Genomic DNA, 72,089 nt, shown 5'->3' with positions numbered 1-72,089 from the left:
TGTACATATAAGTTACTCTTCTTTCATTTATGTAGCTTCTCAGAAGGGTGTATGGACATAATGGTGTATGTATACCTGACTGTGATAGTGTGCTTTTGTGAGTATATGTATTTCTATAGCTCATTGTATATATATATATATATATATATGAATTAATGTGTATACAAGTCTATAAACATATGAATATGCTGTGTGTGTACATGGTCAGTTGTACATACAAGTCTATGTGTTATAATATCTGCATATGTATACATAATCTCATTACAAGCATTTGCATATCTGGGTATGGATATGTGTGAGCACACCTATACATATATGTCTGTCTGTATGTATGCATGCATACAAATATACTTCTGTGATTATGTTTGAGTGTATACATATACATGTTTGGGAGCCCTTCTGTGCCCCCGTTTCCTTATCATCTCTTCAGATATGATACATATATTTTTACATATCTCTGTAGATATGTAAAAGTATGTCTGTGTACTTGTGTTTGTGAGTGAATGCATGTCATTCATGAGTAAATCATGTGAATATAGTTCATTTAAAAGAATAAATGGATGTACTTGGTACTAAGTCCAATGGAAATGTGCCTGTGTGGGGGTAAATAAAGGTATTTGTGCATCTGCCTGTCTGATATGAGATTTGGCCTTGGCCTTATGCAGACTGACCTCTATGCAAACCTTCTACCCAAATCGATCCATGCTTTCATCTCGTTAACAACACATGGATTCCCTTAGTTTCTGCACAGCATTCTGCACGTGCTCACTAATGAGCACTGGGGGCGATGCTAAAACTTTGAAACATAAAAATCTCCCTTCCCATCCCACCAATGCCAAAGGCATAGGGCAGGATGGCATCATAATAGTGCCTAGGGTTAGTTAGAGCTTTGGTTGGAGTGTGTGTGTGTGTGTGTGTGTGTGTGTGTGTGTGTGTGTGTGTGTGTGTGTGAATAAAGAGACAGACAGATAATGTGAGGAAGTATGAATGTGCAGCATCTGGACATTTCACAGACAGCACCAAATTATGCCACCAGGCAGAAATCTAGATGTTAAGAAATATGTTTAGGTGAAAGTATATCTTAGGAAAGTAGTAGGTATTGGGGGAGCATGAGTGTGTAGAGTATGTATATGTAAGGGATTATATGTGCTTCTGGCTAGGGTGTGCATATAAGATAATTGTGCATATTAGGGAGGGAAGGATTTTTTTTTGAAACACAAAGATACACACACACATCCCACCCAAATATTTTCAACTGTCACACAAACAATCTGTGTATACCTCTACACAAACCTACTATCCAAATCCACCCATGCTTTTATCTCCTCCACACCATATGGATGTACCCAACCCACACTCTGCACAGTACTTCCCACACAGATGTGCCTTAAACACTTTCTTCATACACTCAATCCAGTTTTAATCAGTAGACTCGGTGAGCATGTGTATTGGGATGGCACATCTTTATGAGATGTGGATGTATCCTGATGGTATATGAGAAAAAGTGTATGGATACATTCAGGCTGTTTGTGAGACAATATGTGGGTGTATTTGGAAAAGGATTTGAATGTAGATGTGTTTGAATAGTGAGCAGGTCAACGCGTCAATATACTTAGGTAGCAAAGTGTGTGCGAGAGAGACAGAGAGAGAGGAAGCAGATAATGTGAGAAAGCATGAATGTACATCTGGGAAAAATTTGTGTTTGAATGTGAGTTCTCTAAATTAGGTTAGTATCTGGGTGATATATGGATGTATGTGTCTCTGAGTGCATAGATTTGGCTTGAGAAATTGTGAATATATCTAGGTGGGTGTATCTAAGTGCAGTGTCTTTTGGGCGGTACGTATGTCACCTTGGGTATATTCTGATTGTGTGCATTTGAAAGAGATTTTAGGTAAACCTAAGATAAGTATGAGGACTCCAAGTTGGGGTGGGGTTAAGTTTAGTATATCTAAACACTGTATGTTTGTAAGAATGCGGGCATGCTGAGTTAGAGATTGTATAAGTGTGACATTAATTGGATAGAGTGATTGTAAGGGTAAGCATATTTGAGGTGATTATATATGAGAATGGATGTATGTAAATTGAATGTGTGTGAAAGTGCGGGTGTATTGGTGTTGGGTATATGTGTGACAGTGGGTGTATCTGAGTGGTGTGTGTGAAAAGGAAAATGAATGTGTGTATATCTGGGTTTGGGGCTTGTGAGAATGTGGATATATCTGACTAGGATATGTGCAGTTCTCTGAGTGGATGGGGAAGAGAGAATCTAAGTGGTGTGTGTGAGAGAAAGAAAATATTTGTTTGTGTGAAATGAGTGAATCTAGCATGTGTGAAGGTATATCTGGATAGTCTGTGTTTGCATGTATTTCAGTTGGAAAGATAACTAACATGGATTTATGTGGCTGTTTTATAGGGGCTGTATTAGATGTTTTGTATATTCAATAGTGTAGTTATTTATGAGCAAAGTTTGTAATTGTGATCACACATGAATATATTTTCTAGGGCATATATATCTCTGGTAAAATGTCTGTAATGTGAACTTGTCTATAACTCGGTATGAATGACCATTTGTACCTAAGTGTATTAGTAAATGGGAACTAACTTGTGTGTGCAAGTATTATATGGTTTTATAATATATATATACATATACATTATAATATATTATAAAATTTATGTTTTGGGTGAATATATTTCTTGTTTTCTTATTTTTTAATAATTTACTTAATTTCACTTTATGTACATTGGTATGAGGGTATCAGATCCCCTGGAACTGGAGTTACGTGAGCTGCCATGTGGGTGTTAGGAATTGAACCTGGGTCCTCTGGAAGAGCAGCCAGTGTTCTTAACTGCTGAGCCATCTCTGCAGCCTCTGAGGTGAATATATTTCTAATTGTGAATTGGGTCTGCAAGGTCTCTAGAGACAGCCTTTCGGTTAGTGTTTATTAGATGTGTAGTTGGGGGGAAATCACATAACCTCAACAAAGCCCCAATCTCCAGTCTATAAAATGGAAGATATAAAACTCCCTATCATGTAATGTGAGGATAGGCAAAGTTAATACACTAGGAGTGCTTATAACAGTGCCTAGCATGTAATGAGCCCTCTCATGAGGAACTGCTTATTAAAAGTAACAACAGTATATTACCTGTCTGTATCACCTGTATATATACCTATTACAATTATCCCTGTCCTGGTGGCTAACGGTGTGCATTCATCTACAAGTAGAAAGGAGATTTTCATATGCATATTTGCCTCATTATATGTGCCCACATGTATGTCCAAGAAAATGAGCCTGGCCTCTTTTTATGTAAGAGTATGTTTATACATAAAAATTAGTTTGTAAAGTATCTCAATGTTCATATAGAAACACAAATGGGTAAGGAAAAATGTGCGCAAGGCCAAGTAGAAGGGCATTCGGCCCTTTGTATATATTTGCTCGTATACACTTCTCTGGGTGTATGAGTGCACACATCCCATATGTGTGATAGTGCAGTATCTGTGATAATGCAGGTATATCGACATGTGTGAACATGAATGAGTCCGTGTACACATGTGCCAGTGTATTTTTATCTAATTAGGGAATTAGGTTTATAGTTACCAGTATGTACATGCGTGGTGGTGGGGGGTCTCTGTTTCATCTGTAAAATTCAGAAGGCTGCTGTATGTGATGAGTGCAGTGGAAGCATTTATGTGGTATGGGTTTGTTCTATATGGCCCTCTATTAGAATGTGTGCACCTGTGTTGTTCAATGAGGGCAGAATGTGTATGCGTGAATGGATGTGTGGGCATCTGAAGATTTGTGTTTGTATGTTTCTAAGCCTCAGTGGTTATGTGGGTTAGGGATGCATGAGTCTGAAATGTTTAATCTGCTTGATTGCCTCTCTGTGCAGCTGTGAAGACTAAGTAATATGCCTGCAAGTATGTCCATGCCATCTATATGTAAGTGACTGTGTGCCAGGGCATATTTGTGAATGCGGCTTTTTATAAAATAGTAGGTTTGGGGTCAGTGAGATGGCTCAATGGGAAAAGGTGCCTTCCACCAAGGCAGACAACCCGAGTTCAATACCTGGGACCCACATGGTAGGCAGAGAGAACTAACTCCATAAATTGTTCTTATATTCCTGTTTGTGTGCATGAAGCACAGAGGAATGCACATAAATAAATATTTTTTTAAAAATAAAATGTAATAGCTTCAATGTCTCGTGTAAGAGCTGGTGGTGTGAGGCAGAGAAAGTCTGGATCTATAGGACATGAGCAAAACTTGACCCCTGTCTAATGTCAGTTTTTATGCCTGCACATGCAAGACTGAGTCTGAAAGTGTAAGTCCATGAAATTAGGTTTGTGTATATGTGCATCTAGAAGTTCCCTTTGATTGTACCTTTTTCGGCTTTTGTTGAGATAGGATTTCTCTGTGTAACAACTTTGACTGCCCTGGAACCCGCTTTGTAGATCAGGCTGGCCTTGAACTCACAGAGATCCACTTGCCTCTGCCTCCCAAGTGCTGGGATTAAAGGCACATGCCACCACATCTGTCTTCCAAGTGCCCTTTGAATGGTGAGTGTGTCTCTACCTATGCCTATGCTTTCTGTGCATTTTATAATCTTGAGTGATTTGCTGCTAAGTTCGTACCAGATCACATCTCTATTTTTCTTGAGAGAGAGAGAGACTAATTGTATTTATCAGTCGTTTTAACTCTGAGTATGAAATCAGACTTGAATGTCCTGTGCCCATATGCATATATTTATCAGTGCATGTTAGTGTTTACATGCAGTGTGATTAGATGTGAATGGTTTAGGGCATACACACAACACAACATCCAGAATAAGTAAAATCTGTATGGCACACTAGAGTAAACTATGTAGAGGTATAGGAGCTTGATGAAAAGAAAGTCCTTACTAAGAAGCCAAGGACAATGGCGATGGGCTTTGATTCTATGGCATGGAGGGGCTCCGTGTGAGCCTTGTCAGTTTGGATGCTCACCTTCCTGGACCTGGGGGAAGTTGGACTTACCATAGTGTAGGGAACCCTGAGGGCTCTTTGGCCTGGAGAGGGAGGGAGTGGGGGTATGGGTGGAAGGGAGGGGAGGGAAGCGGGAGGAGGGGAGGAGATGGAAATTTTTAATAAAAAAAAAAAAGAAACCGTATTTAGCTTTAAAAAAAGAAAGTCCTTATTTTTTCTTCATATTATACAATTATAAGGAAAAACTGCTAAGTTTTAGGAGATTTATTAAATATTGAATGTATGCAGCTTTCAAATAAAATCTTTTTGCAGATTAGTTCATGGCACACAGGAGTGCATAACATCTCTCCTCCCTCCCTCCCTTCCTTTCTTTCTCTCTTTCTTTTTTTGCAACAGGATCCTACTGGCCTAGAGCTCACTGTGTAGCCCAGGCTTGCTTTATACTTGAAGCTTCCTTGCAGAACATGGTGGCACACAGCTTTAATCCAGCACTTGGGATGCAGAGGCAGGTAGGTGGCTCTACATTTGAGTTCTGTCTGGTCTACATCGTAAGTTTCAGGACAGCCAGAGCCATGTCACGAGACCCTGTCTCAAAAAAACAAACAAACAAAAAAATTGTTTCTTCCTCCCAAATGTTGTGTTTACAGGCATGCAACGTGCCCAGCTCACAGTATTAAACAACAACAACAACTTTGAGGCAGTATCTCACTACTTAGCCTTGGCCAGCCTAGAACTATTTAAACCAGGCTGGCTTCAAAAATCATAGAGCTCCATTTGTCTCGGCCTCCTGAGTGCTGGGATCAAAGGTGTGAGCCCGTACTCAGCTGAGAGTATAACTTTTTTTATTCACTGGTGGGAGTCCACAGTGGTCAGCATCTGTGGCCACTCTTTTTGAGCCTTTGGTCACTACTACCGTGGCTTGTTTTATTGTTGTTTTATTCATTTTTTTTGCTCATTTTTTATCTGGACTTGCTAAATCTGTTGGTGCTACATCAAGCAATTGTATGTCTTTGTAAAAGCTCCAAACAACAACAACAACTTGAATGCATGGAACATAGCTATATGAATCTGTAGGTCAACAAAGCCTTCTAGAAAAACAAGCCACTTGCCATGCCGGCACAAAGACCTGAGTTCAGCTATCCGGAGCCTCCTTGAAGCCAGACACAGCAGTGTGCATATTGAATCCCAGTGTACCTCCACGAGATACAAAGTTCAGACAGGAGAACTTTACAGAAGTTTTGGGGCTAGCTACCATGGCACAGACAGCAACAAACAATAAAGACCCTGTGTCAAACAAAGTGGAATAAAAGGAAGCAGGGATTGACCCATAAGATCATCCTCTACCTGCCACACACGTGTACCCCCACACACAGCATGCACTTATCCTTATCGCTTATCACATGTATGCATAAAATTCCTGTAACCAGTGTTCGTGAATTGTGAGTCTAACATCATTTTCAGTATTTCAAACTTATGAAGCAACTTTTCTTCTAAGTCCACATACACTTGGCTCTATACATATTCTGTCATTCAGATTGCAATACCAAGTAGACATAACTCCAGGAGCCATACTTAATCACTGTTTTCCTTATTTGGAATTTTACTTCCACCCTGTAGGCCATGTCAGTGCTGTCTGCTGTGATGTGCAGTATTTTGAGTGTTTGCAATGCAGTGCAGCGCCGGGTATGTAGCTTAGCTGGCATGGTGCTCACTTATTCTGCATAAAGTCCTGAGTTCAATTGCCAGCAGCCTATAAACCAGGTGTAGTAGTACACGCCAATAATCCCAGTACTGGCGAAGTAGGGATGGGAGGTTCAGAAGTTCAAGGTTATCCTTAGTTACATAGAGTTCAAAACCAAGCTGGGCTACACAAAACCCTGTTGCACAAAATAAAAGAGAAAAACAAATCCCAGATAGCTATTGTTTTCTATGTAATTCTAGTCTCGTGTGTTCAAAGAGGAGCATGCTGAAGCTTGTAAGTATCAAATCTGCAAAGTAAGAAACACACACGAAGAAGTAACTTTGTGCTTCTTTTAACTCCTGCTGCCTTTTAAAAGTTAACATTTGACAAGGGTGGTGCACACATGCCACTAAGCACATGGAAGTCACAGGACAACGTGCAGGAGTACATTCTCTCCACCATGTGGGTCCCAGGACTCAAACTCGGGTCTTCAGGCTTGAGAGCGAGTGTGCCTTTGCCTTCTGAACTATCTTACCACCCCTCATTTTTTTTTTACAAAATTTCTACACACTTAGATTTAAAACAGAAAAACATGTATGATTTCAATTCTTCACACAAAACTAAAAGATACATGGAAACAGTCTGGGACTTAGTTAAACTCACCACTTAGTTAGTCCATAATATCCTGTGGAAATCAGACTTACCAAGTTTTACAAGTGAGTCTGGTATCGTCGCAACAGTAACATCCAGTCTGGCCTACATATCGAGCTCCAGGTCAGTCAAGGCTACATAATGGGACCCTGTCTCTTAACAAAACAAAATAACAGTAGAGCCAATCCATAGACCTATACAATTTCCATAATACTTCAAACTATTCATGGATAAATTTGCATATATTCACCTTAGTTTATTTTTGTACTAATGGCAGTTCTCTTCAGGGTCGCTGACTACTACTATTGTCTAAACATAGACACATCCAGATATCAATATATAGTGAAACTCCTTTCGGTTCAACAGTTTTTTAGGTTAGTGCCATCTCTGACCTGTCACCAGTGTGTCTCCTAACAGCAATAACTGAAACTGTCCCTTGGCCTCTTTCCTTTAGCTCATCCATCCCAAACACATTGTGGACAATTTCCCTGCAGAATGCTAGCACGTAATGGCTTTTCTTGTTAACCTTGCAACACTGTCACTAGCTGATTGAGCTCTGTGCAAGAATAGTCTAATCATCTCATAAAAAATCTTCATTTCTTTTTTTTGTTGTTATTGTTGTTTTTGCTTGTTTGCTTGTTTTAAAGACAGGGTTTCTCTGTGTAACAGCTCTGGCTATCCTGAGACAGGCTAACTTTGAAGTCAAAGCTTTGCCTGCCTTTGTTTCCCAACTGCTGAGATTAAAGGCATGCACCACCATGTCCAGCTTTGGTTTCTTAATTTGCACTTCCAAGTACTTTAAAATTTTTTATTTAAAATTTATTTTACATGTATAAGTGTTTTGCCTGTGTGTGTGTATGAATACTTTGTATATACCTGGTGTCCACAAAGGTAACAGACTGTCCTATCTTCTGGAACCACAGTGTAGATGCTGAGTACCAAACCCAGGTCCTCTCCAAGAGCAACAAGTGGTCTTAATCTCTGAGCCATCTCTCTAGCCCTATGCTTTCTTTTTTAAAAACTTGCAGAGTTTACTTAGTGCTACCAATATGAACCATCTCTCCAGCCCAAATGCTTTTTAAAAAATCTGAATCTAGAGCTGGAGAGATGACTCGGTGGTTAAGAGCACTGGCTGCTCTTCCAGAGGACCCAGGTTCAATTCCCAGTATCCACAAAGTAGCTCAGACCTGTCTGTAACTCCAGTTCCAGGGCTTCTGACACCCTCATATACATGCAGGCAAAACACCAATGATCATAAAATTAAAAATAAATTTAAATCTTTAAAATCTGAATCTGGCACATACCTGTAATCCCAGCCCTCAGGAGACAGAGACAGGTGAATCTCTGGGTTGGAGGTCAGCTAGGTCTACAGAGTGAGTTGCAGGATAGCTGGAACTAATTTTTTTAAAAAAATGAATCTTAATCACATGGGGGCACATGCTTGTAATCCTAGTATTCAGGAGTCAGGAGGATTATTAGGAGTTTAAGGTCACCTGCACCTGAGGCTGTGTAATGGCAATGACTATGGTGATTACCAGCCCATCCATGAAGACCCAGACCTTGTTTTAAAAAAAAAATCCAGCCGGGCGATGGTAGCGCACGCCTTTGATCCCAGCACTCGGGAGGCAGAGGCAGGCGGATCTCTGTGAGTTCGAGACTAGCCTGGTCTACAGAGCTAGTTCCAGGACAGGCTCCAAAGCCACAGAGAAACCCTGTCTTGAAAACCCCCCAAAAAAAATTGGAAAAAAAATCCAAATCAACATCTCTCTCTACTCATCCCTCTTTACTTCCCCTTTCTCTTTCTCTCTCCTCCCTGCTTCTCCTTCCCTCCTTTCCTATCTCCCTCACCAACCCTCCAGGCCTCCTACATATTAAGCCAGCACTCTACCTACCATTAAGCTGCATGCCCAGCCCTTATATCCTTGTATTGAAGGGGACAGCAGATCTCTGTGGCTTCTGAAACTGAATTTTCACTACATTTTTAGAAAGGAATACTGAGACAAAATCATAAAAATCCTAGGCTGATCTTTGATGCGTCAATTCAGTTAAACTATTATCTTAGTTTGCTTTCTATTGCTGTGAAAAGGACCATGACCAAAAGCAACTTGGGGAGGAGAGGGTTTGTTTCAGTTTAGATCTTACAGTCCATGATGAAGGGAAGCCGGAACAGGAACATGCAGGCAGGAACTGAAGCAGAGCCATGGAAGGGTGCTGCTTACTGGCTTGCTCCTCCTAGTTCGCTAAGTCTGCTTGCTTATACAACCCAAAACTACCAGACCAGGAGGACACTGCCCACGTCAATCATTAATCAAGAAAATGTCCCAACAGACTTGCCTTCCGGCTAATTTTTGGAGGCATTTTCTTTGTTGAGGTTCCCTCTTCCTAGATGACCCTAGCTGTGTCAAGCTGACAAAAAAAAAAACACCTAACCAACAACTATCATCCAGCTTCATTGATTCATCAACAAATAGTTTTGCCTAAAACTATGACAGCATGAACATAAAATACCATCAAGAATTAGATTTGCCTAATTCCTAATAGGAGATACCAATAGAGAGTAAGTCGATAAATAGAATAAGAGATAATAAAAATGTTGTGTTATGATGTTTACAGAGGAACCCTCATCTCTTTAAAACAGATAGTGAAATGTCTATGGGTAACATAGAATAATAAATATGGCTTACAAAACTGAGAGCTAAGAGACGTGGATAGGGTTATGGGCAGAAGCCTGGCTTCGGAGTTCATAATTGGTATATTTGGACATTGGATCCACCAAGGTTCATTGCGATGTTCCTGCTTGCAGCTTTATGTTTAAGGTAACTATAATAAAGAGTTCTTTTTGTAAAGAAATAACAATCAAGGGAATTAACTAAATGATTATATTCTGTTTAAGAATACCAAAGAAATACATAATCAAAAATCTGAAGTGCTCCACAATCTGAAAAAAAAAAGATTACTGCTAACATGACATCACAGGGGATAAGTTTCACATCTTGTGACAGGTCACAGACAAAATGTAGATACCCTAAAATATTGCATAAAATTACCTTCATGCTGTGTGTAAGGTATATACAAAACACAGATGAGTTGCATGCTTAGATTTAGGTCTCATCCTCAAGATCATCATCTGTATCTATGCAAATATTCCAGGATCTGAAAAAGTCCAGCATCTGATACTCACAAGCATTCTTGGATAAGAGATAAGCAAACTGTAGTCCATAACAATACTCATACAGCACCCCTCCCCGTCCTCTTCCCTTTCCTCCCTCCCCTCTCACTCCTGTGAGCCTATGGAGCTAAGCAAGTGCACTACCACTGAACCACACCCCAGGCCCCAACTTTCTATTTCTGTCAGTGAGGAAAAGTAAGAACAAGAGTAAATTCAAAGAAAACAAGCACCATACATGTAGATATAGGCCAAACCAAAAACCTGATGACAAATAAGTGGGAGGTAACCATTAAACTCTCTGGGATGTTTTGATATGAAGCATCTAAAACACAGTGTACTTCTTACCACAGCCTCCTGTATCTGTTCTTACTCGAGTTTCCTGGTGTGGCAAGCACCTACAAGCCGGGCAGCTCTACTCAGGTTTCCACATATACCTGCAGGAGTTAGCTGATTTGTGCACACGAGTAGATTTCTATGATACCTGCTGTTGGCTATGTATATCAGGTAATGTATGTGAGAGCAAATTGGTATGCTTACACACATTTGCCCGTGTGCCAGTGTCTCTTTACACTCCAGTGTCTGCACATGCAAATGCGTTTTTGTCTCTGTATTTGATTGCACTTGCATATTGCTGAAATGTGTAAGAGAGAGTGACACTCTCTATTCTTTTGGGAGCATGTTAGAGCTATTACACTTTTATTTATCAGTGAGAGCTTATCAGTTAATGAAGAGGGGCACATGTGTGCCAGGATGCACTGTATTGTTGAGTGTACCTATTCTATGTGAGGGGAGGTAAGTTGGTTTCATTGCGGTAGAGTATACTCATATATGCGAGCAACTTTTTGCTTGCTTGCAAATACACTTGTAGATATCTTAGGGGGATTATATCTGTGTATACATCCCTGGGGAGCACATTTCAAGTGTTTGTGAACTTGATGATGTGAGAGATATTTAATCTGAATGTTAGTTGTGTAGCAGTGATTGTATACATGACGCTATAGATATGCTGTTGTGAGATTTTTAATATGTGGAAGTATTTGAACAGTCAAATCAGCTCTCTGAGTATATGGGAGTCTAGGTGTAAAAGGACAGTAGGTTTGCTTTGTGTGTTTACTCATTGATTGAGTGTGTGTGTGTGAGTGTGTGTGTGTGTGTGTGTGTGTGTGTGTGTGTGTGTGTGTATTAGGAGCACCTAAGGGGAGGAAGGGTTGTGGTATGCGTGAGACAGTGTGTCAGTGTGTCTGCATTGATGACCAATTCTCAGCCATCACTTAATGTGCCTTTTATGTAACAAGTTTGTTACATAAAATTTGTCCTTTACTATCTGAAAATGGAGTTTTTAGATAATATAATATTTCTGCACATGCCATTTCAAAGGAAGTCCATACTGTACTTACACAATATACATATTATATTAACTATAATGCAAATAAGAAATGATTTATAATAATTTTATTTGGATACATAAGTATTTAGGTGTGGCACACTTCAGGAGATTAAAGAAAATAATTGGAGACTTGTAAGTGCTTATAATAAGTAAATGTAGTTTAGAAGATAAATCAGGTTCACAAAGTACAAAACAGTGGCAGGCAGAGGCTTCATATTGAGATGTTACAAACTAGTGAAGTGCGCCAAAAAGCAAAATACAGTCTCCTCTTGATCACATGACAGCCACATTACTGGATAAGTCAGGATATGCTAAAACTGGGAGAAAGAAAATCTCATTTATCTTAATAAAAGAGATTATAGGCTCAGCTAATTATAAGATCAAAATTCTAGGAGTTACACTTACAGGGCATGTGTTAGTAATGTCACACTACTCCACATATGGCTAAGTGATGATCTCTCTCTCTCTCTCTCTCTCTCTCTCTCTCTCTCTCTCTCTCTCTCTCTCTGTCTCCACCCCTAAATATTAAGATATCTTGCATTAATATTAGGGCAAAAATTAGGGCATCTTTGCACAAACATGAAGCCACCTACACCCCTTCCCCCCTTCCCATCCAGCCCCTCCCCCGTTCCTGTAGATTTCCAAAATGTCCCCTAGGGGGCAGTAATGCCTTTGAAAAGGACAAAGCCCTGCACTAAGACCGGGTACCAGAACTACCTTCCTCCATCTGTGCGTGCACACCGCGGTGCACGCGCGTGTGACCGTTTGTGTGTGTGTGTGTGTGTGTGTGTGTGTGTGTGTGTGTGTGTGTGTGTGTGTGTGTTTCAAACGCTTGTGAGTATGTAGGTCTGTGCAGACACACTGATCTTTTGCCTCCACTGGGCCTCCGTTATGGCTGCTAGGCTGTGCTTAGGAGCATCTCTTCAAGCTTTCTCAGCAACACCGGGGCTTTGCTTGTTACTGTATTCGTTTTTTGTTTGTTTGCTTGCTTGTTTGTTTTTTTTAAGGCAGTTGGTTTTAGTTTTAACATTTGCTTTCACTGAGCCCCTGAGCTACACTTCAGTACATATCTTAGTATGCCTTCCCTCCCTACCCGGGCTTGCTTTGTCTCGGTGGCTACCTGTTTCCCACAGCCCTCTTGTCTCTCCCTAGTCTTCTAAATCAGCCTGGGGTCCTTAGATTTTTTTTTCTACTTATGACCCCTTTCCACCTAAGAATTTTTTATGCACCCCCAGTATTTAGTTATATAAAATAAGTATACAAAACAAACATTTACTATTAATTAGCAAATTTATCTGAAACAATTCTTGGGCATGCATACAATTTTACTGTTCCTTAAAGGCAAAGGTACATTTGCATACTGAGATAGATATGCTCTTTTACACACAAAAAATAAATCTTTTCTTTTTTTCTTTTTTTTTTTTTTTGGTTTTTCGAGACAGGGTTTCTCTGTGGCTTTGGAGCCTGTCCTGGAACTAGCTCTTGTAGACCAGGCTGGTCTCGAACTCACAGAGATCCGCCTGCCTCTGCCTCCCGAGTGCTGGGATTAAAGGCGTGCGCCACCACCGCCCGGCAATAAATCTTTTCTGAATGTTTGATACTGCAACATATAAGGCATCTTTAATGTTTTGAAGAGCTGACTGGTGTTTTGATTTAATAACTGTTAATGCTGAGAACCCTGCTTCATGTAACATGCAATACAATATGGTGCAAGTGTGGCTAGGGTACATTTCAAAAATTGTTGGAAATTCCGTCCTATTTCCAAGCCAAAATTCATCTAATGATTTTTTTTTTACGACACTCAAGTCAGCAAAGCAATTTTTTCATTTTTAATTTTTTAATTTTGGGGGAGTTTGAGACCGGATCTATGTAACTCTAGCTGCCCTGGAACTTTCTTCATGGACCAGGCTAGCCTCGAACTCACAGAGATGCACCTGAAATGGCAACATTTTTTAAAGCAAACATTCTAATACAATGCAATGTGATGGCATGCTAATTTGATACTTACATGACAGGAGGGAAGCACTAAAGTTTTTCTTTTCTGTACTTAAGCCATTATGCTTTACAGAAGAAAAAATTATATGTACAAGAGAAACCTTGCGTTTCACAGCATATGGCCGTCTCAAGTCTGAGCTAGGGTATTTCAGAGAGCATTTGTTGTCATTGGGTTGTATGGTGGCATGTGCAGTGCAAAGTGCGCATGTCATTGCTCAGAACCATGGCTTCGGTAACGTGTGTATGATGCAACCTGAGCAACTGCTGCCAGAAACATGTGCGAGTCATCGTACCTGATTTTAAATTAATTTTAGATCACCACACACCCAGAAATTTTGTAAAATTCCTCGAAATCCACACATTCAGCTATGCAGGCCCATGGGGAGTTACAACCCATAGTTTAAGGAGCTGTGTTCTAGATGTGTTCCCCCCACCCTTGGCTATCCTTAACCGCCTTTTCTGTCTCCTCCTTGATCGTCCACTGTTTCTCTGTGTCAGCTATATGTCTCTTTTAAAAATAATTGGCTTTTTAAAAAAATATTTATTTGTTTATTATGTATACAGTATTCCTCCTGCAGGCCTCATTACAGATGGTTGTGAGCCACCATGTGGTTGCTGGGAATTGAACGCAGGACCTTTGGAAGAGCAGGCAGTGCTCTTAACCGCGGAGCCATCTCTCCAGCCCCTACTTGGCTTATTTTTATTTCATGTGCATTCATGTTTTGTCTGTGTGGGGGTATCAGAGCTCGTGAAACTGGCTTTGCAGGTAGTTGTGAGCTGCCATGGGGTTGCTGGGAATTGAACGGGGTTCGTCTGGAAGAGCAGTCAGTGCTCTTAACCACTGAGCCCTCTCTCCAGCCCCTCTATATGTCTCTTTTAAGTCACTCTTTCTCCCCTCTCTTTCTCCATTTCTATCTCTTCCCCTGTCCCTGTTTCTGGGTTTCTGTCTTTCCTTCTGTGTCACCATCTGTCTGTCACAAACATGTCTGTCTTTCTTTGTCATGCCCTGTGTATCTGACTACCTCCTACACTTTGTCCGTCTCTATGCCTGACCTTTACCCTTTGCCTCCCCTTAAGGCAATGGTGTGTGTGTGTGTGTGTGTGTGTGTGTGTGTGTGTGTGTGTGCCTTTGAACATACATGGCAGAGGGCTGTCTGTGTTCTGGGAAGGGTAGAAGACATCAGACCTTAAGGAACTGAAGGAGACCAGACGATCTGCATTTCTCTCCAACCCCTGCCCTAGCTCCCTCTCATTTCAGTAGGCCATTGGCTATGAGACTTCTTAGTGCTGTCAAAAAATGACTGCTTTTAGGTGACAGAACAGACTGTTTTGAGCTAGAAAACAAGACAAACGGGGCAACTTCACTAGGAAGGAGTTGGTAATCCTGAACCTCTCCTGCTTCCGCTTCATATGACCCAGCCCAGCTGCCCTCTCTCCGGGAAATGCTGTCATTTTGTCATGACCCCACATGACAGTGCACACACAGGCACTCTCCGACTCCCCAGGCTGTGCTTTCAGCAAATCCAGTGTGAAAACTTCCACAGAGCCCTTGGCATCTTTTCCCCAGGAACCTACTGTGTGCTCACGACTAATCTTTTAGAGGAGAGGGAGCCTATCCTGCCCTTACAAGTCTTCTGTTCTGATAGGATGAGACAGGTCATAATCTAAATTTCAAGAGTAAATGATAGAGATAGAAGAGAGAGATTCCAGTGAAAACAGAAAGGGACTCGGGGATGCTATGACCACTTACCTAGATTACTACTGAAGTCTCACTAATCACCCTACTCTTTTTTAAATTTTATTATTTATGTATACGGTGTTTCACCTGCATGTATGCCTGCACAGTAGAAGAGAGCACCAGATCTCATTACAAGTGATTGTGAGCTACTATGTGGTTTCTGGGAATTGAACCCAAGACCTCTGGAAGAGCAGCCAGTGCTCTTAACCTCCGAGCCCTCTCTCTAGCCCAATCACCCTACTCTTTCCCACCTCCATGGAACATGCCCTGTTCTCACAGCAACAAGCAGAATCACATTCACCCCTGAACGCGAATCACATCTTACTTTTGTTCAAAATCCTCCCAAGCAATTCTGAATCAAAGACCTCACTATGGCCTCTATGATATGTCCTAGCTGATGCTCTAAGTTTACCTCCCAATGCTTGCCCTGTGCTCAATGTCCCACTCTCCATGGCTCCCATGCTCCTTCTCAGTGTGCCACAAGTAGCTCCATCCCAGAGCCTTTGTTCTGACTGTTCTTTCTGCCTAGAGTTCTCCACTCTGAAAGTCACAGGGCTTGCATCCTTGCCTGTTTGCTTAGATGACCCTTCTATGAAACCCTCCCCATCCCGCTCGTGAAAAACTGCAATACGCCCCTCACCTCTGACACTTTAAATCCTCCTCCCCTACTTCATGATTATATTTTAGATCTTCATGATTATATTTTAGATTATTGTCATCATCTGCTATACTAACTTTACCCATCTCTTCTTATTACCTAATTTGTCAATTACACAAAACTAGGAATCTTTATCCTTTTCTTTCTTTGTTTGTTTGTTGTTTATTTGTTTTTCCGAGACAGGGTTTCTCTGTGTAGCCCTGGCTACCCTGGAACTAGCTCTGTAGACCAGGCTGACTTCGAACTCACAGAGATATACCTGCCTCTGCCTCCCAAGTACTAGAGTAGGAATCTTATCTGTCTGATTCACAACTGCATCCTCGGTGCCTAAAACAGAGAATGAATCAAGGTAAAGAAATATTTTTTTTTCAATGAGCCAACACAAAAAGCATACTTACATTTGTGCAGTCATATACAATCCTACATTCACACAAAACAAAAGCCAGAGGCTTTCTCATAATTCACAGCCTTACATTTGGTCTTCTATGACTTCACCTGCCACTATTGTGTCTCCGAAATACACCATTTAATATCAGTCTTCTCACTTCTCATGCTTGTAGACATGCTACGCACATTCCTGACCACAAATAAAGATATTTTGCTGGGCATCGTGGCATAGAGCTGTAATCCTCGCACATGGGAGTCTGAGGCAGGATGATCCCAAGTTCAAGGCCTGCCTGGGCTGGGGAAAATGTTCATAGCCAGCCTGGTCAACGTCACAAGACCCTATGACAAAATTAAAAGTTTAAATAGTAACTTTTTAAAAAGCTGTAGGGATATAGCTCATTGGCAGACCTCTTGCCTACCAGGCCTGAGGCTGTAAATTCAATCCCCACCCAGTACAGTGAGAAGAAACAAAGTATGCGGTGGAGGGGATGGGAGAGAGCAAAAGGTAGAAAGAAATCTAATGAGTGGCTGGCTGTCCATAGTTTAACAAAACAAAACATAAAAACAACAGAAATGAATAAGTGTATTACAATTAGAATTAGTACTGTGTACAACTTTTAGCTGAGGGGTGTGTGTGTGTGTGTGCTGGTTTATGGGTAGCAGTAAAACAATCAATGCTTGAATACAGCTTTATGGCTTGTAAAAGGAAAGGAGAGGCCGGGCGGTGGTGGCTCACGCCTTTAATCCCAGCACTCGGGAGGCAGAGGCAGGTGGAACTCTGTGAGTTCGAGACCAGCCTGGTCTACAAGAGCTAGTTCCAGGACAGGCTCCAAAGCCACAGAGAAACCCTGTCTCGAAAAACCAAAAAAAAAAAAAAGGAAAGGAGAGTTGGACAACATCTGCAGCCCTGCAGACCCACCAGTGGAGAAAGAAAGAGGTGCCTGAGGACATTATGAGACAAAGCACTTATGCCCAGCAAGGAGGAGTAGGAGCAGGAATATCTGGGGAGTCGGCGGGAAGGGCTCATAGACACACTAACCTGCCCTTTCTGTTTCTTTCTCACCTGTTTCTCCAACCCCCCCTTGTTCCATTCCTTCCATTTTTGTGTTGTTTTCTATCCATTTATATTCTTGCCTCCATTTTTCAATCTCATTATTTACCACTCTGTCTCCTCATTTTTCTGTCTTCTGCCTCCATCTCTCTGTCTCTATCTCCCTCCATTGTCCCCATATACAGGTGTAGCTCAGCAAGACAACTGATGGAGTCCCCCAGGGCCCATCAAATACTGGACTGGCCAACCCCCTAGGGTTGGGGTAGCCCTTGCCCCTCAGTATGGCCAACACCACCGGAGAGCCTGAAGAGGTGAGCGGCACACTGTCCCTGCCATCAGCATCGGCTTACGTGAAGCTGGTGCTGCTGGGACTGATCATGTGTGTAAGCCTGGCAGGCAATGCCATCTTGTCCCTGCTGGTGCTCAAGGAGCGTGCCTTGCACAAGGCTCCTTACTACTTTCTGCTGGACCTGTGCCTAGCTGATGGCATACGCTCTGCCATCTGCTTCCCCTTTGTACTGGCTTCTGTGCGCCATGGCTCCTCATGGACCTTCAGTGCACTCAGTTGTAAGATTGTGGCCTTCATGGCTGTGCTCTTTTGCTTCCATGCGGCCTTCATGCTGTTCTGCATCAGCATCACCCGCTACATGGCCATCGCCCACCACCGCTTCTATGCCAAGCGCATGACACTCTGGACATGCGCAGCTGTCATCTGCATGGCCTGGACCTTGTCTGTGGCCATGGCTTTCCCACCTGTCTTTGATGTGGGCACCTACAAGTTTATCCGAGAGGAAGACCAGTGCATCTTTGAGCATCGCTACTTCAAAGCAAATGACACACTGGGCTTTATGCTTATGTTGGCCGTGCTCATGGCAGCCACACATGCTGTCTATGGCAAGCTGCTACTCTTCGAGTATCGTCACCGCAAGATGAAGCCAGTGCAGATGGTGCCAGCCATCAGCCAAAACTGGACATTCCATGGCCCTGGGGCTACTGGCCAGGCTGCTGCCAACTGGATCGCTGGCTTTGGCCGTGGGCCCATGCCACCAACTCTGCTGGGTATCCGGCAGAATGGGCATGCAGCTAGCCGGCGGCTACTGGGCATGGACGAGGTCAAGGGTGAAAAGCAGTTGGGCCGAATGTTCTACGCGATTACACTGCTCTTTCTGCTCCTCTGGTCGCCATACATCGTGGCCTGCTACTGGCGAGTGTTTGTGAAAGCCTGCACTGTGCCCCACCGCTACCTGGCCACTGCTGTTTGGATGAGCTTCGCCCAGGCTGCCGTCAACCCAATTGTCTGCTTCCTGCTTAACAAGGACCTCAAGAAGTGCCTGAGGACTCATGCCCCTTGCTGGGGCACAGGAGGTGCCCCAGCTCCCAGGGAACCCTACTGTGTCATGTGAAGCAAGCCAGTAGGTGATAGGCAGGGGGAAAGTAGTGATCACCATACTGGGGCCAACAGCAGGGGAAGAGTGGGACCCACACAGAAGCCTTCTTTTTTGAGCTTCAGCCCAGGCTCTCAAACCATCCATAACTGAGGCATTTTGCAAACACCTCCCTAGGGGTGGAAACTGGGTGAGAAATTGGGAAAGAGGCATTTCTAGTTTTTGTGGGGCTTGTCCCGCAGCCTCCTCCACTTCTACAATCTCTTTCCCATGCCCTCCCTGCCTCCTTATCCCTCTTCCTTCTCCTCTTTCTAAAGTGACGATTCAGTAAAAGAAAACAAACTGAAAATGCAGGGTTTTTAATAATAACAGCTGAGGAAAAAGGCTTTCTTGCTTAAAAGTCACCCCGCTTTTGACATTGTCAAGAAATGGAAGTTTTCTCCTGTAAAATAGATTTCTAGAGATCTTATTGCCCCCGGGTTCCCATTCACCCTCCCCTTCTGAGTCCCTTAACAAGACTTGGATGTTTAGGAAATGCTGACTTAAGGCTTCACACAAGAGGGACCAAATGGGGTGCTGCCCTCCCGGGGAGCAAGGACCTTTAAATTGCTATGTTGTGTGCAATGTTGTTTTTGGCTTAACCTTGATCCCAAGCCTGGTCTCCTTTCCCCTCCCTATCGTGTCCAGACTTTGCTGGTGTTTCTTGAGGCTCTGTTTGAGAAGCTAAGAGCATACAAAGAAGGGCCTCCATGATGTGCCCAGGCTAGATGAAGAGCCGAATGGTAGATGAGCTCCTCAACCAAAATCCAAATTTAGCTACGTTCTCTCAAGCTTTCTCTTGGATCCCCACCCCTTCTTCCTAGGACTATACATCTGCTTGTCCCCACCAGGGATGATGTGGATACACGCTGGCGGGGAAGTCATCCACGGAAGTAGAGGGAGATAGTTGGACTCCCCAGAGTGGCTGGACTCCAGAGCCTGGGGTCAGAGCTAAATTCAACCCCACAATTGTTTCTTGGGCTCACACTATTCTTCTGAAAACAAAACTTCTTTGGGAGCCTTGGTAACCAATAGTGATACAAACTTTAAGGCACTCGGGAATTGGGTTCAATCCTGCCTGACCTCTTTTTGTCCCTTCCAGGTCTCCCAGGCCTTGAGCCCCTTCCTTAGCTGCCCTTCCAGGCCACAAACATCCTTCCCTGCAGTTTTTCCTCCCCCTCCACCCTTACCTATACCCAAAGTGGAGCAAACTATACCCAATTCCTCAGGTGGAAGGTCCCAAGCCTCTTTTCCACAGACAGAGACCACTCTGGGCTTACTGACTTCAAGGCCAGTTCCATAGACTGGTGAGCCAAGTTGGAACTCTTTGCCTATTTTGGGGGCTGTGATCTCTCCATCCCCTTTCTTTCCTGAGAAACTCCTATCCTAAACTCCAACCCTACCCCAAGATAGCCCGTGAACTGAGGAAGCTTTGACCCATAAGCAATGAAGGAGGTGCTCTAGACAGAAAAGATATTGATGACCCTGGCTGTGGAGAGGCCCTGGAAAAGCAGGCCCGAGTAGCTGAGAGGCTGGAAATGTGTTGTGGGTGGGGTTGTACTCTCAGAGAATGATGACAGGAATGCCTTTCTGAAGGCAGGGGTGGAAAGAGCAAGGTGGGAGGGCACATAGGGTAGATTCAGGAGGGTTTCCTCCATTTTCTTTTTCTAACTGCCTGGCTTCATCATTGGATTTTGTAAATGGAAAAACTGAAATGAACAATGTTATATTGGATTCTCTCTCTCTCTCTCTCTCTCTCTCTCTCTCTCTCTCTCTCTCTCCCCCCTTCCCTCCCTCCCTCTCTTTCCCTCCCTGCCTCTCTCTCTCTCTCTCTCTCTCTCTCTCTCTCTCTCCTCTCTCTCTCTCTCTCTCGTGTGTGTATGTGTCTGTTTCTGTGTGTCTTATCTGTATATGATCATGTGTGAGGAGGTATGATTAAGTGAGACAGTGTGTGTCTGTGTGACTTTGTGTGAATAGGAAACCCTGAGGAAAACTTGCCTGCTACACATATATAAGCAAATACCTATATGTGAGGAAATAGAGTACACACACGTGTACACACATACACACAGAGAGACATAGGAAGGAGAGGAGACAAAACTTAGTATGTGCCTGCAGCAGGAAATAGAGTGCTTAGGAGATGAACCTGAAAAGTTTTATGTATGTATGTGTCAAGAGGGTCAACTCCCATCTCATAAGATTGTCTTCCCTTGGCCCAGCTTCTGAGCACCAGGTGAGGAGAGAACAGTTTAGAACCTCATCTCTTCCAAATGTCTGGAGATTCAGCCCCCACCCCAAAATTCAAATAAGGTATTTCTGAAATTGGACCACCATGGAAATAGGAACTGGGAATGGGGGTGTAAAACATGGAGGTAATGGGGTTAAGAGATGGTCCCCTGCAATGTAATGGCTTTTAGAGGAACCGCTCCATCTGAACTGGGAGTTCTTCTTAAGGTTCCACTGTATACAGCTGGGACTTCGTTCAGCTCTGACTAAATTCAGAAGGAAAGATGACATGGAGAAAAAGCCCAAGTCTGGGGGTCTACCCAGCTGGCCTACTCCCTAGGCGCTCAATTAATTTACTATTTATTTATTCATTTATTCCTTCAGTTGCACAGAATTGAGCTGACCATATTCCTCAATTCTTGGTACACTATATCATCATTGGTCCATGCAAGGTCCGTTTATGATTTTGTTTGTCCCCTTCATCACCCATCCCCGATCCCATCTTTCCCCACCCCACACAGGCACCACTCTTCTGTACTTAATGTGTGTCCTTCCAAACCACCGTTCATGTGTTTATTTACTTACGTGTATCTGCGGAAAATATATGGTATCGATGTTTTAATTTACATAAACAGTATTGTACTATAAATCTTGTTCTGTTTCTTTTTTCACTCAACATTCTGTTTTGGAGAATACATAGATCAAATTCATTCTAGTAGTCCATCTAAAACATATCGCATTTTATCCATTCTCCTGGTAATGGATTCCTAGGTTCCTTCCCTCTGCTACCACAACAAGGCTGCAATGGGCAATTATCTCCTCTCCTCAGGAATGCCTAACTTAAAGGAAACAACCTCAGAGAGAGGCAGTGATTTGGCTAGAGTCACAGTGGTCGATAGAACCAAAGCCAAAACTCCACCATCACGCTTTATCAAAGACCAGCTATTTCTGGTCATAAATAAAATAAAGTCTTAGGGTATGATTAATAGCATCATTCACTTAGGAAAGGCTGGGAGGAGAAATACTGCGTAGACAAAGAGTTTTAAAGTTCCAGAAAAATCTAGCAGATTAGTTGAATCGCGGATCAATTTTTATGACGCAGAGGAAATTACTTTTTTGCGTCTGTGATTATTTCTGGAGCCATTTTGCAGAGATGGAAAAAAGCCATGTCAAAACCTGACCACCAAACCAAAGACCTCAGATACTTAAATTGCTAGTACATCAAAGCAACCTGCATCTGAGGGGCTACAGCAATCCTCCCCCCTCCCCCGCTCCCCCCCCTCCGCTTCCCGGCGCCATGAGCTGGTGGGGGAAGGGACAGATTTTTAAGAAGTGCGTAGTTGATCTGGAGAGCAGGGCGGGGAGAACCATAGCGAGGCTCTCTGATTTCATTGGAGCACATCTCGCTCCCTGGTGCTTGCGCAGTCCCAGCCACCCGCCCCTGGTCTAGTCTTTTGGTCTTCCGAATCGCTGGTACTTTTCCCATTGGATAAAACACTGCGAGAATGAGGGTGAGGGGTTTCTTCCCCTAGCTTTCCTCACAACCAATCGCTCTGCAGTTTTCCTCTCATCACTGGGCCAGTCAGCCTGATGATTGGTGGGAGCGAAGGGAGCCAATTAGAAAATGATGATGTGTAGTGTTGGCAAGCGGATTGCGTGAGAGAAGGCAGGGGTTGAGGGAACGCTAACGCCACCTCCGAGGCCTGCAGCCAATGGTGGGCAGAATAGACGCCTTGCCAAGGAGTGGGCGGGGCTTCGGCGACTGGCGCTCTGGGAGGGGTGGGCGGGGCTTCGGCGACTGGCGCTGTGGGAGGGAACGTCAGAGCGAGGTGGTGAGCGGAGCTGGTCGCGTGAGGTGTGGCGGCTCCGCTTGTGACTGGTGGCGACGGCCTCGTCGGAGAGCAGAGAAGAGCCAGTGCGATTCTCTGAGCTTTGAGCGCGGTCACCATGGACCGCCCGGATGAGGGGCCTCCGGCCAAGACCCCCCGCCTGAGCAGCTCGGAACCCTGTCAGCGCGACCTGCCGCCCCCGCCACCCCCGCCGCTCCTGCGACTGCCCCTGCCTCCACCCCAGCAGCGTCCGAGACCCCAGGAAGAAACCGAGGCTGCACAGGTGCTGGCTGACATGAGGGGGGTGGGCCCCACGCTGCCCCCACCACTGCCCTATGTCATTCTCGAGGAGGGAGGGATCCGCGCGTATTTCACCCTGGATACTGAGAGTCCCGGCTGGGATCCTGCAATGGAATCAGGATTCGGGGAGCCCCCTCCCACAGGGATCATGGAAACACTCCCCTCTTCAGAAACCTCGGGGGGAAGCCTGGAAATTGACTTTCAGGTTGGAGAGCCCAGCAGCCTTGCTGGAGAGAAGGCCCTAGAAACCTGTAGCTTAGGGGGGTGGGGGCCCCAGATGTTAGTAGGTCCAAAGAGGAAGGAAGAGGCTGTCATTATAGTGGAAGATGAGGATGAGGATGAAAAGGAAAGTATGAGGAGGCGGCTGCGATGGCGCAGGAGGAGGAGGAGGATGCAGAGGATGGCGAAGGAGAGCCGAGAGAGGAGTGCCCAGAGGTTGGAAAGCATACTGCAGGCCCTGGAGAGCATTCAAATGGACCTGGAGGCGGTGAACATCAAGGCAGGCAAGGCCTTCCTGCGTCTCAAGCGCAAATTCATCCAGATGCGAAGACCCTTTTTGGAGCGCAGAGATCTCATCATCCAGCACATTCCAGGCTTCTGGGTCAAAGCAGTATCCTTCTCATCGATATTCATGGGCCAGAAGCCCATGACTGAAGGGGAGATGTGCAGAAGAGAAACAAGGGGTGTGGGGGAGGGTCGGAGATGGGAATGAATCTCCATTAGAAGATTCTAGATTGAGTGGAAGAGGGATGGCAAGAGGACAAAATAGAATAAAAACTGGACTGCAGATGGGAAAAGGGTAGCACGGTAACATTAAAGAAAATGGATCACAGACAGTAAAAGAGGGAGGGGTGACAGAGAAGGCACATAACTGGTAAACAGGATCACAGATAGTGAAAGGGGGGGATACAGGTAATGAACTGACCTTTGGGAGGGAGGGCAAATGAACTTCATGAAAGGTGCTGAAATCACACAAGGCTCTGTACGCAGGAGTCTCTGCTTAGATATCTAGAGACCTCAAAGCTGTCCACAGTACCTCCATTAGAGGGGAGAGGGTAGAACACCTGAAGAATCAGAAGACCACTTGGATGTGGAAGTCAAGTGGTTAAATGGAGGAAAAGGTAGGACAGGAAGAATCCAATCTACTATTGGTGACTGTTGAGCTCATCCCCAGGAAACATATATGTAACATATTTGAAATACATAGGTTCACCATTTTAATAGAATTTATATAGATAGAAATACTTGGCCCATGATGCAACGTGTCACATGATCACAGGCCCTCAGCAGATTCCATACCTAGATGTGAGGCAACAGGGCGTAAGCATACAAACCACCAGAGCCATTTATATATCATGTGCATACTGACCATCAAGCCCTGTCCATGTGGCATCATGTAAATACAGGTTCTTGGTAACCAGATACATTATTACTTAGACCTGGGCTTTCAGCTCCCAGACACAGCATGTTGTGAACATAAGCACCTGTCACCAAGAGACATGGATCACATGAACATGGTCAGAGAGCCTTAGCATCCAGACACGCAGCAAATCTGAGCCGTGGCAAGGCTACCTAGCACTGAGGCTGAGCATTGCATAAGCGCTCATTTACTCCATATTTGTCACTTGGACACAGGAGGAACCCTCCTGCTCGGGTCTGTTTTGCTCTGCTGTCCTTCACATTGAACAGTAAATCCTTGACCTAAACTGCTCCACTCATTAGTTCCTCAACCACCCCAAAATTTCAATCTTGATCAACCAACGTGATGAAGACATTTTCCGCTACTTGACCAATCTTCAGGTCAGACCAAGGAGGAAAGCCAAGGAATCTGATCCTTAGAGGTGAGGGGGGGTGTGGGAAGGGCCACGGAAGGGATACATACCACCATTACCCCCACCCTGAGCAGGTACAGGATCTCAGACATATCTCCATGGGCTACAAGATGAAGCTGTACTTCCAGACCAACCCATACTTTACAAACACGGTGATCGTCAAGGAGTTCCAGCGCAATCGCTCAGGTAAGCGTCAGTCCCAGAATAAATCAGTGGCCCCATCTTATCATTGCTACTCTCTTCTGCATCTCTTCCTCTTTTTCTAGGTCGGCTGGTGTCTCATTCTACCCCGATACGTTGGCACCGAGGCCAGGAACCCCAGGCCCATAAGCGCAGGAACTACGACACCAGAGAAAGCTTCTTCAACTGGTTTTCCAACCACAGCCTCCCAGAAGCTGACAGAATTGCTGAGGTGAGGCCCCCTTCTGGCATTGCCAAGGAAAGCCTTTCAGACTTGCCTCTGGGTGCCTGAGAAATTGGGGGTGGGTTCTAGGGTTTATACTCTTGGCTCTTTTCTCTTTTCCCCATCTCTTAACAGATTATCAAGAATGACCTATGGGTTAACCCAGTACGCTACTACATGAGAGGAACTGGCTACAGGACAAGCAGAAAGAAATATGAAAGAAGGCACAGGTGATTCAAGAATTGATGCCTGAGAGGTGTTTTTTTTTGTTGTTTGTTTGTTTGTTTTTGATGGGGCAGAGACTAAGCTAGTATCACACAGGATTTAGAGAAGTGCAAGGGACCATTGAGATAATCTAATGCATTGTTTGCAAATGAGCAGTGAAGCCTGAGGTTACATAATCAGGAGTGGCAATAGGACTGTCCCCCATTCTTAGAAGCCCTAGTACCCTACCGCCTTCCCAGTTTCTCCCTTATACTCAGCTTCAAACTTCCCTACAGGAGATTCAGGAATGCATATGAAATGGTGATCATGGATGACACTCATCACCCTTATGCCATTGGAGACATTCTCAGTGAAATCTCAGAAATTGATGATATCACTGACAGTGAGACCTTTCATGACATCAAGATCTCTGACTTCATGGAGACCACCGACTACTTTGAGACCACTGATAATGAGGTAACTGACGTCAATGAGACCCTGTGTGACAGCGAGAACCCTGACCGTAATGAGGGCCCCAACAATAAGATCATTGACAACAAAGAGAGCCATGCTACAAGTACAGATGACAGCAGTGACACCCCAGAAGAAAAGAACACCTATGACAGTGAGGATTCCAACACTGAGAAAGCTGATGGTGACGACAACCTAGGTGACAATCAGCAGGGTAATAACATCCAAGAGAGCAGTGATAGTGACAATGGAGATGAGGGCAGTGATGATGAAGATAATGATGGTAATGAAGGTGACAGTGAGGGCAGCGATGATGATGGCAATGAGGGTGACAACGAGGGCAGTGATGATGATGACAGGGACATTAAGTACTATAAGAGCGGCATTGAAGTCTTTGATAAGACTCTGGAGAACAGCACCAACCAGGATGACTATGAGGAGGAGGTCGAAATCATCTCTGAAGAATCAATGCAGGAAGAAGAGGAGGAGGCCAGTGAGGAAGGTGAGCTAGACCCCTCCCCCTTCCTCTCTCTTCTGAGAATGCCCAGGCTTCTTTGGGCAACTAGTGGGGAGGTAAACAGAATGTATGTTCTCTACACTCAGAGAACAGAGCAGTTAATTTCACCTCGAGATGTGGAAAAGGAGAGGGAGAGCTAGAGAAACGAGGTATCATTTGAGCTCTTTCCAGAGAATAGATCAGTAAGCTAGAATGTTTGGCAAAGCTTCCAAGATGCTCAGAGGACCCTTCACCAGTTCTGAAAGCTGCTTCTCACGGAAAGGTTTACTGAGTAAATATGTTAGGCAAAAAAGCAAAAAAAAAAAAAAATGCATACAACATCCTCTCCCAGTTCTGAAAACCCTGCCTTTCAAAGCCATATCTCACTTGACAGAACTCCACATTTCCCAGACTTCTTGACCACAGGCCATGTTTCTTGTCCAACAATGTATGCATTTGGGGAACACTCATGGAAGTCTGAGGGATAAAGCAGTAGTTAAGGTGATCCTCCGTTTAGTTCTGGCCTGAAAGACTGCTAAAAGAGCCCATTTGAACCTGTCTATGAGCAGACAGAGGAGAGAGGAGCCCGAGGGAGGTTGAAAACACGGGAAAACATGACTGAAGGTTTGCTCAGGGGCTTCCTGGCAAATTTCCAATGAAGAAAGGTGCCCAGCAAGAAGAAAAGTGAACCGTTTAGTGAGTGAGCAGCCAGCCACATACATAGATTTGGGTAAGCTAGGGAAACTAAGAGAATTGCCAGTCTTCTTTGCCTCCCACCTGATAGCATCTCTTTTCTCCAAGGATGGGAGGCAGGACTACCTAGCTCTGGAGTTGGGGGGGGGGGGACTGGACAGAAGACAAACTAGAGTTTGTTTGGGTCATACTAGGGGCAAAAAGTGACTGGTGAGCATAAGCCCAAGGCCACGCTGAAGAAGAAACACACTTGAGGAATATGGGGGGGCAGAGGAAGAAAAAGCTTCTTTCAGGAATATGTCCATTTTGAGCAGGCAAAGATAAATGCTCTACCTCCTGCCTTCCTGTTTTCCTGCCTCCCTCCAACTCCTCTAACCTTTGGGTTTGAATACAAACAATCTCAGTGGCACTTCCTCTCCTTCCTGCCCTCAACCCCATGTCCTCTCTCTCACCCTCCCTGTCCCAGGCCCTCAAAAGCCACAGCTATTTGTTCTGTTCACTTTCCAAGGGGCGTCTGACCACGCTCCTCCTCCTCCTCCCCTTCACAGGTCAACTAAGCGAGGTCAGCTACGAAGAGGAGCACATCTTTAAGGAGGAAGAAAGTGAACTTAACTCAGAAGATTCTGATATCCAGGAGGTGTTGCCGGTCCCAAACGCGTGGGCCAGCCTGGGAAAGAAAGGGAAAATGGGATAAACGTCTTACCCTTTGGGGGCTCTCTCTATATACCCCTATACCCTATCCCATTTGCCCTCCTCTTCAGCTAGGGCTGTGTGGCCCCACTTCTGGGGACAGACCGACTTAATACACGGGTTTAAAGTTTATTTTTATGGTTTAGTAATTGCAGAGTTCTTATTTGGAGGAGGAATTACCCTCCCCTTTGGCCCTCCTCCCTGCAGGCTTCTGTGTGCTGCTGCTAATCTTATTTATTGTGATGCCTTGGTCAGGGCCCCTCTAGCCCCCTTCTTGTGTGAGTGAGCATAGGCCCAAGCCCCTCTCTCCCGTGCTGTGTAAACATCGTGATCACTAAGTGAGAAGGGCCACCGTGACCTTCGTCACAACTGCGCAGTGGCCTTGAGACTCTGCTGCCGCCCCCTTCTCCGAAGTTTCTTCCAACCGCTTTCTTCCCTTCATCGGCCCTGACCGCTAGCCCGCCTCAGTGTCTTTGCAAGGCAGCTTCGCCTTTGTGATATTCCTGCTCCCCAGAAGTTCCGCCCCTTTCCCCGTGACCCTTGACGAGCCTAATAAAACTGAGCAAATTCAAAGTGCCACTTGGAGTCTTTTGTCCGCCTCACTGCGCCGTCCCTTCGCCAGTAGGAAACGCCCTGGAACGATGGTGGTACAGAACGGTCCCATGGTTCTGTGAGACTGCAAAAGCATTGCATCAGACCAATGCGGCTTGTCCTAGCCAATGAGTGGACGAGGCTGAGGGCGCCCCCCTCCCACCCTCAAAGACCTTAGAAACCCAGCCAGGTAGGAGAGAGCTTCCCACGCCTTTCCCTGTGGCGCACGCGCAGAGAGATCCTGCGTCCTAGAACATCAATTTGGTGACTCATCTATTAATTTACAGTGCGTCAAACCATTTTTTCAGGCCTAGTTGGAGCTGGGTGTGGGGGAGCTATCTTTCTTTTTTCACATATAGTTAAAAAAAAAGTCACGACAACAGTCTAGACAGCACAACCAAGTCACGAAGAAGTGCTCGCCTGCCTGGGGAGGGAGGGGGTTGCAGGGTTCCTGGCCTTGAGCCCAGTGGGGAAGGCAGAAAAAAAAAGATGGCCTAGGTCGTGCAGTTTGCATTGAAAATAACGAAAAAGCAAGGAAAATTACTGTGTAGCCATGTGATGAGATGAACAGGGCCAGCCAGAGCTGGGAGTCTAAAAGGCTGGCTTTCTCTGGGAGACCTTGCAAAGTGCTTAACATTATTTCAACAGACACCAGAAATGTTTACCATATTCACTTGATCATAATAACGACTGATTTTAAAATATTTTTATTATTTAAGATGTATTTCGTTTTATGTGTGTGGGTGTTCTGCTTGCATATATGTATGCACACCAATTGCGTGCCTGGTGCCCATACAGGTCGGAAGAGGACATCAGAACCTCTGGAGCTGGAGTTACAGATGGTTGTGAGCTGCCATTTGGATGCTGGGACCAGAACTTGGATCTTCTGCAAGATCAGTAAGTGCTCATAACCACCGAGCATCACTCCAGGCCCCTAGTTTAACTATGTGTAGTGTACATAGGTGGACATTTAAGAGTGGGTGTCCAAGGGGGCAAGAGGCGTCAGATCCCCTGCACCACCCACCCTACCAGTGGTGGTCTAGGAACCAAACTCTGATCCTCTGGAAAAGCAATACATACTCTTAACCACTGAACCATCCTTCAAGCCCCAAAGATATCTTTTAAGTAAATACCCTAGTGGGTTTTCCATCCAAACTTTTTATCCAAAGCCTTATTTTGCAGGACAGCTTTATCAAATCTGCATGTTCGGAAATGCCCACGGCTGATTGCCAGGAACACGGAAGGAGAGCCCTGTGGAAGTGGGCTTATCTGTACCTCAGATGAGAGTGGCACGGTGTATACAAATTTGGAAATTTGTTCAGTTTTGGTTTTGTTTGTTTTTGAGACAGGGTCTCTCTGTGTAGCCTTGGCTGTCCTGGAACTAGCTCTGTAGACCAAGCTGGCCTCGTACTCATAGAGATCCTCCTAGCTCTACCTCTTGAGTGTAGAAATTTTGTTTGTTTGTTTGTGTTTGTGGTTTTTTTTTTTTTGAGGCAGGATTTCTTTGTGTAACAGCCCTCTCGGTACTGGAACTCACTTTGTAACCGAGCTGACCTCGAACTCACAGAGCTCCGTCTGCCTCTGCCTCCTGAGTGCTGCGATTTGGACATTTCTAAAAGATCCTTTTATATATATAAGTTCCAGAACAGTTTTAGATTTGAGAAATACTGCAAAACAAAAAGAGAAGTCTTGACTACCTCACAGCCAGTTTCCTTTATTATTTACACTTCACATTAGTCAATTAAAGGACCGGTATCCAAAGTCTGTATCTTCTTTAAGCTTCTTTAGTTTTAACCGAGGGCCCTTTTCTATCTCAAGTGCACTTAATCGTCATGCCTGTCTCCTTAGGCTCCTCTTGGTCACAGCACTTTTGCAGTTTCCTTGTTTTTTGAGGCTCTGGAGTTGTCAACAGTTGAACAGTATTTTATAGAATGTCCTCTGGCTGAGAATGATCTCTTATTGTCTACTTATTAAAGAGGGTTATGGGGTTGAGGGAGGAAGACCACAAATGTTACATGCCACTTTCATTGCATCTATCAAAGGTAGATACTATCAATGGGACATCACTGTAGATCTTAACTTTGATCACCTGGCTGAGGCGATGCCTCTGAGGTTTATCTGCCCTAAAGTTAATCTTTCCCTCTGTCCTGTTCTCTGCAGAGAAGCTAAGTGTAGCCCGTGCTTTAAAAAATGAGGACTCATGCTCCTTTTACTTGCGAGGAAAGTACCTACATAAATTAACTGGAATTCTATTGCACAAAAAATCTCCCTGTTCCATAACAGCTTTTAGGGCACTGGAATTGACAGCCTTTGCTTATGGTAAGAGAGAGAATAAAGGAGTAGAGATGGTACCAGGTTGCTGTGGGATCCTTGGCAAGGACCCTTCCCTTTCTGGGTCTCTTCTTTGACAAGGCTTGAATGCTAGAGCTTAGACATCACTTTAGCTGTTCTTGGTAAATATTTTGGAGAAGAGATATAGATTCTGATGACTCTGATTCTGACCTTGATTCACCTTGTCAGAGTAAGGTAAACAGAGTTGAGACTCAGAAGGGAGGAATGTCTTAGCCAGGCATGGTGCTGCTCACCTGTAAGTACTCAGAAGGCCGAGGCAGCAAGATTACTTAAGCCCAGAATTCAAGTCCAGCCTGAGAACATAGAAATGTTCCATATAGTCTATATTCCTCAAAAGGAAAAACAAGCTATTACAAAAAGGGGACTGGGTGGTGGTGGCGCATGCCTTTAATCCCATCTCTTGGGAGGCAGGGGCAGGTGGATCTCTGGGAGTTTGAGGCCAGCCTGGTCTACAGAGCGAGTTCCAGGGCAGCTACACAGAGGGACCCTATCTCAAAACCCTCTCCCTGCAAAAAAGAAAGAAAGAAAGAAAGAAAGAAAGAAAGAAAGAAAGAAAGAAAGAAGAAAAGAAAGAGGAGTTAGGCGTGATGGTGCACACCTTTAATCCCAGCATTCAGTAGACAGAGACAGGCGAATCTCTGTGAGTTTGAGGCCAGCCTAGTTGCCTGATCTACAGAGTGAGTTACAGGACAACCAGGGCTGTTACACAGAGAAAGCCTGTCTCAAAAGAAAAACAAAAAAGGGGGATGTCTTATCCAAGACTAGAGAGTTCATAGAAAAGAAATTTAGCCAAGGCACCTTGTGGAGAATAAGGATATGTATCTCTGAACTATCGGAATCCAGTCCCAGTGAGCATGTGTGTGTGAAGGAGAAGGGAGAAGAGGTCTTAGGGGCAAAGTCCCTGGTGTGGACCAGAAAGGAAGTCAGCCTGGCAAGAATAGCCCAGTCAGTCTAACAGGGAACAAGCCTGGTTCCTCTTGCCTCAGTGTATTAAAATGAAGTAATTCCCATATCCTCTCTAGCAGGTCTCAGTCCTCCCAATTACTATTTTAGCCTGATTATTCTGGCAAAATCAGCCCAGGGGTAGCAACCGGCCTAAGATCCCAGAACAGAATCTAGCCTTGAAGCTAGTCTTTGAAGTCTAGTCTTCATCATGTTCTTCCCCAGTCAAACCCTCCGTTCTTCATACAGGCATTTGAGACTCTTCTTTATTCACTCTATCCAAAAGGGACCCTGGTCTTCTGGGACACTCTTAGGAACCCATTATGGAAGTTTACTATGGTGGGCCAGAATGTTTATGCTCTGAAGTAAAGTATGGAACAAGAGGAAGTTCTTTACCCAGAGTGACATCTTGTTACCTGTACCCTCCTTTCTCAATCTGGATCTTCAAAAACAGGGTTAGAACACTTTTAATATCAAACCTAACTCTAACATATATCATACAGCAAGCATCAGAAAACATGGTCATGGGGGCTGGAGAGATGGCTCAGAGGTTAGGAGCACTGGCTGCTCTTCCAGAGGTCCTGAGTTCAATTCCCAGCAACCACAGAGTGGCTCACAACCATCTGTACTGAGATCTGACGCCCTCCTCTGGCGTGCGGGCATACATCAAGACAGAATGTTGTATACATAATAAATACATAAATCTTTTTTTTAAGAAAAGAAAACGTGGTCATCATTAGCTGCGACTGTAAAATCAGAAACCAGGAAATGAATAATGATGGGTCCCTTGCACTCCAGGGCCTGTTCTCATGTTGAAACTACTTGTTTCTGTAGACTACACATTTTATAGCCCTCTGCCACAAAGGGTCCCAAGATCCCCTGGTGTGGTGGAAGTGCCATTCACTTTTGTAGACAGAATCAGCTTGGCAGGGACAAAACTAGATTCAGGAATGTCCCTCCTTAGGTGACCAAAAAAGCCAGCATTTGTTCACTCAATTGCTCAATTTTTTTGTCATTTATTTGTGAATTCAGTCTATAGACTTTTCTCACAAAAAAATCTTTTAAAATCAGAAAAAAACATATCTAGAATTAGAAAGAAAGCCAAATATTGAAATATTAAAATACAGAAAAATATGCTAGAGTTATATATATATGTTGCCCATGTGATTATCATGATTTTAGATGTATTTTTATTTGTGTGTATACTCGTGTGTGCTCCCAGGCATGCACTCATGTGTTCTGTGCAAAGGTGTGCAACATATGTGCTCAGGTACCCATGAAGGCCAGAGGAAAGTTTCTGATCCCCTGGAGATGGAGTTACAGGCAAGTGACATTCATACTGTCACCCAAACTAAGCTCCTCTACAAGAACAGTAAGCACCTTTAACCAATGACTCAGTCCTCTGGCTCCCAATCATCATGCTTTTCAAACATGAACTATAAATTTCAGAGATTACATATTTGAGATATCTGCAATTTTATATGATGGACAAATCTCTGATTACTACTGATGACAATCACCAATATTACTAGTACTGTCAAGGTGAGTTATTTTTTTGGTTTTTGAAAACAGTATTTCTCTGTGTAGCCTTGGCTGTCCTGGACCTCAGTCAATAGACCAGGCTGGCCTTGAACTCAGAAATCCACCTGCCTCTGCCTCCCTCGTATGTGAGTTACATTCTTTGTTGAAAACATGCTAAATGTTGCTAAACAGAGAGGGAAAACAAAGATGTAAATTTGTTCCCATCCAAGTCATTCCTCCCCGCCCCCAAGCCTTATCCCCAGACTCTCCTGGAAGATCTGTGCTACCCAAATTAAAAACCTTGCTCATAGAAGGAGACTTTCTAGTCTCCTTTTCTTCTTGAACAGCTTTCCTTTAGAAGACAGAGGGCTGGGTTTTATTCTGGGTAATTGCTGCTCAATTTCAGCCCAGTAAGTTTGCCTCTTTTGGAAGGCAGCTATGCTCACCACTATACCACCAACGCCCCACCAAGTTTGCCTCTTTAGGCCATAGCTTATTTTACTTGAATACTGACTGACTGCTTATACACCTAATTAAAAAGCCAATAAAGTCTGCCGCGTATATTGGTTCACACCTTTAATCCCAGTACTCGGGAGGCAGAGGCAGGCTTGATTTAAATGGCGAGTTCTAGGTCAGCCAGGGCTACAAAGTAGGGTCACATATTTTTTTCCTCCATGGATGGAATTAGGAACAGTGTTTACCTGGAAAGAGAAATATCTGGGCTCAGCAACTCCTACAAGTGGGTGTGGAGCTATAGGAAAATGGGAACAGAGTCGTAGTGTCTCTTAGCAAAGCGGTGTAAGGGCAAAGTGCCTACAGAAAGAAAGAAGACGTCAGGAAAGTAGGAATTCTATTCGGTGGTTTGTATTTAGCCCAGTTTCGGTTTTCCTGCGTGCTCACAAGCGACCCCCAGAAAGCCAGTCGAATGGATGGACCCAGAATGAGGAGTGATCCTTTCCTGACCAGTGTTGTTAACGGAAGGGCTTGGCTCATGAGCCAATCACACCCTCGAAAGGGTGGAGTTTTCATTAGTGCTTCCATCTCCAACCAATCTGAGGGAAGGCAGAAGCGCACTCCTCCAATGGGAGTTGAGGAGCTCGCGGTGGAGCCCCGTTACCCTGCCATCGCTCCGCTGAGCGTCGCGTGAAGCATCGGTGATCTGCGAGATCTTGCTGTGGGCCAGGTAGCCATTCTCCTGCGGCAGCTGTAGAACCTACGGAGACTAGAGGTATCCCGCTGAAAGATGGGGTGGTGGGTGAGAGGGCGGCGGGAGAGAACGATCCTAAACGCCTGTGGGGAGGGACCTGGCGCGCGCTTTTACCTGGGCGGCCTTTCAACTCGAGGTGCGTGGGTGGTGGAGGATCTTTTGCGTAGCAAGAAAAAAAAAAAAAGCGAATGCGCGAATGCTCCTGTGTCCCCTCCGGACAGCACCCGGTGAGTACCCTTGAACCCACCACCCATGCCCACCCCCTCTCTGAACCTCCCATCCCAGCCTCTGGGGAAAAGATTCCGTGCAGGTCTGCTGCTCACGTGATTGTCTGTGTTCCAGTCTTGACTCCATATTTGCCTCCCCCCAACATTTTTCTGTCTCTCTCTCTTTCTCTGAGACGTACTAAGATATACTAGACTCAGGAGGCCTAATCCTGATCAGACCAGTTAAAACCAGCTATGAAACTTTGAACTATCCACTTTCCTCATCTGGGCCTCAGTTTCATCATCCATCAAATGGGGTCTGTCTCTGCCTGAGCCAGTGCACATGCTTAGTCCCTAGAAAAATTTTTAATAAATAATGATGATCATGATTGAAAAGAATATTAATTCTCTTAGTCTGACTTTTTTTTTCCACCCTTGCCTGTCTCTGGTCCTCTTCCCCCAGGGAATCTTTTTGAATGTTCTGTCCTCTCTCTTACCTTTCCACAGTGAACCTATGTCTTTCCTATCCCTAATGTGGTTAGAGGTACACTATAACAATGAGACTGGCCCAAGGATAGGGCACAAAATGGAGCCTGGCCTTGGGCTGCTTCTAAGTCTCATTGGGGAAAGAGCCTTCTTTGTCCCTCAGTCTTCTCTATTAAACAGGTAGAGAGACACCAAGGACGGAAAGAAAATAAGATTACAAACCACTTTTTAATCAGCTCTGGTGGAGGTACATGCCTGTATTCACAGCATGCAGGAGGATTGCCACAAGTTCGAGGCCAGCCTTGGCTAACATAGTGAATTCAAAATAAATCTGTGTAAAATACTGTCTCAACCCTCCTCTATCCCCCCCACCACACAAAACACTTAATAGCCCTTATGAGTCCAAGGATCTTCTAATTATGTCTTCACCTAACGCTGAACATCTTTTCTGTCCTCATCCAGGAGCTCTTCGAGATCAGACCTTTGGAAACCACTGCCAAGTACCATCAAATTCCATCCCCATTCCCATCCTAACTTTTGAATATTCTTGCCATACCTTTGTCATTCTGACACCTATTGATCAATATCCTATCTCGATAATGTATAGTTTGAAATACCTCCTTCACTATTTTAAAATGAAGAGCATAGAAAGTAAAATCTACATGGACAATCCCTCCAAAGTGAATCTAACACTTCACTTGTAATATAAAAGAGAAAATTTTATGTTTGTTTGTTTGCTTGTTTGTTTGTTTGTTTGTTTTTCTGAGACAGGGTTTCTCTGTGTACCCCTGGCTGTCCTAAAACTCACTTTGTAGATCAGGCTGGCCTCAAACTACAGAAATCTGCCTGCCTCTGCCTCTTGAGTGCTGGGATCAAAGGTGTGCACCACTATACCAGGCTGAAGAAAAAATTATAATAAAACAGTATGCACTTCAGTACATAAATACTTGGATATGGCTTCACTAGAAGAAATAATGAAATAATCTTACACATTAGTACATGCATGTGACAACTACATGTGTATTGAGTGGTAACAATGATACAGTTCCATTTTCATAAGTGATGAGTATTTCTTCATAAAGTTCTAAACAAAAGAATGTGTAAACGTCTCATAGTTTTTGGTTGTCAGGTTTCTAGGAACAAAGGCCTCTAGCGTTACCTCCTAGATCTCTGCCTTCTTACTCCGTTGCACCTACAACTGTCTCCTTAGTGGCACTTGAATGTATTAGGCACACTTATGCCTAGGTGGTTTTGTGCTAGGGTTTCCCTTTCTTCAGAGTACTCTCCCCAAATATCCACAGGTCTCACGCCCTCACTTTCTTCAGGTTTCTATTGAATTGCTATTATTTTATATTATTGATTGATTTATTTATTATGTATACTATATTCTGTCTGTGTGTATGCCTTCAGGCCAGAAGAGGGCACCAGACCCCATTACAGATGGTTGTGGTTGCTGGGAATTGAACTCAGAACCTTTGGAAGAGCAGGCAGTGCTCTTAACCTCTGAGCCATCTCTCCAGCCCCTTGAATTGCTATTTTCTTGTTGCAGTCTCCATGGCCATCCTGCTTAAAAATTCCTCCTGGCCCCTACACTAGCCCAGCTTTAGCCCCTCGCATCGCACCTTCTTCCGTAGTACAGTTCGGTGTGGCTTAACAGTGAAAATATATTCCGAGAAAAGTATCGTTAGGTAGCTTTGTCATTGTGCAAAATATAGAGTGCTTACTCAAATTGAGACCTTTGTGGCATCACCAAACAATACGATTTTATGGGATAACCATCAATTAAGTAGGTTGTTGACTAAAACATCATTATACAGTGTGCGACTGTATGGTATTGACTTCTGTTGTGTTCGTAATTTATTCTCTTAACTCGTCACTCAATTTTAAGCTCTAGAAAAGGGAAAGGATGTTGTCTTTTTTCCCCCTCCTGGAAGATCTGTATTACCTGAAACACTACTTGGGGCATAATAGGCTTTCTTAAATAAATGTTGGTCAAATGGATAAATTTTAAATGAATAAGCAGATTGTTTTTAAAACCTAAATAAGGGTTTGGTAGGGCAGTCTAACGTTGCATGGGACCTGGTACAATTCTTTGTTATGTGGGGCTGTCTTGTGCACTTTCTTTCCTGGTCAACCCTTGAATTTTGTTTTCTAGTTATTTTCAGTGCTGGGGAGTGAACCCATGGTCTCTCACAAGCTGGACAAACACTCCACCACTAAGCAATTTTCAAGCTCTGTTTTCACAATAGTTTAGCATTTTTTAGAATTATTCCTTTTTATGTGTATGAGTGTTTTACCTCTATGTATGTACATGGACCGTGCACGTTCCTGGCGTCGAAAGAGGTCAGAAGGGAGCATCACGTCCCCAGATCTAAGTTAGGGATGATTGTAAGTCACCAATTAGATTTTGGGAACTGAACCTAGGTCCTTTGAAAGAGCAACAAGTGCTCTCAACTTCTAAGCCGCCTCTCCAGCCCTGTGTTCTCATATTTTTTAAAAAAGATTTATTTATTTCTATGTGTTTGGCCAGCATGTGCATGCAATGCCCACAGAGACCAGAAGAGGGCGTAGTATCCTCTGGAACAGGAGTTACAGGGTGGGTTGCAAGAGTAACAAGTGCTCTTAGCCACTGAGCCATTTCTCTAGTCTGTGTTTTCAGAATTTTTAAACTTTCAAATTATTAAACATTTTTGGAAGAGTTCAAATATCTCTTTAGTGAAATTACCTAAATGTTGAGGAGCTATGTAACTAGAGTGTACCTGTCAGAGTGAATAGAGGGCATTGTCATTTAGTTGTGCTTCCTTAGCTGGAACAGTTCTTTATTTTTTCTTGTCTTTCATTACTTCAGCTTTTTAATTTTTTTTTATTTTTTAAGACAGGTTCTCCGTACATAGCCCTGGCTGTCCTGGAACTCATTCTGTAGACCAGGCTGCCCTTGAACTCACAGAGATTTGCCTGCCTCTGCCTCCTGAGTGCTGGGATTAAAGGGGTGTGCCACTATACTCTGCTGACTTTGATATATTTGAAGTATCCTGGGGAGTTGTTTAATAGAATTCCGGTTTGTTTATGTGTCGTTGTGGTTATCTTAGTTTTAAGTTCTGCATTTTGCACATGAATATCAGAAGAGATGTGATGTGTTCATTATGTTTCATCAGGGGGGACTTGATAACATTTTGCCTCGGTATTCATTGTTTTGCTTTGACTGCTTGTTCAGTGTGATGCCTGCCAGGTTTCTTTACTATAATTACATTCATACACTGCATCACAATGTTCCGATCAATGAGAAAAATATGACACTGGTTTTATAAGATTAATTATCTAGTGACACCGTAGACATTGATCTGTATAAGTAAGTACATTCTGATAAAAATAACGAGTTCCTTAGAACATGTCTCTGTTGTTAAGCAACTCATAACTGTACTTATATTGCATTTATTTCTCTCTCCTTTTATTAATTGTGTGTATGGGTACACACATGCCACAGCACATGTGTCGAGGTCAAAAGTCAACTTGTAGGAATATGTCTTTCTCTCCTTACCTCATGTGTGCCCTGGGGATCAAACTCGGATTATCAGGCTTGGCCACAAGCACATTTACCTGCTGAGCCCTCTTACCGGCCCCAAACTCTGCACACATACATGCATGTGTATGCCTGTCTGTGTGTTTGCTGCTAAGGACAGACTCCAGGAATGCTGAGCAATGCCCCCAAAGCCGTCGTTTTTCTTCTGTATAACTAATAAGTGATTTATATTAAGATACTCTTTCAAATCTTAAAGCATCCACTGCCCCCTCTGTGTTAGTTGTAAATATACATAACATGCAGCTGCCCCTGCCACTCTTCTCCTAGAAGAGTCTGACCACGTGAGCTCTCACTTCCCTCCCTGTCTGCCTGGTGCTGGGCATCTAATCCAGGGCCTCGCACATGCTGCTCAGAGGTCTTTCTACAGCGCTAGTCACTGCCATCCACTTTTTTAAAAAATATTTATTTATTGGTTTATTATGTATACAGTATTCTTCCTGCAGGCCTCATTACAGATGGTTGTGAGCCACCATGTGGTTGCTGGGAATTGAACTCAGGACCTTTGGAAGAGCAGGCAATGCTCTTAACCACTGAGCCATCTCTCCAGCCCCTGCCATCCACTTTTGAAAAATATCCTTCTAGCCTCACTGTAGCTGATCTTAATAGACCCAGAGATGGCCTTTGTCATATCTCATCTAGCAGCTCTGTGACCCACTCTCCTAGCACCCAGAATGACAGTTTTGTATCTTCTCTCTTCTGAAATCTCCATGCTCTGATCTTCATCAGAAGCTTTCTGCTTTTAAAGCTATCAGAATAAAATGTCCATCACTCGTGAGGCTGAAGCACGAGAACCATCAGTTCCAGGCAAGGTCCTGGCTCATAAAGGAGAAAGGAGGTCCATAGATTCCCACCATCCTCCACATAACATGCTTTCTCTATTATTATAGATTGGTTATTTTTTGCTGTGATTAAAATCTAATCTTTCCACTTTGATTTTTTTTAAAAAAAAGCCCCATATTCACTTTGTGTTTTTTTCCCCCAAGACAGGGTCTCACTGTACAGCTCTGGCTGTCCTAGAACTCACAGGGATCCCTCTGTGCCTTCCAGGTTCTGGGATTAAAGATGCGTGCCACTACGCCCGACAAAAGCCCCTCATGCTCTTGAAGACATCGCTTCACCGTTCTCTCTTTTCTGTGAAATCACTTGTCAGAAGCACCCAAATATTCTATTACTGCTTCCCATTTTTTCTGTCTCATGTTTCTGGTGCTGGGAATTGAACCATCTCACATGCTAAGCACACACTTTACCACTAAGCTACACCACCACCTACTTACATCTTTTTTTTGTTACAACTTCATTGAGATCTATTTTACAGACCATGAAATTTACCCTACTGCTAAGCTATCTCTCCAACCTGTAAAATAAAATCTTTTAAAAAATTTTTAAAAATACCAAAAGGTATTAGATAACCAATCAGGGGCTTTTATCTCTGGAGAAGACTGATTCCTTCTCTCAGCAGTCAGTAATTGCCTGATTGTAGGAGGGGGTGTTGTGAGGTTCCCCATTCACATTGGCACATCAACTGGTATTGTCATTATCTGGGTCTTTTTCAGGCAACCATACTGTTGACATTTCATGGGTGCAGCTCCTCTCTCTCTCTTTCTCTCTCTCTCTCTCTCTCTCTCTCTCTCTCTCTCTCTCTCTCTCTCTCTCTCTCTCTCTTCCTCCCTCCCTCCCTCCCTCCCTCTCTCATACACACACACACCTGATATAGTCACACATATGCACACATATATGATACAATCTCAGAGCAGACTTCCTGATCCTCTGGTTTTTACTTTTTCTGCCCCCTCTTCCAGAATGGTCCCTGAACCTTAGATGTAGGAGTTGTTGCTGGTTTGGTGGGGTTGTTTGTTTAGGGGCTTTTTGGTTTTTGAGAATTTTTGTGTCTGTGTTCATCATGGATATTGATCTTCAGTTTTTTTATTGTGTCCTTATCCAGTTTGGGTATCAGAGTAATATTGGCATCATAAAATGAGTTTAATAGTGTCCATTCCCTGTATAGTTTATGAAAACAGTTTGGGAGCATTAGTGTTACTTTTCTCTAAAAGCTGGGTAGAATTCACCAGTGAAAACATTCAGTTTGGAGTTTTCTTTGCTGGGAGACTCTTGTTACTGCTTTCATTTTGTAAGTTCTTAATGGATCTGTTTAAGTTGCTTGTATAACTTGGATTTCATTTTCGTACATCACATGTATCTTTAGAGTTTGCTCTAGAGTTTCCAGGGGCTTGGGAACATAATTGTGGTTTCAGAGTATTTAATCTCTTTGTTTGTTTTTGAGACAGGGTCCCTCTGTGTAGCCCTCACTGAACTAGAACTTGCTATATAGATCAGCATGTTCTTTCCAGGTCCTTCTGCTGCTGTCTGCGAAGCGCTGTGATTGTGCCACTATGCCTGATTCGAGTAGAATTGCAAAATATTCCCTAATAAGAGGCAAGCGGATCTCTGTGAGTTTTAGACCAGCCTGGTCTACATAGTGAGTTCCAGGCCAGCCAGGGGTACATGATGAGGCCCTATCTCAAAAAAAAAGGTATGCCCTAATAATCCTCTGGATTTTATTGGAATTAGTTATAATATCCCCCTTTCCACCTTTGATTTTATTAATTTTCATATTTCTTGTCTTTAGTTTGGCCAAAGGTTTGTTGGTCTTGTTTTTTTTTCAAAGAAAACTCTGTTTCACTGATTCTTTGTATTGTTCTTTAGTGTCATTCATTTCTGCCCTAATCTGTCTGTCTCTCTGTCTCTCTCTCTCTCTCTCTCTGTCTCTCTGTCTCTGTCTCTCTCTGTCTCTCTCTCTGTCTCTCTCTCTCTCTGTGTGTGTGTGTGTGTGTGTGTGTGTGTGTGTGTGTGTGTGTGTGTGTACATACCAAGCAGGACAGAAAAGGGCCTTGGATTCCCTGGAACTGGAGTTTATAGTGGTCATGAGCCACTTTGTAGGTGCTGGAAACTAAACCCAGATCGTCTGCAGGAGCAGCAAATGTTCTTAAGTGGGGCATCTCTAAGATGCCCTCCTTAGGAAGGTTTTTAAAAGAAGTTATTGTGATTTTTTTTTGTATTTGTTAAACCTTGCTTTGTATCCTAAACGGTGTTCTAGTGTAGAGAAGGTTCCTAAGAAAAACACATGTTCTGCATCTATTGAATAGACCATTTGCTTGTTAGCTCCATTTGATCTATGGTTAATTTAGTTCTGAAGTTTCTTGGTTGATTTTTTGTTGTTGTTGTTTTTTCGAGACAGGGTTTCTTTTGTAGCTCTAGAATGGAACTCACTCTGTAGACCAGGCTGGCCTCTAACTCGCAGAGATCTGCCTGCCTCTGCCTCCTGAGTGCTGGGGTTAAAGGCATGCGCCATGACCACCTGGCTTGTTGGTTGATTTTAGTTTGGATGACTTAGCTAAAGATGAAAGTGAGTAATTATGTCAACCACCCACTATTATTGCATCAGGACCTCTCTGACCTTTATGCCCATTAGTGTTTGTGTGATGGAATTGAGAAAGAACCCCATTATATGTTCATGTATTTACCATTGTTATATCTTTGTGGTGGTTTAAATGAGAATGGCCCCCATAGGCTCATATTTTAAATGCTTGGTCCCAAGTTAGTGGGAGAGTTTGGGAAGGATTAGTATTTTTCTAATTTTGATTTGAAATCCACTTTATCCAAGTTAGAATAATTATGGCAGCTTTTTTCAGCTTCCATTTGCTTGAACAATTGACTTTCTTGCTTTGGATTTCAGTCTGTGAGAGTCTGCCAGCGACACCAGATCTTGGGATGGTGGGGTGGGTTTGGTTTGGTTTGGTTTGGTTTTTGTTTTTATTTTTATTCAGTCAGCTAATTTCCTACTTTCAACTGGAAAACTAAGATAATTTCTACTAAAGGTTATTTTCTAATTCTTATCATTTTGTTGTATTTTTTTCTTCTGGCCACTGAAATCATCAAGTGCTCTTTTCTATTTCCCTAGTTATTGTTGGGGACTTTCTGGTTGCTGTATTGGATATAGGATTCTTTCCTAGTTCTTCATCCTCATGGAATTCTCTGCTATGCTTTCATCATTGGTTGTATTTCTTCCTCCTCTGTGTTTAAGATTTTTTTTTAACATCTTCAAGTTCTGGCATGGTGGTTATGAATCGCTTTCTTTCGTGTTTGTATGGAAATAACCTCCTTTCTATTTCAGTTTTAAAAGATGACTTTGATAGACTGGTAGTTGCTTACTTTCACAGACTGAAATACATACACTATCTTGTATTGATAAGTGGTTTGATGTTATTCTAATGTATTTCCATTTGTGGGTGAGTTGAGTTTGAGTTTTCTCTTATAGCTTCTTTGTTTTGTAGTTTTGAAAATATTTTTTGAGAACAATTTCTCATGTAACCCAGGCCATCCTTGAACTGACTATGTAGCCAAGGATGTCCGTGAACTCCTGAACCTACTGTATCAACTTCCCAATTATTGGGATTACAGAAGTGAGCAGCAACATTCACCTCTAATTTTCTTCAAAAAGGGCTTAGTCATATTAGATCAAACTTTAAGATTTTTTAATATGCCACTGGATTTGGCTTGTATTTTTTATGTTTGTTTACAGGATATATGTACCATTTTCTCATAATGGCTTTATCTGGTTTTAGCTTTGGAGGCATTTTTTTTCCCTTTAGAATGACTTGACAACTATTTCCTCTTCCCTTAGTTTTGCAAAAGATTTGTGAAAAATTGTGTGCTGGTTAATATCAATTGCCAACTCGACAGGATCTAGAGTCCCCTAGGAGACATGATTGCGCATGCCTGTGAGGGATTATCTAGATTGGGTTAAGTGCGGTGGGAGGACCCACCCTGAATATGGGCAGTACCACCCCATGCTCTGGGATCTAGGACTGAATGAAAAAGAGAACGTGAACTTAACACAAGCAGTCACTACTCTCTACTTCCTACTTGTGGCTCTAATCTAAAGAGCTGCCTCAAGCTTCTGTCAATGCCACACCTTTCCCCATCCTGATGAACTGTAGCCTTGACCTCTAAGCCAAAATAGACATTTCCTTCTCTAAGTTCCTTTGGTCAGGCATTTTGTTGTAGCAAGGAGGGCGGTAACTAGTACAGACTGCTGTTTGTTTTGTACGTTTCTTTTGGTTCTTCCGTTCTTCAATTTCTTTTTTGTGTTAAATGTATTCTGTCTACTATAACCTTTTAATTCCTTTGTAACTATGCTTTTTTTTAATTGCAACTTGAACCAGCCTACTTTGGATGGGAGGGAAAGAGGGGTTTTCTACCATGTAAGTCTGATTCCTCCCATGTCTATCATAGTATTGTCATAAGAACTGTCAATAGGGGGCTGGAGACGTGGCTCAGTGGTTAAGGGCACTGACTGCTTTTCCAGAGGACCTGGGTTCAGTTCCCAGTACCCACCATGGCAGCTCACAACTGTCTGGAACTCAAGTTCCAGAGGATTTGACACCCATTGCAAAACACCAATGTACATAAAATAAAAGTAAAAAAGGAACTGTCAATAGTTTTAATAGTATTTCCTTTATGCAGTTTTTTTAAACAGAATAAAAATCATAAACAAAAATACTTTGCTTCGTATAATCTGTGTACTTATCTTCAGGTTAATACTTAAATTCTTTAATTTCAACATGAATTAGTGTTTCTTGTAAATCTGATAGCAACAAGTTTTATGTTTTGTTTATCTTAAACTTTTTTCATCTTCATAGGACACCAATGCTGGATATAGAATTTTAAGTTGATGATATTTTTCTTTTACTATTTTGAAGTTGTCAGAATACCATCTTCTAGCCTCATGGTTTCTGAAGAGAGGCAATTGTTAGTCTTAAGTCATTTTCATTTTTATTTCATTAAAAAAAAAAATCACTTCATCCAGACTTCCCGAAAAACTTTCAGACTAATCAGAATGAAGAAAGAGGATGGGGATGTGCTTCTTTATCTTTCTTCTTCTCTTATATAGTACATCCCAGTCACGGTGTCCCTCCTTCCACTCCTCCCTGCTCCCCCAGATCTCCTCCTCCTGGATAATGCTTCTTACAGTGTATGTTCTTGAATGAAAAGTTTAAAAAGACAAAACGGAACTGATATAATTAATATGATAGCTATATAATATAAACAACACACTTAATAGAGTGTAAAGTGGCAGTAAACTATTAAAGAACTACATGCAAAATGAAAATAATTGGCAGCAAGCTACTCCCATGAAACAAACACTGATTGATGTCTGTACTTTCCAGGTTTGCTCTTAACTTTCCATTGTAAAGCCACTGATCATTGAGGCTTCTTTCAAGTATGAGGTTTTTAACATTAATTATACTTTCAGGACTAGGGATACAGGTCAGCGGTGACGCGATTCAGCACTCGCCTGGCAGTCCTGAGCTGCAAGTTCTGTTCCAAGCACTGCAAAAGGGTCCACATATAGACCTTTGAAATTACCTTCTACCTAAAAAATAAATAAGGCCCAGCAAGATGCGTCGTGAGTCAAGACAATTGCCCCAGGTGACCTGAGTTTGATTCCTAGAACCTACATAAAGGTGGAAGGAGAAAAGGACTCAACAGAGCTGTCCGCTGACCTCCACATGCATACCGTGGTGCGCACGTGAATGCTCACACACACACACACACACAGAGAGAGAGAGAGAGAGAGAGAGAGAGAGAGAGAGAGAGAGAGAGAGAGAGAGATAATTTATTACCCTCTACCCCCCACCCGCCTCTCTGCCAGCACATCGTTGCTAAAGCGGACAGTGATGTGGGGTGCTATCTAATGGGGAAACAAAGCAAACCCTTCCATTTCTAAAATGTCAAGTCCCAGCCAATGGAAATGAAAGGATTTAAGTGGTCAGATGTCACCATTTGTAGTGGCAAAATGCAAAGTATGAAGATAATTTAACTAAAACTCCATTCCTTTCTCTCAAGCAACAAGTATTCCCAAGACTAGCACTAAGTGGTATTTAATTCGCTGTGCATACAGAGCTACAGAAACTTAGATTTGCTCTGAAACATCCAACCTCATTAAATACTGCCTCCTATTTCCCAGTTTAATTTGTTAACAATCCCTTATGGGGAAAAGAAATATTTTCCACTTTTCAGAATTCTTTGTGAGTGCTTGGAGCTGCACCCAAGTTTTCTGCAAGTGCATTAAGTACTTAAGACCCCGAGTCGTCTCTCCAGCCCCAGGGTTGATGATTTTTCATTGATCTTCTGTCTGGCAATAGTTTTAAAAGTCTAATTTATTTAAATATGTAGAGCTAGCCCTGCTCTCGTTCAGTTTCCATTTCTGTCATTTCACGTTCAGTCCATGTGTGTCCTTAAAGATTGAACATCTTATAAGCAGCTCATAACTGGGTATAGTTTTGTTACTCCAGTTAGCCTTTTGATTGGAGACTTTAATCTACTTAAACTCAAGTTAATTATAAGAGGGTTTTTTTTTGTAACTCATGTGGTTCTTTTTACTTTTTAAAATTTATTCTTCTCTCACATATTACACCCCCACTGCAGTCTCTCCTCCTTCGGCCCCTCTTCACTCCCGCCATCCATTCATTCTTCCTCCTCTATTTCCCTTCAGAAAAGGGCAGAGCTCCCATGGATGCCAGCCAGCCATAGGACATCAAGTGAGACTAGGAACCTCTCCTCTCGTTAAGGCTAGACAAGGCAATCCCATAGGAGGAAAGGCTCCCAAAAGCAGGCCCTTGTGTCAGAGGCAGCCCCTGCTCCCACTGTTAGGAGTCCCACAAGAGGACTAAGCTACACAACTTTAATATACATGCAGAGTGCCTCGGTCAGTCCCGTGCAGGCTCCCTGGTTGTCACTTCAGTCTCTGTGAGCCCCTATGAGCCCAGGTTAGCTGATTCTGCGGGGTTTCTTGTGTCTTGACCCCATCAAGGCTAATTTAAGCTGATAGCAGCTTTGATTGGATTAGGTAACTATGCTTACATTTCATTCTCACTACGTCTCAATTTTTGATGTCACAGCCTACATTTTTGTATTGCGTGTTTGTTAAATTGTTGCACTATTCTTTTAACATTTTGTCTCTTAATATAGTAAAGGTAAAAGATTAAAGAACTCCCTTTAGCATTTCTTAAAAGACAGTTATGGATGACTAACTTCCTCTGCTTTTGTTTGTCTGGGGAAGTCTTATATCTCTCCATCTGTGAAGAACAACTTTGCCAAGTACAATCTTCTGGATTGGGAAGGCTTGGTTTGGTTGACTTTAGCAGACTGACTAGTGACCCTCTTTCTTTCCTGCTGACGAATCTGATGCCACCCTTATTACAGCTCTCTGTGTGTTGCTTTTTTTTTGACACTTTTAGAATCCTTTGTTCTTGGTTTCTGATGATTAACTCTGTCTTTCTCAAGTCCTCTTTGCATTGGATCTGATTGACTCTCTTGGACTTTCCCATACTTAGATAATTATATCTTTTGTAAAAAGTCAAAGCATTTTCTATTCTTTCTTTCAGTTCTTTGTCCCTTTGTCTTTCTCTTCTCTGTCATGTACTTATGTCCTTTTGATGTTGTCCCATAAGCTTCTTCATTTTCATTCTTTTATTCTACTCTGACTATATATTTTCAAATAGAGTGCCTTTGGGTTCACGGATTATTTCCTCTTTTGGATTCTTTTGATTCTCTGTATTATAAACTTTAGTGATTGCATTTTTCCACTCCAGAATTTTTGTTTGATTTTTTAAGAATAATTTCTGGGGGTTGGAGAGATGGCTCGGCGGTTAAGGGCATTGCCTGCTCTTCCAAAGGTCCTGAGTTCAATTCCTGGCAACCACCTGGTGGCTCACAGCCATCTGTAATGAGGTCTGGTGCCCACTTCTGACCTGAAGGCATACATGCAGATAGAATATTGTATACATAATAAGTAAATTTTTTTTAAAAAAAGAATAATTTCTGTGGCTTTGTTAATTTTTCCTTTTGGTCACTTAGTGTTGGCTTGCTAACACTGAATTGTTTTCCTCTCTATTATCATTGGCTGTCAATGAGCTTTTCAATAATTATATTGAACCCTTTTCAGATAGTCCTAAATCTCTTCTTTACAATTGGTTGCTGGTGCTTTCCTTGACTACTATACCACTGTGTTTCTCTGATTGTTCTTGAGCCCTGTGACTATGGTTTTGTGTCTGTACATTTGAAGAAGTAGGGTCTTATTTCCATCGTTCCAAAGTGGCTTTTTCTGTGGCAGTGCATTCCTGGTCAGTATGTTTATTGGACAAGCTTAGTGTGGCAAAGTTTGTTCCTGATACCTGGGTTACTAAGGTGAACCTCATGCCTGGGTCTGTGTTATTAAGTCTAGAACCTTGGATGCAAGAGCACTGACCTGTTGATTGGGTCTGAAGCTGTAGGCTTAGAGCTTATATCCATGGGTTTCCTCAAATAGGAGCTTGAGGTCTAGGTTTACAGAGTCTACTGGGTACTAGGGTGAGCCTTGAGCTTGGGTCTGCAGAAGCCAGCCAGGATTTTGGACGGTGTATGGTCTGTTAGCATGTGCCTAAATCTCATCAGTGAGATCTGGCATAGCACAGGAACAGTCTTGCGATCTGAATCTGTGGGGCTAGGGATCTAGATTCTGGATCTATAAGACCTAAAGCTTGCATCTACAGAGACTGGCCAGGTACTACTGCCTGCTGGGGTAAGCATGATCCTGTCTATGCTGAAGAAGACTTAGGAGCCTGAAACCTTGGGGGCTGACTTAGATCCTGGGTAGGACTGGTACTAGGCAAGTATAGGGCATAGATCTCCGGGGCTCAGCCTAGCATTGAAGTCTGCATGGATATACTTCCACCTTCATTCTGTTAGAATAGCCTAGACTATGGGTCTTATAGAATGTAGAGATATAGGGGCCAACCTATCACTAAGCAGGCCTAGAACATGTGTCTGTGGCCCCAGCTTGGTAACTACAGTCAAAAGGGCTAACCTTAGGATGAGGCAGGCCTGAGGCTACAAAGGCTGGCCCACTGCTAGGGTGGACCTGAAGTGCGGGACCCAGTGTCACTGGGGCATGAGTAACTATGAAGTAAACTAAGCATGTGAGGTCTGGCCTGGTACTTGGACAGGTTTGAGTCTTTGGCCATTCTGGTACCTGTGACCACTTGAGTTCTAGTATTGGGTTGGTTCCGAACCTATCAGGAACAAGTAGCCTGAAGCTTTGGGGAATATGGCGCCAGGATGGGCCTTGATGCTATCATCAGGTACTGACCTAGAGTCATCGACTGTGGTAGATGCCCAGAGCTGGACTTTACTGGAATCAGCTCAGTTTGGGTATCCAGAACAAGGCTATCGGCTGTGTTTGGGGGATGAATGAACGCTGTGATACAGAACTGGCCTTTCTGCATGTCTTCAGTGTGTCTTCTTATTCTCTACGCCAGGTACTGGAGCCTGCCGCCTGCTTTCCTTAACATGAATAATAGTGGTTTCATGTAAGGGAAGACAAATGATAGAAAGTCGCACTCTGCCATCTTGGTGACATCTGGATTCTCTAGATTTTTTTAATATTTTTAAAGACTTAGTTATTTATTATGCATACAATGTTCTGCTAACATGTACATGCCAGAAGAGGGCACCAGATCTCATTATAGATGGTTGTGAACCACCGTGTGGTTGCTGGGAATTGAACTCAAGACCTCTGGAAGAGCAGCTGGTGCTCTTAACCTCTGGGCCATCTATCCAGTCCCCTGGATTCTCTAGATTTTGTTCAGACTGTTTTGTTTTGGTTTTTGTTACTGCTGTTATATGTGAGTATTCTTGGTTGTTGCTATGTATTTATTAAATTCTGGATACTAATTCTATGGATTCTGTATTTTCTGTATTGTATTATGTGGCTCCTGAGTTTTCTTTCAACATACTTTCAGTTCTTGTTTTTATTTTTAAGCATGGATTACTAAGGATCAGGCCTAGGTGAATAAGTTTTGTAATCAGCCAATGATTGCTGAGAAAAATCTTAAATATTTATCTGTATATTTTTCACTTTTGTTGTGAAGATCTGTGTATGAAAACATACCTACATATTTCAGAGAGTTTACGAGACCACCTAAGTTTTCATTTTCTGGTTGCACAGGGCCTTCACACTTAGACAGAAATGAGTGACTTTAGTCTTTGCCTATTTTCCTGTGCATACACATGGCCTTGCCTACAGCCCATAAAATCCTTAGTAATATATCAGAGCTCTTCAAAGTTCTGGTTGTATCAGTCTAAAGTTTTCTTTTCATGTCAGGTCTGATGACTTTTAATCCTGGCACTCTGGAGGCAGAGGTGAGGCTAGCCTCATCTACCCATTTTTTTTTTTTTTGGTTTTTCGAGACAGGGTTTCTCTGCAGCTTTTAGAGCCTGTCCTGGAGCTAGCTCTTGTAGACCAGGCTGGCCTCGAACTCACAGAGATCCGCCTGCCTCTGCCTCCCGAGTGCTGGGATTAAAGGCGTGCGCCACCACCGCCCGGCTCATCTACCCATTTTATCCCTTTAAATTCCCAAGGTGGTAAAAGACATCGTCTAGAACTTGGTCACCTTTGAGACCGGTAGAAAGTTCACAAAGGGAATAGCCACAATGACAGTGCTATAAACCCTACTGTTTCTTCAAGAGTCAGTAGTCTCTGTAAATGGAGACTGCACTTTTGTTTCCCAGCCCCCCAGACCCGAATAATCCCACAGAAACTATATTAATTACAACACTGTTTGACCAATGGCTTAGGCCTATTCTTAGCTACCTCTTACATCTTAAATTAATCCATTTCTATTATTGTGTTTTTTACCATGAAGTTTGTGGTTTGTTACCTCGTATCTTGCTTCTTGGATGGCTACATGGCATCTGCCTAACTCTTCCTTCTTTCTTCCTCTATTGCTGCTTGGATTTCCTACCTTATTAATATTCTGCCCTGCCATAGGCCAAAGCAGCTTCTTTATTAACCACTGGTAATAAAACATATTCACAGCATCAAGTCTCTTGGATCATTTTCACTTCATTGTATGACTATGGTTAATTGCCACAGTTTTGAAATGATTTGATTGGTTTGCCCATTTTTTTAGTGTGTGTGGGGGGGGAGTGAGTTCATTAAAGTCCTTTCTCGACCATTCTGTGTATTTCCTAATTCTCCCATTTTAAAAATAAGTGTTTTGGAGGTGTGGGTGCATTTGTGCGTGCAGGTGGGTGTGGGTATAGATGTGAGTATATGTGGGTGCTGGTGATGGAATCCAGGGCCTTATACATGATAGGCAGATGGTTAGCCCTAGCGCTCAGGTGTTTTTAAGAATGATTTTTATATTTTAAATTATATGTGTAGCTCTCTGTGTGGGTGTATACACAGGAGTGCTGGTGCCTGTGGAGCCCAAAAGAAGGTATCATATGTTAGATATGGGACTGAAGAGATGGTTCGGTAGTTAAGAGCCTTTGGTGATCTTGAAGAGAAGTTGAGTTCAGTTCCCAGCACCTTCATCAGGCAATTCACAACCACCAATAACTCCAGCTCTAGGGGTTATGTCTTAGTCAGGGTTTCTATTGCAACGATAAAACACTAGTCAAAAGCAAGTTGGGGAATAAAAAATTATTTTTACATTTTAGAAATCTCAGATTATACTCTATCACTGAAGGAAGTCAGGACAGGAACCTAGAGCCAGGAGCTGATGCAGAGGCCCTAGAGGAGTGCTGCTTACTGGCTTGCTCGTCACAATTTTCTAAGCTCTTTGTTTGTTTGCTTGTTTGCTTGTTTGTTTGTTTTTCAAGACAGGATTTCTCTGTGTAGCCCTGGCTGTCCTGGAACTCACTCTGTAGACCAGACTGGCCTCGAACTCAGAAATCTGCCTGCCTCTGCCTCCCAAGTTCTGGGATTAAAGGCATGTGCCAACACCACCCAGGGACCACCAGCCCTAAAATGCCCACAGTGATCTGGGCCCTCCCACATTGATCATTAGTCAGGAAAATTACTTCACAGGCTTGCCCATAGGCCAGTCCGGTGGGAGCATTTTCTCAGTTGAGGTTCCCTCTTCCCAGATGACTCTAACTTGTGTCAAATTGATAGAAAAATAACCAGGACAGAGTCTAGTGCTCTCTTCTGCCCTCTGCAAACACCTAAACACACATGGCATACACTCACAGACATGCACACATACACATAAATAAAACTAAAGATAAATACTTATTTGTTTATTTATGTGTATGTGTGTGTTTCTCGATGTGGGTTTGTGCTTCTGAGTACAGGTTTTGTGGAAGCCAGAAGAAGGCGTTGGATCCTCCTGGAGCTGGAGCTACAGGCAATTGTGAACCAAGCAAGGTTGCTGGTAACTGAAGTTGGGTCCTGTGGAAGAACAGGATGAACTGTTAACTGCTGAGCCATCTCTCCAGCCCCAAAGGTAAATCTTTTAAAAATACCTTTTAAATTATGTTCAATAAATGAAAAAAGAATCTATATTATACAGATGGGTTATAAAGATAATTTATTGAAAACTCAAGAACCTACCACTCCGTGTAAGAGCAGCATTAATGATAGTATCTATCTATGTGTCCCATGTCCCTGCCTGTCTGCCCCATCAAAATCACCACTCCTAGCCAGGCATGATGGTACTTGTCTTTAATCCCAGCACTGGAAAGGCAGACATGGGGGATCTCTGTGAGTTTCAGGCCAACCAGGACTACATAGTGAGACCTTTTCTTAAAAACAAGTTGCCACTGGGGTTGGAGAGATGACTCAGTAGTTAAGAGCTCTGGCTGCCCTTCCAGAGGACCCGGGTTCAATTCCCAATAGCCACATGGCAGCTCACACCTGCCTGTAACTCTAGTTCCAGGGGATCTGATACCCCTACACAGACAAACATGCAGGCAAAACCCAATGCACATAAAATTTTAAAAAATACTAAACCAGCTAGCAGTTAGGCACACCTTAAAAAAACAGGTTGCTACCCCTAAATTTGTGTTTCACATTATCCTGCTGTTTTGGACATGTGGATTTTTTTTTTCAAATTTGTGAAACTATTTAACTAATACATTGCATGTTGGCTTGGTTGTAAGCTTTTGGAAAATAGTATCATACTTGTGTGACTTTTTTTTTTGGAAAGACATGAGCAAACGTCTCTTCACCCCAGATAGGACACTGACAATGGACTAAAACTATTCCACCCAAGTCTAGCTTGATGGTCTCTAGCTGCTTCTCTCCTTGCTTTGACAAAGCCACCTAAGGGAGGAAAGGGGTGTTTTGATGCGCACTTTGAGTAGAGCCTGTCATTTGTCTTCATTTGCTTTCTATTGCTGTGGCAAACACCATTACCAAAAACAACTTGGGAAGGAAGAGGTTTGTTTCATATTACAGCTTACGGTTTATCATGAAGGGAAGTTAGGACAGAACTCAGAGCAGGAACCTGGAAGCAGAAATTAAACCAGAGGCCATGGAGGAATGCTACCTAATGGCTTGTTCTCCATAGCTTGCTCAGCCTGCTTTTCTTCTTTTCCTTTTTTTTAACTTTTAAATTTTAATATATTTTTAATTAAAGTATAATTACATCATTTTCCCCCTTCCTTTTCTCTTTTCTCTTTCCTCGCTTCCCCCCCACACCACTTTCCTCTCAAATTGATGACCTCTTTTTCTTTATTATTATAATATACATATATGTACAAATACAACCCTCTGGGTTCATTTTTCTATGTGTCTCTCTGTGTGTAGCTGTTTCAGGACTGACCACTTTGTATTCTATAGAGAGGGGCCCATCCTTGAGAGAGGCTGTTTTTCTGTCTCCCAGCAGTCATTAGTTCCCTGTAGTTCTTTGTCTAGGAGTGAGACTATGAGGTTTTACCCCTTTCCCTGTTAGTGTGGCTGGCTATTAATATTGTCATTGATCAGGTCTTGTTTAGACAGCCATTTTGTTTGTTTGGTTTTGGTTTTTGAGACAGGGTTTCTCTGTGTAACAGCCCTGGCTGTCCTGGAACTTGTTTTGTAGACCAGTCTAACCCTGAACTCACAGAGATCCACCTGCCTCTGCCTCCTGAGTGCTGGGATTAAAGGCATGCGCCACCACCATCTGGCTATTCAGCCATTTTTAAGAGACAAAGTCTCACAACAGACTTACTGATCACCTGGCTCTTACAATCTGTTTGCCCCCTCTTCTGTAATGTTCCCTGAACCTTAGCTGCAGGAGTTGAGTTGAGGATGTCTTCTTATTCATTGTCGTGGGGTTCCTATAATCCCTTGATCTCTACATTGTGTCCAGAAAAATTAAATCATGAAATTTTCAGGTAAATGGATAGAACTTGAAATGTTATATTGAGTGAGGTAGGCCAGACCCACGAAGATAAATGCCAGTTGTCACAACTCTCGTATCTGGTGTTCCTAACTCCAGATGTTCAGATGTGAGTAGACAACATGAAATAACCAAAGAAACTGAGAAGCCATGGGGGTGGGGGATGTGTGGGGAATAGCAGGATATAGGTGAAATGAAATGGGGAGGGGGCCCTTGAACTAGGGAGAATGAGAATACAGAAAAAGGGAAGAGAGAAATAAAACCAAGGCTATTTGATAAAACCTTCAGAAATTTTATATATATAAAATCTCTAATACATATAGTGGAGGCATAGCAAGAAATACTTTGACCAAAGTAAAAATAAAATTCAGTATGGAAAACACAAACTCCTGCAGTTCTGTGTTGGGGCATTTGGAACTCATGATAAAATTATCTGGGCTCAAAAGGGCTTGAGTAGCCCCACCCCTCCATCTCTGCTTCCTGCGGTGCCCTCTTGGAGTGACTTATCTCTATGCCTGCAGACCTGCCGTGGTTCTACCATCTCCACAATTCTGGCATCCTCACAACTTAGGCTTCACCTTCACAGCTTTACACAGTGGCCTCAGGTCTTTCAGGGACTCGAACCCTGCCATACATTGTCTGGCCTCAAGGCTGTCTGGAACCACAGTGCAAGACTCCATGACCCCCCCCCCCCTTAATCCTGCATCTTTCACGCCTTCAAAACAAAATCATGTGAATGACTCTTTCAAACACATTCTGCCGCCAGGTCAGAATGGACAGTGGCCTCACTGATTTCTTGCTACCAGTTTTCTGTTAGTTATGATGTTGCTACAATGAAGCAACCCATGGAAAGGTTTATTTCTGTGAAATATAGTATTCTTACTAATTTGTTTAGTATTTCATACATACATACAATGGTTGGGGGTTGCTTCTTCTCTTTTCTGTTGGGCGCCACTCTGTTGAAGGAGCAGCGGGCTGCGTCCCGCCACCCGGCTAGCTTTACCCAAAATAATTACACGGAAACTGTATTTTTTTAAACATTGTCTGGCACATAAGTTTTAGCCTCTTATTGGCTAATTTTTATATCTTGCTTTAACCCATATTTAGTAATCTGTAGCACCACAGGGTGGTGTCTTACCAGGAAGGATCTTAGCCTGCATCCATCTCGGAGAGAGCTATGGCGTCTGCCTGAGGCGTCTGCCTGACTCTTCTCTCTCCCACAATTCTGTTCTGCCTACTCCGCCTACCTAATTTTCTGTCCTATTAAAGGGCCAAGGCAGTTTCTTTATTAACCAATAAAAGTAACACATAGACAGATGACCCTCCTCCATCACTTTTCTTACTTTTTTTTTTCTTTTTGTGAGGAAGGATCTCATGTAGCCTTGTCTGGTGTGAAACTCACCAGGTAGACTAGGCTGACCTGGACCTCACAGAGAGCCGCCTGCTGCTGCTTCCTGCGTGCTGGGGTCAACCACACCTGCCTCACATACAATACATTTCAGTCATTTTCACTCACCACTCCTCTTGCTAACTTTTCCCATCCCCATCCAACTTGGAGTGCATTAGATGTGGGGGCCCTTGAGCCTTCCTTGCTGGAATGTTGACTGCCGTGATTCTATGCGGGCCACCACCGCTGCTGTGACTTTACGAGGCCACAGTCCTGTGGTATCCCGAAGACACTGTTTGACCTGATGCTCCCTGACCTCTGGTTCTTACAATCTCTCTGCCCCTCTTCAATAGTAGGAAGGGTTTGTTTCAACTTGGAGTTGGCGGGTACAGTCCGTTGTGGTGGGAAGGCCATGGCAGCAGGCGCTTGAGGCAGTTGTCCACATTATCTTCACAGTCAGAAGCAGTGATGATGCATGCACTCAGCTTACAGTCTCCTTTCTGTTCAGCCTAGGACCCCAGTGTGTAGAACGGTACCACACACATTTTGGACAAAGCTTTCCACCCCAGTTATCCTAATCTAGATAATCCCTCACAGACATCCTTGAAGGCTCGTTCTTCACTATTCTAGATCCTGTCAGGTTGACAGTATTAACTACCACAGAAACCAATGAGTGCATTGTAGCTACTTGTAAGAGAATAGGAGATTAAAGACAAGCTCCATCGCGGAAATGCCCACCCCAGCATGAAGGATAACTCACAAGAGCTTCATCCTGGGGGCTCCTTGCCTGTCCTGTATGAGTCTCCCACTGAGTCTCCACTCCCCATTAATTTCTTACTGCTTTTACAAACTTGCTAAGAGATCCTGTGAACTTGCTGGGCCTTGGAAATCTCTTTTGAGTCTTAAACATCTGCCTTCTCTTTTCCAGAGAGTGTTTCAATTCCAATGAAATAGCTACAGAAGGATATCATATATGGTTTCCTGTAACTTACTTTTTATCAATATTATATTTCTGAGTCACATCTTTTGTTCTGTGTGGTTGTAGTTCATGATCAATGATGTGTAACATTTCAGGTGATCATAAAACAAAGAATCCATGTTTCTGTTGATGGACATTTGGATCCTTTCAGCTTTTTGCTCTTATGAACATCACTGCTTAAATGTTCTTGAGCATGTCTCTGCTTCCCATATACCTAGGAATAAGATATATACCTAGGAGTAGAGTTGCTGGCTAATAAGATACATGAAAGTTTAGCCTCACAGGATTCTGTCGAACCATATTCTAAAAGATGATACAACGGAATGAAAGATTCTGTTGACCCATACCCTCATTTACTTGATATAATCCCACCTATTTTTGTCAATATAGTGTAAAATAATATTTTAATATAGACTCAGCATCCTACTTATCATCAGTATAGCTGATCATCTTTTCCTGGTTGTTGATCAGGCTTCCTCTTTTGCTAAAGAGCTACTAATATTTTTCATACATTTGAATCTTGAAAATAATTTTTGTTAATTTGTAGGAATTCTTTTGTTTTGGATTCTCATAATATGCCTGGTTGTGTGTCAGATCTTTTCTCTCTGTCTTGGTTAATTACTATTGCTGCAGTGAAACACCATGACCAAAAGCAAATTGGGGAGCAAAGAGTTTATTTGGCTTACACTTCTACATTGTAGTCCATCGCTGAAGGAAACCAGGACAGAAACTCAAGCAGGGCAGGATCCTGGAGGCAGGAACTGGTGCAGAGGCCCTGGAGGGGTGCTGCTTACTTGCTTGCTTCCCCTGGCTTGCTCAGCTTACTTTCTTATATAACTTAGGCCCACGGCTAGGCCCTCCCCCATAAATCACACATTAAGAAAATGTCCTACAGACTTGCCTGCAGCCTGAGCTTATGAAGACATTTTCTCAATTGAGGATCCCATCTCTCAAAAGACTTTAGTCTGTGCCAGGTTGACATAAAACTAGTCAGCATACTCTCCATTTGTGGCTTTTTGCTTTATTGCGTCTTTCCATGAGCAGATTTTTTTCCCCTGTAATGCTGAGTGAGGCCAGAGCTCTATATCCTCACCAGGCAAGTACTCTACTCCCAGCCCCAACATTTTTTCTAAGGAGTTGAATGAATCAGTCTTTTCTCTGGTATAGCCAGCAATTTTCTAGAGTTCATTGGTCCATGATCAAATATATATCTATAATTTTTCTTTTTTTATTAAATTATATAATTTTTACAAATTTTTCACCTCCTCTCTTCCTCCCATTTCTCTTTCCCTCCCCCCATTTCCCCTCCCCCTCCCTCTCCAGTCCAAGGAGCAGTAAGGGTTCCCTGTCCTGTGGGAAATCCAAGGTCCTCCCCCCTCCATCAAGGTCTAGGAAGGTGAGGATCCAAACAGACTAGGTTCCCACAAAGCCAGTACATGCAGTAGAATCAAAACCCAGTGCCATTGTCCTTGGCTTCTCAGTCAGCCCTCCTTGTCAGCCACGTTCAGAGTCCGGTTTGATCACATGCTCCATCAGTCCCAGTCCAGCTGGCCTTGGTGAGCTCCCATTAGATCAGTCCCATTGTCTCAGTGGGTGGATGCACCCCTCGCGGTCCTGACTTCCTTGGTCATGTTCTCTCTGCTTCTGTTCCTCATTTGGACCTTGGGAGCTCAGTCCAGTGCTCCAATGTGGGTCTCTATCTCTATCTCCATCCATCGCTAGATGAAGGTTCTGTGATTATATGCAAGATATTCATCAGTGTGGCTATAGTATAGTATAATTTTTCTAATAAAAGTTTGCCTTTTGGGGGCTGGAGAGATGGCTCAGAGGTTAAGAGCATTGCCTGCTCTTCCAAAGGTCCTGAGTTCGATTCCCAGCAACCACATGGTGGCTCACAACCATCTCTAATGGGGTCTGGTGCCCTCTTCTGGCGTGCAGGCATACATACAGACAGAATATTGTATACATAATAAACAAACAAACAAACAAATAAATATTTTTTTTAAAAAAAAGCTTGCCTTTTGTATTTCAGTCTCTGACCCAACTGGAATTGATTTTTGTGTGGTATAAAGTCAGAAACCAGTTTCGTGGTATTAGGTATTAAATCCAAAACCTCATGCCTTACTACCTAGCTATTCCGCCAACTCAAAGGATATTTTTCCCCTAGTATATTTTTTAATCCATTTTTAGATATATAAAAATGAAATGGATTTTTATTGCTAGTATAACCACTCAACAACATCAAAGCTCCTAGATTAGTATACTGTCTCATTGCTGTGCTCAAATGCATGGCAAAAAGCAACTTAAGGGATGAAAGATTTGTTTTAGCTCACAGGTTGGGGATGCAGTTCATCCTGTGAGCTGGAGGCTGTTTGCTCACATCTCAGCGGATTAGGGAACAAAAAAAGGGAATGTCAGCATTCTGTTAGCTTCTTTCTCCCTTCTTTCTAGACCCCAGCCATGGACAGTGCCATTCCCGTTCGGGATGGGTCTTTCCTTCTCAGTTAAACATCTCTGGAGTCACCCTTATAATCACAGCCAAGAGATGTACCTCACTAATGTTCTAGACTAGAAATTATTCAATCTAGTAAAGTTAACAATATTAGCCACACGTTATCTGCATAGGTCTGATTATAGACTCTCTTTGCTATTGATTAACCTTTTGTCCCTAAACAACTATTACACTCCCTACATTATTTTGTTTCCTAGTAAATATTGGTATTTAATAAAGCAAAAATCTTCCAAGCTTTTTTTTTTGCCCAGATATTCTTCTTACTTTATTTTTATTTTTATTTGAGGCAGGCTCTCACTTATGTGTCCCTGGTTGACCTGACATTCATTATATAGACCAGGCTGGCCTCAAACTTACAGAAATCCACCTGCCTCTGCCTCTCAAGTGTTGGAATTAAAGATGTGTACAGCCATGCCCAGCCTTCTTTAGATATTCTTTTTTTTATATATTTTAAATACACTTCCAAATCCATTTGTTACATTTTATAAGGTTTTGGGAATTAAAGTGACTATATAAATCAGTTTGAATTAATTGATGCTTATGAAATTGAGTTTTATTAGCTATAAATGTGGTATGTCCTTTTATTTTAAATAAATTCTTGCATTTTTTTGTCTAAGTGTTATGATTTTTTAAAAGAATTGTATTAAGCCTACAGCACCCAGTATTATTCCCAGGCAGTTTGCCATCCAAGTACTAACCAAGCCCAACCCATCCTTAGCTTCTGACATCCAACAAGATGTTAAGGGTGGTAGGGCTGTAGATGTGTTAGGATTTTTATATAAAGCCTTTTGTATGTTGTATGAGATATACCCCCTTCATATCTTGTGGATTTGTCTGCTATAATAGGTGGGATTTTTTTTATTCTCGTGGTATTAGGTATTAAATCCAAAACCTCGTGCCTTACTACCTAGCTATTCCGCCAACTCAAAGGCTATTTTTCCCCTAGTATATTTTTTAATCCATTTTTAGATATATAAAAATGAAATGGGTTTTTATTGCTAGTCTAACCACTCACACTATAAACTATTATGGTTGTTGCTGCTATTGTTGTTACAGTTTTGGGAGAAAGTCTTACTCATACAGTCCAGGTTGGCCTGGAATTTGCTATAAAACCCAAGCTGACCTCAAACTGGGATCCATTTGCCTTTAACCTCCCCTCCCAAGTACTGGAATTTACCAGTACTATATTCTCCATGTCTACATTTACATTTTGTAGTAATGCAAGTTGCACAGAAAAGTTAGTGAAGTTAGTAAGCAAAGTGTTCCTGTAGCTGCTTCCTATACCTTACTGTGGTATGTTTTTCATAACCAAAAAAGCAACATCAATATACCCCTATTAACTAGATAAAAGACTTTCACAAGAATTTTTCAGTTTCCCTAGTATTGTCCAGTTCAGAATACTACCTTATATTTAGTTATAACATCTCTGCAGTGTTCTCTGGCCTAAGACAGTTCCTCTATTGATCCCCTTTTTTTTTCAATGATTTTTTTTTCATGTTTGATAGCTTTATTTTTTTATATTATTAAAAATTTCTGCCTCCTCCCCTCCTCCCATTTACCTCCCCCTCCCCCCTCCACTCCCCCTCCTTCTCCTGTCCGAAGAGCAGTAAGGGTTCCCTGCCCTGAGGGATATGTTTTGAAATTAAACTACATCATTCCCCTTTCCCTTTCCTCCTTTTAACCCCTCCCACCATTGCTCCCTCTCAAGTTAGTGGCCTCCTTTTCTTTGTTATCATTACACACACACACACACACACACACACACACACACACACACACACACACACATGCATAAATACACGAGTACAACTTGCTCAGTTTATTTAGCATTACTTGTATGTATATGATTTCAAGGCTGACCAATTGGTATTGGCTAACCAATGAGGGGGCTCATCCCTGGGGAAGATTATGTTCTCCAGCTCTCAGCATTTCTTAGTCACTGTAGTTGTAAAGAGATGGGGCCCTGTATGATTTTCCCCTTCCGTGCTAACATGGCTGTTGGTGTTGTGCTTGTTTAGGTCTTATTTAGGCAGCCATGTTAGTGAGACTTTGTGGGTGAAGCTTCCATATGACTTCTAAGTGACACAATCTCACAGCAGATTTCCTGCTACTTGGCTCTTAGAATTTTTCTGCCATGGTGTTCCCTGAACCCGTGATGCACAAGTTGTGTTGTAAATGTATCTATTGGGGCTGGGCACCCCATGATCAGTTTTGTTTGTTTGTTTGTTTGTTGTTGTTTGTTTTCATTTTGTATTCTGACCACTTGTGGAATTCTGCAGGTGCTCTCCATGTATTGCAAAGAGAAGTTTCTTTGATGAGGTGTGAGAGCTAAAATTATCTGTGGGTAAAAGGCTAAGTATTTAGAATGAGGTTAGGAATTGGGCTGGTTTAGTAAAGTCGTGGTACAAGGTTTTCTTGTAAGATCCATGGCCTCACTGACTCCAGAAACTGGGGTAAGTGTTCAGTATCAGGCAAGATTTCCCTCTGCTGTTCCGGAGGTCCTGAGTTCAATTCCCAGCAACCATATGATGACACACACCCATCTATAATGAGATCTGGTGCCCAGAACACTATACACATAATAAATAATTTTTTAAAAAAAAAGTGAAAAGAAACAGCAAGTTTCCCATGCAGAAACACAACAAAAACTACCTTAACCAAGGGATTATAGCTCACATCACCAGGGATGCCATGTAGATACCAACAGATCAGAGTTATCCAAGAGACCCCACAAACAAAATTTCCCTCTGTTGAGTGAGTCTTAAGTCCAACGAGACAGCCATTGGTTACCACCAAGATCATGAGTGCCACTGTGGCACCGTTAGGGCTGTCTTGTCATGATGCCAGTGTTGTGTGTCATAGGCCCAGCACCTGGATAGGACTATTGATTGCTTCCCCCCCCCCTTGGAAGTTTGCACAGCACTTCCAGTCCTAAAGGAAGCTGGTCACTAGGAAGGAGGCCTTCGGGTCAGATCCAGCTCAGATCACAAACACCCTATGTCCAAACAAAGCATAGGTGTCTTTAGCAGTAGCAACTTAGCTTCAACCTCTGGGAGGTAGCCAAGGGCAATGACAATAGCCTACATTGTTTGTGGGGTCTCTTGGATAACTCTGATCTGTTGGTATCTACATGGCATCCCTGGTGATGTGAGCTATAATCCCTTGGTTAAGGTAGTTTTTGCAGTGTTTCTGCATGGGAAACTTGCTGTTTCTTTTCACTTTTTTTAAAAAATTTATTTATTATGTGTATAGTGTTCTGGGCACCGGATCTCATTATAGATGGGTGTGTGTCATCATATGGTTGCTGGGAATTGAACTCAGGACCTCCGGAACAGCAGTCAGTTCTCTTAACCTCTGAGCCATCTCTCCAGCCCTCTTTTCACTTTTAATATTCTGTTCTTTGGAGGAATCTATTCCACCCTCAAGGAGAGTAGGAACAATTGAGCTCCAGCCCCTAGAAGAGGGTATATCTTATCTATGTATGTGTCTCTTGGAATTCTTCTGTAATGATGTATGTCTTATCTTTTATTATTCTGCCACTTATTTATATCCACATGAGATTATGCATATTTGTTTATAATTTGAGTTATAAATCCAATTCTTTGTTCTTTGGTATGTTGCTCAAATTTTTTCATCTTTGCTCCCTGACAACACTTACAGATTGGCTTCTGTGTCCCCTTGTCATGCTCTCCTTCTTATTGCCTATTTATACTTATAAATGTGTCTGTGTGCATATACACCACAAGTGTAGAGGTGTCCATGGAGACCAGAATATAGGGTGCTGGATCCCCTGGAACTGAAGTCACAGGCTGTTATGAGCCACCTTATATAGGTGCTGGGATTTGAATTTGAGTCCTTTGCAAAAACAGTAAGCACTCTGAACCACTGAACCATCTCTCCAGACCCCCATTCTTGGGTTTTTTTTTTTCATTAAAAATATACTTTTTATTTGATTGAATGTGCATGCCTGAGTGTATATATGTGCATCATTTGTGTCAGAAGTCAGAAGAGGCATCAGATCAAATCTCCTAGAGCTGGAATTATAGATAGTTGTCAGTGACAGGGGTGCTGAGAACCAAACCACCCCCCTGGTCCCAGCCCTCTATTCTTTTTTTTCCCTCATTTTTTTATTAAAAATTTCCATCTCCTCCTTCCCCTCCCCTCCCCTCCCTTCTACCCATACCCCCACTCCTTCTCCTCACTGTGAGCCTTGTCAGTTTGGTTGCTCACCTTCCTGGACTTAGGGGGAGTTGGGAGGACCTTGAACTTAACCCATTCTTGGTTTTTTTTTTTAAAAAAAATATTTATTTATTTATTATGTATACAATATTCTGTCTGTGTGTATGTCTGCAGGCCAGAAGAGGGCACCAGACCTCATTACAGATGGTTGTGAGCCACCATGTGGTTGCCAGGAATTGAACTCAGGACCTTTGGAAGAGCAGGCAATGCTCTTAACCTCTGAGCCATCTCTCCAGCCCCCCCCCCCCATTCTTGGTTTTTAAGGGCTTCTTTGCTCTCTGGTACTACAAAATACTCCAGAGTCGTCTTGTTATTTTCCAAGGCAGTCCTTAAACCAGCTGTTTCTCCAAAAACGCCTAGTTCCCTTTAAGATGTCTTGTGTTTTATGTATTGACAACCTTGTTAAGTATAAATAATGAAAGGCTTTTTTCCTTTTAAATTTTTGTGCCTTTAATATATTTTTCTTGTTTTAATGAGATATCCAGGACATCTAGCATAATTTTGAATAGAAAGGTTATAAGGGCCACTCCTCAATTGTGTATTTTCGAGGAAACAACATTAAGTTTTCTTTATTTAGAACAGTATTTCTCATCTGATTTCTACAGGTTTCATCAGGTTAAGCAAATTTCATCCTATTTCTCTATATACTAAGAAGTTTTTATTGTTTTAAACCATGAAAGGGTATTGGACTTTTTTTTTATCAAATGCCTTTTCTGTTTCTTAGAATGAATATATTTTGTCTCCAGTAGTCTGATAATGTAGCACAATTAAATTTATAGACTTTTCTCCTGCTAGAAACAATTTTGCATTTTTAAAAACTATTTATGCATGGGGGTTGGAGCGATGGGTCGGTGGTTAAGAGCACTGTTGCTCTTCCAGAGGATTCAGGTTCAAGTCCCAGCAGCCACATGGTGACTGACTCACAACCACCTTTAACTCTAGTTTCAGACCTTCAACTCCCTCTTCTGGCCTCTCCAGGCACCGAGCATGCACATGGTGCATATACATGCAAAACACTAGTGAACATAAAAAATTAATTAAAGATTTATGCATCTATGTCTGTGCACCATATGCATGCTTAGTGCCTGGAGAGACCAGAAGAGGGTGTTTGTTGGATCCTCTGGAACTGGAGTTACGGTTTTAGCTGTCATGCAGGTACTGGTAACAGAACCCAGGTCCTCTGCAAGAGCAGCAAATATTCTTAACAGCTAGGCCATTTCTGCAGCTCCCCTTTTCAGTGTTTTAAATGAGAAATTTGAAATGTGCTTTCCCAGCATGCGTTCGTGTGACACTGTGTATTTGAAATGGGTCTGCACAAATCTTAAGCAAGACTTTGTAATAATGTGTCTATCAGGTTCATAACAGTCACTCACCAAGAACAGAAACTTGTAATATGAGTAGGTGATAAAATACCTAAAACCAGTTCTTAAATTGTTCAAAGATGTTGAACAGCTAAAATAATGCAAGTTTTTCTTTTGTTTCACCGACAAATATATTGTTGAAATTTGCATGATAATATGAGTAGATTTCAAATCCATTTTATCTCTTTTCCATTAACTATTTCATAATAATGATGAAGCTCTTATTTGCAGAACATCCACCATTGTTAGATCCATCACCCTGCGTCTAGCTTGGACGTCATTAAAAGGGCTCATCAGGAGTATCTGATATTCAGGAAGACAGAGTTTCAGGGTTTCTGCCTGGAGCTACACCCTCCAGAAGCCCCTGCTTGGCTTCCCAGCACCCAACCCCATCCCAACCAGTTACGACTTGGGAAACTGGAACAAGGACTCCTCCGACTGCGCGCCAAGCCCTTTATCCTCAGTGAGCAGAAGACCACAGAAGCTGGTTACTGAAGAGGCTGTCCAGATGGCAGTGAGCCTCATTGGCCTTGCTTAGCGCCTTTACCACAGAACAGTCACTGAGTGCTGAATCTGTGCCCAGCACCCGCAGCCACTACAGAGATTCGTCAGGCCCCACGTCACTAAGGGCCACTCTAGAGATCCCTCCAGAGAAGGCTAGAAAGAGGCAATCTTCATAGGCTCTGCACTGCCTGGAGTCCTACACCTCTGGGGCTGCAGAGATCAGTATCTCTTCTCCTGCCTCTAATCCACATCCCAACTGGAAAACGCTGTGGACTATTGTTGTTTTTATTTTTATCTTTTTGGCAAGAAGGGTTTTAAATATCGCTTCAGTCCCTTCAGTAGTTATAGTACTACTGATAATTTATTTTTGTCTCTTGTGGATGTCATTTTAGATATAGTTTCCTAGGAATTGGTCCAGTTTGTTTGTGTTTCTAAATTCTCTGGCCTAAAGTTCCACTTTGAAATTCTCTGCTACATATAATCTATAACCATGTCGCCTTTTTCCTTGCTGATACTGGTTATTTGTGCCTTCTCCCTTTTTTTCCTGATCAATCTCGGCAGAGGTTTGTCTCTTTTATTAGTCTTTACGAAGAACCAGCTTTTGGCTTTGTTGCTCCTCTCTATTGTGTCTTTGTTCTCTATTTCTTTAATGTCTGCGCTTATCTTTTTTGACCTTCTTCCTTCCACATTTTTTGGATTTATTCTACTGTTGTTTTTCTGACTTCTTAAATTGTATATTGAGCTCATTCATTTTCAGTATTTTTTTTTCTTTTTCTGTTTGCTTGTTTTTGATGTTTGTTTTTCTTTGAGACAGGATCTCACTCTATAGCCTAAGCTAACCTCAGATTCATGATAATCTCTTCCCTAGCCTCCCCAGTGCAGGGATTACAGGCATGAGGCGCTGAGCCTAGCTTTCAGCCTTTCTTGTTTTCTAATTTATATATTTAAAAGCTACAATTTTCCTGCTAGTGCTACTTTCTTACTTTCTTACATAATGATATATTGTAGTAATTTCATTACTGTTCAGTTCCAGGAGCTTCAGCATATCTATTATCATTGCTTATTTGACTCGTGAATTATACAGAGGTATGTTTAAGTTCCCAGATGTTTGGGGGATTTTTAAGGTTGTTCTATTATAGAAATCTATCTTAATTAATGTTCAGATGATGTGGTTTATGTGATAACTGAAATTTATTGAGACTTGTTCTATTGCTTAGTACATGATTGATAATTATTAATGTTTCCTATGTGCTCTTTAAGAATGTGTGTCCTCTAATTGAATATACAGATCTACATGTGACTATTAGCAACGATCTTATTCAAGTTGTATTTATGTAAACTGATTGTTTTTGTTATGAACTACCAGTAATTTTAAAACTCTGACACTGGAATTACCTGTTTTCTTCTTATAGTTTCCTTTTTTAACATAAATTAAGAATTGTTATATTTCTGGTAAATGTGTAATATCCTCTCTATTTCTGATAATAGAGGAATTCTGCTAGATTATCTTGTATTGATGTAACAGCACAAGCTTTTATTCTTGTTAGGGTTTGTGTGGCATAATTTTCTATCTTTTTACTTTTAAGAATTTTTTACACCTTTGTGTTTTAATTTATATTTATTGAAAACAGCATATGGCTGGACATTTTTTAAAAATCTAATCTAAGGCTGGGTGTGGTGGCGCACACCTTTAATCCCAGCACTTGGGAGGCTGAGGCAGGCGGATCTCTGTGTATTTGAGGACAGCCTGGTCTACAGAGTGAGTTTCAGGCCAGCCAGGGCTACACAGTGAGACCCTGTCTCGAAAAAAGCTTAACTAATGACCTCTGCCTTTAAAAGTTGGCAAGTTTGGTTTACATTTGCTGCAGGATGTTTGGACGTTTCTAGTATCACTTTGTTATTTTGGTTTTCCACTGCTTTTTGTATGTTCAGTTTTCTCTTTTCTCACCTGCTTTTTTAGTTCCTTCTAGTTTTTTAGTTCCTTCTAGGATGTGTTTTTCTATTCTTTGGTTTCCTTGAAATTCTAGCATGTGTGTTTAACTTGCAACGTTTAAACAATATTTTCAGTGTATCTTGAAGAGTGTGAGAAGCTTAGAAATTAGCAATTTTAGTCATTCCTCTCCTGACCATTTGATTTTGTTTGCAACTATGTAAATATATTCCTTGTTTTCTTTGTAATCTCATAATTACATATTATCAGTATTATTTTCAGTGTTATTTGTTCTGGTTTACATGCATACATTCTTGCATCTAAGACCCCATTAACGGCATCATTTTCTCTCATTGTGAAAACAGTGTTTATCCTTTAGTTTAGATTTCTTGGTATTAAACTCGCCAGTCTTTGTTATGTGAAAAAGCTTTATCTTTAGAAGAGTTTTCTCACCTTTAAAATACACATATCTCTTCTCTTTGCCTGTGAGATGTATGCCTTGTTGCCTTTCAAAAGCGCCATGAGTCTAACTGTGGTTAGGTTCCATTTGTTTTTTGAGCGGGGTGTTCGGGGAGTACTGTGGTTTCATTCTAACGTGTTTAGACCTGTTTCTTTTTTATTTATTCTGCTTTGAAAACGTGTTTAATGGCTTAGTAGAAGCATGTGTTTTTTATAATATCTGGAAAATTCTCAACTGTTAGATTCTTTCTGGGTTTTTATTTTCTCAGAATCCAATTATTCTTATTGTGTGCCTCTTAATTCTGTTTTTTCATAACTCATAATAACCCTTTGATATTTTCTAGCTCATTGTACTTCATTTGGGGAAATTTCATTGGTTATATGTTTTAGTTTATTCTCTTTTCAGTTATTTTTAATCTGCCTTCTCCTTTTTTCCATTGAGTTTTTCTATTTAAAAATTTGTCTTTTCCTTTGTAAAAGGTTCATTTACTTTCTCATCTGTCTAGCTATCCCCAATTAAGTCTCTTGTTCCTTGCTCATCTTTGTGATTACGTACGTCTGTCTTTAAGTATAATTTTCTTGTTGTCAGACTGCTTTTGTGCATGAGTATGACATTATAAATGCTGCTCACATCTGAAGTGCACAGCGCACTGATTACATCATCTTATTGCACAGCTTTTTGCTTTCCTAAAAGCCAGTGTTCTAGTAATTTGTTTTCTTTTCCTAGTGTTGTAGCACCCGTTACTAATTCTTCGTAATTCTACAAGAATTAAAAATTCTTCTTAGAAGAATCATGCCTCTGTTCTGCTTAGAATTCTCCCATGGTACCCAGTTTCCCTCAGTACAAAAGCCAGAGTCATCTCATCTCCATGGCCCAGACATTCCTCACAGTCTGGTTCCGTCCCCTCCCCATCTCATTGCTCTCAGTCCCACTCTGCTCTAGCTATACTGGCCTTTCTCCTATTCCTCAAGCATGCTAGGGGCCTTCCAATCAGGACCTTTGTATTTGCTGTTGTCACTACCTGGGACACCCTTCCTTCCAAATAATGTGATGACTTGATCAAGTATTTCCATTATGTTCAAATGTTACTTCCCTTTGAGAAGTATTTCCTAACCAACATATATAAAATGGCCCTATCACTCTCCACGTTGTGTCTTATCCTATTTTATGTTATATCCTCTACAAAGCAGTGATCGCTACTTGATATATTTTATATTTATTTGTTGTAGTTAGTGTTTGTGTCTACCAAATAGACTGTAAGCTCCTCAAAGCAGAGTTTTTTGGTGTGGTTTACTGCTGTATCCCCAGTGTCAAGAACAGTGTATAATAATATTCAGTGAGCATTAAATAAAATATTTGTGGAATAAAATGAGTGAGTGGCTGGGTTTATTATTTAGTATGAAACATATAAACAGAAATCCTCAGAGAAGTGGGGTCAGCATGAAGGCCTTTCTTTATTGGCACGCTAGGGACCACAAATGCCATTATTCACAGCGCGGTGGGTCAAAAGACACATTGAGGACAAGTCCTAGGTTATCTGGAGTAGCAAGTTCACAAATGGCAGGATCATACAAAGCCCTGTGTTCTTTGTGACTGAGTCTATGCTATCTTCTAAAAGCGGGGCTAGTTCGTTGTTAACCAACCTCAAACTTACATTGTCATCCCCTGTTACTTTGTGCAAACAAAGCCCGGCTCTCCCGGCTAGGTAGCGTCTTTTCCCTTCTCTTGCCTTGGGAGGAACTGTTTCTTGGTTCTCAGGTCAAGCAGATCACTCCCATTGGACTTTATCAGTGGTACTTGAGAGGAAGAGGATAGTGCACAGTGTCTGGTACATAGTAAGTACCATTCTGTAGGTAAACACTACAGACGGCAATTTGTAGATTGAAAGGACTCCCCTTCCCTGTGTCAAGGTAGCAGCAGGCTCTGAAGTTGTAGTCATGACTTTTCTCCTGACCCCCTGGGGTACAAGGCTGACTCCAGTGTTTCTGCATGTGCATGGCTCTTTGGGTACTAATCCTGTTGTCTAACAGCCACCAACCTTTATCCCCACACACTCATGCACACACTTCTGTCACCACCAGCTTTATCAAAATGAGAATATACACAGCCATGTGGCTTGCCTTTAGAGACCACCCTCTCCAGGCCAATATCAGTTCTGCATCCATCAGCACTGGGTTTAACCATCCAATTAGATGAGTAGTTGTACAAAATGTCTGACCACCTACTACATGTTAGGCCTCCTGCTCTACACTGACAACGCTGAGAGGGATAAGATATGACCCTAATTTCAGGTAGACAATATGGTAACAGTGATTAACACAGTAGAAGAATTGCTACAGAATACTCAGCCCAACTCGGGAGACCACGGAAGTTTCTTGGAAGAGGTGGCATATGAACTGAACCTTAAATGAGGAATAGGAGCATTCCAGTTGGTTGGTAAGGGGAATAAGGGTGTAATTCAGGCAAAGGGCACATTGTGTGCAATGATACACAGCTAGAAAACAGTCCAGTAGGCCAGCCACCCCACTACACTTACCATTCACTGGTTCTTTCTATGAGAGCATGCTAGTACACTTTGAAACATACTAAAATTCGGATACAAGAGTTGTCTCCTCTGGCATGGTAATATATAGTTATTAAGAAGTTAATGACAAGTTTGCCTGACATGACTAGCCATGAGTTTGTCTGTATCAGCCTCTAATGTCTAAGACCTTGGAGCTTATGTGACAGGCATCCTGTAGACCCACCCTGGGGCTGTGACAATCCTGGAGGTTACAGTCTCCCAGCTCCATGTGTGGAAGGGAATCTTTCTTGACTCCTGACACTAGCGAAGGAATAGAAATTCTTCAGAGAATGGAGTTGGCCTTTATGTCTTGTCCTCAGATATTAGGGTTCATATCAAGACTGACAAGGCAACCAAGTAGGAGGAAAGGGGTCCCAAGAACAGGCAAAAGAGTCAGAGATACCTCCACTCTCATTGTTAGGAGTCCCACAAGAACACCAAGCCAATAAGCATAACATGCATGCAGAGGACCTTGCTCAGACCCATATAGGCTCCACGACTGTTGCTTCAGTTTCTCAGTCCTTAAGAGCCCTGCTTAGTTGATTCTGTGAGACGTGTTCCTGTGGTGTCTTTGACCCCTCTGGCTCCTATAGTCCCTCCTCCCCCTCTTCCGTGGGATTCTCTGAGCTCTGCCTAATGTTTGGTTGTGGGTCTCTGCATGTTTCCATCAGTTGCTGGACAAAGGCTCCCTGGTGACAGCTGGGCTAGGAACCAATCTATGAGTGTAACAATATCATCAGGAATCATTTCATTGACTTTAGGGAGGGAACAATCATGTTTGGTTCTACCCTAGGTGTCTGGGCTAATCAACCTCTGGTTTCTGGCCATCAAGACAATGTCAGGCATGAGCTCCCTCTCATTGCATGGGCCTCAAGTTGGACCAGTTATTGGTTGGCCACCATTACCCTAGCACATCTTTTTTTTAAAATATTTATTCATTATGTATACAATATTCTGTCTGTGTGTATGTCTGCAGGCCAGAGAGGGCACCAGACCCCATTACAGATGGTTGTGAGCCACCATGTGGTTGCTGGGAATTGAACTCAGGACCTTTGGAAGAGCAGGCAGTGCTCTTAACCTCTGAGCCATCTCTCCAGCCCTACCCTAGCACATCTTGTAGGCAGAACAAATTGTAGATCAAAGGTTTTGTGGCTGGGTTGATGCCCTAGTCCCACCACTGAAAGCCTTCCCTGTTCCCTGGTTACAGAAGATGGCTGGTTCAGGCTCCTTAGCCTCCATTACTAGGAGTCTTCACTAGGGTCACCCTCATAGTAGTGTCTAGAGAATTTCTACTGCACTAAGTTTCCACATTGTCTCCCCCAAGGTATCCCAGTTCCAGCTGTCTCTCCCAGAACTATCTCCCTTCATCCCCCCCCCCCCTTATGCCTGGTCCCTCCTATTCCCATTCCCACCTGCCCCCAGTCTACCTGCAAATCTGTTCTATCTCCCCTTCCCAGGGATATCCATATACACTCCCTTGAGTCCTCCTTATTACTTAGCCAGAGGACAACTTTTGCTTTCAGAACTTAGTTCTTTCCTGTGGCTTCTGGGCATAGAACTCAGGCTTGTGCGGCAAGAGCTTTTACCTGATGAGCCATCTTACCAGCCCTATTATTTTTTATTTGCTGTGTGCTTCTGAGGAGCAAACTGAGAAGCCCACACATGCTAGGCAAGCAAGCATTCTCTAACACTGTGCCACCTTCAACAGGAGGAGACAGACCAACCTGCGTCAGCCCGAAGCTGGACTTCCCAGGTACACAGTTAGTGTTGAACACGCAGCTGCAATGCTGGTCCTGCAGTGCAGCAGGACAGAGTGTAGA

General features: G+C 42.7%; 2 protein-coding genes and 1 long non-coding RNA gene across 3 annotated transcripts; all 3 read left to right on the top strand.

Moving 5' to 3' along the window:
* The first annotated feature begins 17,953 nt into the window (after positions 1 to 17,953).
* Gpr173 (G protein-coupled receptor 173) lies at positions 17,954 to 19,075 on the top strand. Its single transcript, XM_038315935.1, has one exon. It carries the CDS (start codon positions 17,954 to 17,956, stop codon positions 19,073 to 19,075), a length of 1,122 nt encoding a protein of 373 aa, XP_038171863.1.
* Positions 19,076 to 23,141: 4,066 nt separating this feature from the next.
* Positions 23,142 to 28,816, top strand: Tspyl2 (TSPY like 2). Its single transcript, XM_038317378.2, has 7 exons — positions 23,142 to 24,061; positions 25,174 to 25,251; positions 25,358 to 25,469; positions 25,550 to 25,695; positions 25,822 to 25,916; positions 26,187 to 26,863; positions 28,099 to 28,816. Exons 1-7 carry the CDS (start codon positions 23,270 to 23,272, stop codon positions 28,242 to 28,244), a joined length of 2,046 nt encoding a protein of 681 aa, XP_038173306.1. The 5' UTR covers positions 23,142 to 23,269; the 3' UTR covers positions 28,245 to 28,816.
* A 5,925-nt stretch (positions 28,817 to 34,741) lies between these two features.
* On the top strand, positions 34,742 to 67,002 carry LOC119804706. The gene is made up of 3 exons (XR_005283835.1): positions 34,742 to 34,874; positions 52,305 to 52,456; positions 65,044 to 67,002. It is a non-coding gene; the product is annotated as an uncharacterized LOC119804706 (long non-coding RNA).
* The last annotated feature ends 5,087 nt before the right edge of the window (positions 67,003 to 72,089 follow it).

The sequence above is a fragment of the Arvicola amphibius genome, chromosome X (assembly GCF_903992535.2).
Source record: "Arvicola amphibius chromosome X, mArvAmp1.2, whole genome shotgun sequence".
NCBI classification, from domain to species: domain Eukaryota; kingdom Metazoa; phylum Chordata; class Mammalia; order Rodentia; family Cricetidae; genus Arvicola; species Arvicola amphibius.
Note: the sequence above shows the minus strand (reverse complement) of the source record. Positions and strands in the feature narration are given on the sequence as shown.

Coding starts and splice junctions, on each gene's coding strand:
- Gpr173 (XM_038315935.1), top strand. CDS start 17,954: ATGGCCAACACCACCGGAGAGCCTGAAGAGGTGAGCGGCACACTGTCC.
- Tspyl2 (XM_038317378.2), top strand. CDS start 23,270: ATGGACCGCCCGGATGAGGGGCCTCCGGCCAAGACCCCCCGCCTGAGC. Junction 24,062..25,173: donor CAGGCTTCTGGGTCAAAGCA/GTATCCTTCTCA, acceptor TCCACTCATTAG/TTCCTCAACCACCCCAAAAT. Junction 25,917..26,186: donor AAATATGAAAGAAGGCACAG/GTGATTCAAGAA, acceptor ACTTCCCTACAG/GAGATTCAGGAATGCATATG.